Here is a 72,089-nt window from a genome sequence, read left to right as displayed (position 1 = left end):
CTCTCTCTCTCTCTCTCTCTCTCTCTCTCTGTCTATATATATATGTAGTGAAAATACCGTACAGAGGGGTTACAATTACATGAGAAAGGTAATGAGTACATTTCTTATCAAGTCTCCTCCTTTGTTTCCCCTTCCCATCCCTTCCCATCTCCCCAGTCCAGGCCCCACCTCCTCTGTTCCCCCACCCCGCGCCAGCCCCTCCCCCTCGCCCCCGCCCCAAAGTTGTAAAGTTCGTTTTTCTACATAAATTCTCACCCATCTTTCCCCTGACCATCCTTTCTTTCACTCTTGTTATTTTGGATATTTTTATTATCTTTAAGTAGTTGTACAATGAAGTTGCCATTGACCAAAGCAGTTTATGAATACAGTGCATCTTGATCAATGTCACCTCTTTTGACATTCTCACCTATGCCTCCCAATCCACCCCTTCCCTTACTTATCTTAATTTTAGGTTATGATTTTTTTTTTGCCTTTTAACTAAGCAGTTTATGTGCGCAATGCCTCTTGATCTGTGCCATCACTTCAACATCTTGACCTACTTTAATTCACTCTTTCCAGTATATTTTTCAATTCTGTACTACGTACAATGAATTCTTGCCTACATTCTCCACCCCTTTAATAAATATTTTTATTGTAAAGATACTGTACATAGGGGTTACAATTACATGAGTAGGGTAATGAGTACATTTCATATGGAGCATTGTTACCCCCTCATTTATTATTCCCCTGCCATCCCTTCCCTCCCTACCTCCCCAACTCCTTTCCCCCCCCCCCCCGCAAGTTGTGAAGTTCATTTCCAACATAGTGTCTTGTACATCTCATTGATACAATAGGTCAATATGTATTGGCCCCACTCTCTCCTCTTAAATGTACCCAATTCCTGGTACTTATTTTGTTTGGCTTTAATTTAGTCTTTTTAAATAATTACACTGTTTGTGCTCTCCATAAACTATTGTACTTCAGTTAATCCATTTGGAACCCTTTGTATACCACTTGTAGATTTATAAGCATATTCTAGTTACCACAAATGAAGGAAAGCATGTAACTTATGTTTCTCTGGGTTTGGCTTTCTTCACCTACCTCACTCATCTTAATTTTACAAGATATACATTGCATTCTTTTTATCTTCTTTATTTTATTTGATTTTTTTATTGTGAAAATACCGTGCAGAGGGGTTACAATTACATGAGCACGGTAATAGGTTCATTTCTTATCAAGCATTGTTCCCTCCTCCTTTGTTTTTCTCTTACCATCCCTGCCCTCCCATCTCCACGACTAAACTCCCCCCTCACCCCACCCATCCCCCACCCCTGCCAAAGTTATAAAGTTCGTTTTTCAACATAGCATTTTGTACATCTCATTGTTACAATGGGTCCACCTGTATCCCTATTTAAACGATTTGTTTTTTTCCCTTCCTCTCCACAAATTATACTAACATCAAATACAGTGAATGCAGGGGTTATACCATGGGGGAGGGAAATATAAAGCAACAAAGAAATCGTCTTATAAATATGTTAGAAACAATCACATGAAAGAAAAAAAAACATTTGAATACTTATCTTGGGGTTCATTTCACCTAACATCAACTTATCAGACCGTTTCTGCTTGTCTCAGACATATACTAGTTATTGCAAATAAGGGAAATCATGGGACCTATGATTCTGTGGGCCTGGCTTATTTCACTTAATTTTTTCCAAGTCTTTCTATTTCCTAACAAATGGGACAATGTCATTGTTTCTGATGGAGGCATAGAATTCCATTCTGTATATATATCATATTTTCTTGATCCACTCATCTACTGAGGAGCATCTGGCTTATTTACCATAGCTAAGATACATTGTATTCTTTATTGCATTCTCCCTCTCTTCTCCTCTTTATTGGTTTACTCCTTTTCCCTAGGCCCCATCCCTCCCTTTCAAGTACCAGTTTTTTGGTATTTTATTTTGCCAAACTTTGACTTTGCCTTCCCAAAGAATTCCACCTACTGAATTCCCCTTGAATGTACCATATTCCAGTTAATACATTCGTATGCATTTGCTTACTATCCAGTGTATTTTCTTATGTTTATGAGCTAAATCCGAATTCAACAAATAAGCAATCACATTCATCCTTTGTTTATCTGGGCCTGGATTACTTCAGTTAACTTATTTTTTCAGATTTTTCCATCATTTCTTTACAAAAAATACAATATTATTCCTTCTAAGTGATGAGTAATATTCCGTTGTGTATATATATATATATAATATATATATATATTATATTTGCAAGTCCTTTTAAATCCCCAACCCTGTCAACATTTGTTACATTTGAACATGTTAAGTTCAAACATTGCTACTTTAAATGTCCACTATTTCTTTTTTGATTAACTAAAATATTAATACTTATTTTGGTGTAGAAAAATGGAAATAATTTCTATTATTTATGCTATTACTATTATATATTATTCATGCTTCATATACATATATATGTACACATATGAAAGACAGCATCTAGAAAACTCCTGACTTTCAGCTCCAGAAGATGGATTTATAAGGTATTGAGTTTCTCTATCATTAATGTGCAAAGATGGACACTTCTCCACTTCTCATTTCTCTATGACATAATCTCAGAAAACATCAGACACTTGGTTAGCAACTACATACTTACCCACTGTAACTAGAGTATTAGGTTTAAGTAACATGTTTATTATGTCTATCATTTTAGTTGTTTAATTGTTAAAGAAAAGATTTAGGAAATAAAGTGTGTATGTTGATAGAGTGGAGGCTCTGATGATTAGCACAATCATAGACAGCAGGTCTTACTATATGAGAGTGTAAAGAAAATGCACAGTGACTTGACTCTATTGAGTCATCTCTATAATGTTGTTCCTCAGATTGTTCTTTGGCTATGGAGTACACTTATAATACAGTGATAAAAACTGGTGTGAATGTAAAACATTCACTTAATATTCATTGGATGTTTATGAGATAAATTGTGGAAATTTTAAGAGCTGTTAAAACCCATCTCATTTTATAACTCAAACTTTTTTGTCTGCTCTAGGGTTTGAACTCAAAGCTTTGTGCTCTCACTTAGTTCTTTTGTCCATGGCTAGAGCTCTACCACCTGAACCATGACTACCAGTGTTTTGTTGGTTAGGAAAAGATAAAATGTTTTGTGGATTTGACTATCTGGGCTGGATTCAAACTGTGATTCTCAGATCTCTGTGTCATGAGTAGCTAGAATTATAGGTATTAACTTCCAGAGCTCAACTAACTAAAGCTTTTAATGTTTGTTCTACTTATTTTTCCCTTTTTTTCATTTTGGTCCTGATCCTCTGGCTTGAACTCAGGACCTGGGTACTGTCCTTGAGTTCTTTATGCTCAAGGCTAGTACCCTATCATTTGAGCCACAGCTCTACTTCTGGCCTTTTGGGGAGTAGTTAATTGGAGATAGTCTCAAGTACTTTACTAACTGTGCTGTCTTTGAACAACAATTCTCAGATCTCATGCCCCTAAGTAGCTAAGAATACAGGTGTGAGCCAGCAGTGCCTTGCTATTTTCTACTTCTTAATTAGCTTTATCACATACACTTCCATATTTTTAGTTCACTTTATCACATATAAGACTGTTTGTTAGTAAACAATGGAAATCAAATTAAAACAATAGCAACATCCCTTATCCATCATATTTTAAAATGAAAATTCAAAACAAAATCCAGTGCTGGTGAAAATGTTAGGCAAGAGGAAACTATATACATTATTTATGAAAATAAAATAATAATTTTCATTCATTGCCTAAGATTTCTGCATATTGAGAATAGTTTGGAGACCAGGATTACAGTCTTATAATCTTTAGTCACTATAGAATAATCCTGGATTTCTTTGTTCTCATTAAATGACTTGGAAAATTGTATCTAAACTTGTTCATAATGTTTGCAAAATTCCTTAAGTAAATGACATTCTTGTTTCCTTTGGTGTTGTCACCTACTGGCTACTTTCATATCCTTGGCTTGTCACCACTCAATCAGAGTCATCAGTGGACTCCCTAATGTCAACTATATGCTTCAAGAAGAACTTAGTGAATTTTAAGAGCTCACCCAATTTACTTTCATCCAAACCAGACTATTAAAAACATAATTTAGTAGCTTCATTATATCTGTAAAATTTATTAATACATCTTCTAGATTATTGTTTATCTTGCCTAGAGAAGGTGCATGGCCTAGGAAGCAACAATCACAGGACTCATCAGAATTCTGCTACTATGCAAGATTTGAGAGTATTGCTCATCATGACGCAAATTAAAATCCAAGCAGTCTACAAAACAACAACCTAATTTCAAATGTCTTAAAATGTCTAGAGGATACACCACATGTACATCATAAACTGATTTATATTTGTGTATTTCAAAATTTTTGGTAACAATTTGGTAAGACCCTAATTATAGATCAATAAAATAGTGTGTTAGTAAATTTGTCCTATTATAAAAATACAGTTGGGAGAAATTTATGTAGAAAAGTATATAGTCTCACAGTCTGGAGCCTAAGAAGCCTCAGATCAGGGCTCTGGTATGTTCATTGTGTGATGAAGAATGCTTTTCAATTCAGTGGCGATATTTTGTTGCATCATCTTGGAGAGGAGAGTGGATGTGTGCTCACATGATGGAAGGTTAAAACAGCCTGAACTCCATTTATGAGAGTGAAGAATTAACTTTACAGCAAAGCACATATTTAGGCATAAGAGTATATCCATATACTTTAGAGTCAAAATAAGTTTATATGTGAAATATTCATATATTCACAAATATGGGTGATATATATTTTCATACAATTGTTGGTGTAGTGATGAATATGGACATACATATGGACATACAGTGTCACAAATGGATCTCAAACAAATAATGTTAGATAAAAAGTGAACTGATGGGCTGGGAAGGTGGCTCAGTAGAGTGCTTACCTTGCATGCCTGAAGCCCTGGGTTCCATTCCTCAGTACCACATAAGCAAAAAAAGGAAAAAACAAGCCAGAAGTGGTGCTGTGGCTCAAGTGGTAGAGCGCTAGCCTTGAGCTGATGAGCTGAGGGACAGCGCTCAGGCCCAGAGTTCAGGCCCCACGACTGGACCCCCCCCCAAAAAAGTGAAGTGATGACTAAATTGAGCTCTTCATTTATGTATATTTTAAAGTATACAAAATTAATAAAATGTATTGCATGTATTATAGACATATGTGTATGGATTAATTAACTCTGGATATAATATCTTACTATTTATACAAGTGGACAATTGCTTGAATATAAAATGGCCACGTGGAAAATATGAACTACTGTGAAAATTAAATGAACAACTCTGATAAATGCCAATAATTGGAGCAGGCATATGTTAAGCACTCTGTATTTATTAAAGCTATTAAAATTATTAAAGCTATTAAATTTGAGATAAATATTTAGTGAACTGTAGCAGTGTTTACCTATAGGGATATGAGAAAAATCCTGCCCTATTAATGCATTGACTTCATCTATGATTTTACTTACTTTTATTTTTATTTATTTCTGTGTACCGGTATGAGACTTTGAACTTAGGAACATGTACATTCTCATGACCCTTATGGTCAAGGCTGGTGCACTACCACTTGAGCCACATCTCTGTTTTTGGCTTTTTCCTGTTTAATTGGATATAAATAAATACTAGGGTTTGTCTTTCTACATTGTCTTTGAATCTAAGTTCTTAGATCTCAACCTCCTGATTATCTAAGATTACAGGCATGAGGCATGAGCGACTGGCACTTAGTCTTAACTTTCTTTCTTTCTTTCTTTCTTTCTTTCTTTCTTTCTTTCTTTTTTCTTTTTTTCTTTCTCTTTCTCTTTCTTTCTTTCTTTCTTTCTTTCTCTTTCTCTCTCTTTTTCTCTTTCTTTTTCTTTCTCTCTATTTCTCTCTTTCTCTTTCTCTCTTTCTCTCTTTCTCTCTCTCTTTCTCTCTTTCTCTCTTTCTTTCTTTCTATCTTTCTTTCTTTCTTTCTTTTTGTTCTTGGGGCTTGAACTCTGGTCCTAGATGCTGCCCCTGAGCTCTTCAGCTCAAGGCAAGCACTCTACCACTTGAGGCACAGCACCACTTCCAGGTTTCTGGTAGTTAATTGGAGATAAGAGTCTCATGAACTTTCCTGTCCTGGCTGGCTTTGAACGCCTATCCTCAGGTCTCACCCTTCTAAGTAGCTAGGATTACGGGCATGAGCCATTGGCTCCAGGCTTCACTTTCTTTTATAAATATAAAAATACTAAGTAACATTTAACTCTAGATAGTAAAATTGTGATTTTATATAATATGCATATTTCTATTTTAAATATCAAAATATCCACAGGAATCACAAGTTAATTTGCCAGACTAAAAATTTCTTTCTCTTTATTTGTATTGGGCTAAATTATTTTTAATTATCTGCCTAGATTAATGAAAATTATTATTCATTATTCTGGATCTTGACCATATGTTCTATAGGCACATAGCTAACAATAAGAGTTGAACGAAACCAGAATGGCTCATGCTTGTAATCCTAGTTACTCAGCAGATTGAGATCTGCGGATCATGATTCAAAGTCAGCCCAGGCAGGAAAGTCCATGGGGCTCTTATCTCCAATTAACCACCAGAAAATTGGAAGTGGCACTGTATCCCAAAGTAGCTGAGTGCTAGCCTTGAGCTAAAAAGCTCAGGGACTGTGCCCATGCCCTGTCTTCAAGTCCAACAAGAAAGAAAGATATGAGAGAGAAAGAGAGAGAGAGAGACAGAGAGAGAGAGAGAGAGAGAGAGAGAGAGAGAGAGAGAGAGAGAGAGAGAGAGAGAGAGAGAGAGAGAAAGAGAGAGGATGGAAGAAAGAAAGAAAGAAAGAAAGAAAGAAAGAAAGAAAGAAAGAAAGAAAGAAAGAAAGAAAGAAAGAAAGAAAGAAAGAAAGGAAGAAAAGGGAAGGGAAGGGAAAGGAAGGAAGGAAGAAATGGAAAGGAAGGGAAGAAATGAAGGAAGGAAGAAAGGAAGACTGATTAACCATTTTATTTTTTCTATAACAAGTAAATTTAGGGAAAGAATTGTCAGCACAAATCTACAAAAGTAACTATTTTCACCCATCTCACTTCTCATGAGCACAGTGTAAAAAGGCACAGTGTACACTGCATACTTTAATCTTTGAAATTTACATCGACAGACTAATTATTTTTATCTGAGTAGCAAACCTAAAATATTGGAGCAAAATGAAAGTTTGATTGTTACAGAGCTTCAAAGTTTTGAGATATTTTAATGTTTATTTTCAAAGAATGATAGTGCCGAGTTATCACTCATTACTCAATACTAAGCCCAACAATTTGGAAAAATACAACAATAACAGATGCTGTGGGTGACTGCAGTGCTCTGCCATTAGGTTGACTTGTGTTTTTCATTTCAAGACTGGGAGAATTACCCACAGAGAGTTATAAAATAAAAGAGAAGATTCAAAATTTTAATAAGGCACTATCTTGAATTTCTTACATTGAAGAAACTTTATCTCAGTATGAATGTCCATGCTTATATTTGAAAGCACTCATACAAACATAAAATCCCTGTTCAGGTAAAGAAAATGAAATAGTTGCTACATCTTATGTATACAAAAGTGACACAAGTACACAAGTATTATTCAATTGAAGACTTGTAGGTATATATATATTATCTTCTCAGGAAAAATAGATCCTTGTTTATGGAAGACTACTTTTACAATAGCAATTATTTCTTTTATAATCTCAGTCCTTTCTCTGAAAGATGTACCTTTGGTTTCTCAGAACAATATTATAAGGTTATAAATGTCAAAGTACATAGATATGTGAAAATTGGCACTATGAATAATGAAGCTGAAGACAATATTGGTTGTCCAATTGATGATTTTGTGCATGTTAGTCTAAACCTTCTCAATGAAATAAACTATTTAGAGCTGCATCAACCAGCTATTATGGTATGTGCCAATTTTGTGATTAATTACTGGCTAGAAACAAGTGAAAAAGAATATATATCAGCAATTTTAGCTATCATTTGTGTTTAATTTTATATTCTAGTATGTACTTTAGATATATAATTGAAGAGTAATACGTTGTTTTTAACCCTTTGTGGGAGAAATTATATAGATTAAAGTACTGTTTATAATACCAGTAAAGTGTATGAAGAAATTTGTTCATTTGTAGTAGCAATGCTCTTTTTGTGAGAATAGAAAAATTTATAAAGAATATTTCTCTTTTCTCTGTAGCTACAGAACCCAAACACCTTTGGGGAGTTCTGAGAAATTGTTTTCTGTTTGTTCAGTCTACATAATAAAAAATTCATTTTTATCAGAGGTTAGATTAATATAGTAAGGACCAGTATTATTGTCAGCTCAAGTTCTCAAAAATGGGAATGGAGTTGAATGTGATAGTGTGACAGGGAATGTATTGGTCAATTTCACAGGTAAAATGTCCTTTAACATTTAGAATTATAGTTGAGAATATGGTATTAATTTAAGATTAATAAATTTGTTAGATTCATGCTGCAAACTAAAATTCTGGTCATATAATTAACAGAACTATCGTAGGAAATATTGATTGTGAATAGCTGAAGATGTATCAGGAAAGATTAAAGTGTACCAATATTGGTAGACATGGGTTTATGTCTTATTTTTTTCTCTATAAATGGATCAAAAACACACATGTACTGTACATGATCTTGGGCAATGCTTACATGATATCACTGTCCCAAATATTGATGAGCATGGAATGTTTAGTAAATAAAAAACATACAATAATAGGTCTATTACATATTGGAAGGAAAATTAATTTTTGAAAAAATGAATAATTTTATGTCTCTTGACGAAAATAGTATAGCTGATTGCTATTTCAATTGCTCTATCAAGGTACCTCATGTGCTTGGTGCCACGTTCTTTTACTTAAGAGACTGACATCTGAGCAATCACAGTTTTCAGCAAGGAAAATTTGACTCTGTCTCCAAAATAACTAGTAAAAAAGCAGGGTTGGAGTAATGGCTCAGTAGGTCGAGCTCCAGTTGAGTCAGCAAAGTTGAGCAAGTAAAACTAAGCATATGCAAAGACCAGCATTCAAACTCTAGTACTAACAAAAACTCATTCCCTATATATACTACATTTTAGTTAATATGCTTATGTTCATATGAATATGACTATGGATATATTTGCAAAAATATTTTAAATTTAAATCGAACTTCCAGAGAGGAAGGAAATCATGTCTTTCATTTCTGTGAGCCTGACTTCACTTAACATAACTTTTTCAGGTCTATCAATTTCCCGGAAAATAGCAAAATATTCTTCAATGGACCCAGAGAATGGATAGATATCACATACATACATACATACATATATAAAGACATACACACACACACATATATATGTATATATATATACACACACAGAAACACACACACAAATGGAATTTTCTTAGTCTATCATGTATTTTGCTAAATAGATTATTTTAAATTGCATCTCTATTTGAAGATTTATTATCATCTTTTACTATGATACCGTTGATATATTTGCTTTACCAATCACCTGTCTATTTTCTCGTTGTCAATGGACTGCAAATTTATGATAACATGGCTTGCTTATTTTCCATAGTATCCTTAGTACATAAAACACTATCTGATGTAAGGTTTGCATTAAAAAAGTATTTGTTGTTAGGAGTAATTGCTTATGTAAGTCAGTTTAGTATTTGGGAGACTGAGAGAGGAGAATCATAAGGCCTAAGCCACACTTGTCTACCTACAGAGACCATACTTAAATAAGGAAATCAAATAAATAAATGAATAGTAAATAAGTGTTTGGTGAATGAGTAAAACAATAAGTATATGAAAGTACTGATTTTATTGTTACAAAAGCACAACTTACAATTTTTTTAATGTGAAAATACCGTACAGAGAGGTTACAATTACATGGGCAAGATAATGAGTACATTTCTGATCAAGAATTGTTGCTTCCTCTTTGTTTCCCCTTCCCATCCCTTTCAATCTCCGCCTCCTCCCACACAAACCCCCTCCCACCCAACCCCCTCCACCAGTCCCATACCCCCCTTGCCAAAGTTGTAAAGTTCCGTTTTCAACATAACGACTTGTACATTTCATTGTTGCAATGGGTCCACCAGTATCCCTATTTAAACGATTTGTTTTTTCCCTTCCCCTACACAAATTATACCAACATCAAATATAGTGAAAGCAGTGGTTATATCATGAGGGAGGGATATAAAAAGAAACAAAGATATCATTTTATAAATACGTTAGAAACAATTGCATGAAATAAAAAACATTTGAATAATTATATTGAAGTTCATTTCACCTAACATCAACTTACCTGACCTTTTCTGCTTGTCTCAGACATTTACTAGTTATTGCAAATAAGGGAAACCATGAGAACTATGTTTCTTTGGGCCTGGCTTACTTCACTTAATATAATTTTTTCCAAGTTTTTCCATTTCCTAACAAATAGGGCAATGTCCTTCTTTCTGATGGAGGCATAAAATTCCATTGTATATATATACCACTTTTCTTGATCCATTCATCTACTGAGGGGCATCTGGTTTGGTTCCATATCTTATTTACGGTAAATAATGCTGAAATAAACACAGTTGTGCTGGTAGTTTTGTATGGAATTGCAGAGATTCTGAATGGCAAAGGACATAGCTAGCAAGATCAATAGAAAGCCCACGGATTGGGAGAAGATCTTCATTAGCCATACAACGGACAATGGGACAAGGATCTCATATCTAAAATATACCTGGAACTCAAAAAATTAAATCCTCCAACAAATCCTCAAAAAAACAACTGCCCAATAAATAAGTGGACTAAAGACTTAAAGAGAAACTTCTCTGAAGAGGAAAGAAGGATGGCCAATACAGACATGAGGAAATGCTCAACTTCTCTAGCCATAAAAGAAATATAAATCAATACAACATTGAGATACCACCTCACCCCAGTTAGAATGGCTATAATTAAGAACTTTAATAACAACAGATGCTGGAGGGGATGTGGCCAGAAGGGAAACCTACTGCATTGTTGGTGGGAGTGTAAACTTGTTCAACCACTTTGGAAAGTAGTATGGAGGTTCCTCAAAAGACTCCACATAGAGCTCCCCTATGGCCCAGCAATACCACTTTTGGGCATTTACCCAAAGGATCACAAACAAGACCATACTAAAGCTACCAGAACAATTATGTTTATTTATTTTTAAATAATTTTTTATTGTGAAAATACTGTACAGAGTGTTTACAGTTACATGAGCAAGTTAATGATTACATATCTTATCAAGCATTGTTGCCTCCTCCTTCATTTTTCCCCTACCATCCATTCCTTCCCACCTCCTCAACTACACCCCCCCCAACATCCTCCCTCCCACATCCCCCTCTGCCTAAATAGTAAAGTTCGTTTTTCGACATAGCATCAGGTACATCTCATTGTTGCAATGGGTCAATCTGTATCCCTATTTAAACATTTTGTTTATTCCCTTCCCCTCTCCAAATTATACCAACATCATATACAGTGAAAACAGGGGTTATACCATGGGGGAAGGAAATACAAAGCAACAAAAAAATCACATGGTACATTATAAATACTTTAGAAACAATAGCAAGAAAGAAAAAAACTACTTGTGTCCCAATCTTGGGGTTCATTTTGCTTTACATCATCTTCTTTGAGCTTTTCTGCCTGTCCCAGACACATATTAGTTATGGCAAATAAGGGAAACCATAAGACCTATGTTTCTTTGGGCCTGGCTTACTTCACTTAATATAATTTTCTCCAAGTCTTTCCATTTCCTAACAAATGGGGCAATGTCATTCTTTCTGATGGAGGCATAGAATTCCATTGTATATATACACCACATTTTCTTGATCCATTCATCTACTGAGGGGCATCTAAGTTGGTTCCATATCTTAACTATGATAAATAATGCTGTAATAAACATAGCTGTGCTGTTAACTTTATTATGGCCTTGTTTGTGATCATTTGGGTAAATGCCCAAAAGTGCGATTGCTGGGTATAGGGGAGCTCTATGTGGAGTCTTTTGAGGAACCTCCTTACTACTTTCCAAAGTGACTGAACAAGTTTACACTCCCTGCCACAATGCAGTAAAGTTCCCTTCTGGTCACATCCCCTCCATCATCTGTTGTAATTTCCCCAACAACAAATCCTTAAAGAAACAAGTTCCCAATAAATAAGTGGGCTGAACTTAAAGAGAAATTTCTCTGAAGCGAAAATAAAAATGGCCAATAGACACCTCTCCAATCATAAAAGAAATGCAATTCAAAACAACATTGCAATTCCACCTCACTCCAGTTAGAATGGCTAAAATCAAGAACTCTAATAACAACAACTTAATATTTTTAATTGCTCTTAACAATTCCTTAGTTGTTATGTTTGTAATTACAAGTATTTGCAGATGACAGTATAAAAATTTCACATCTTGCCTTCTGCTGGTGGCTCATGCCTGTAATCCTAGCTACTCAGGAGGCTGAGATTTAAGGATCACCATTCAAAGCCAGCTCAGGCAGGAATGTCTGTGAGACTCTTATCTCCAATTAATCACCAGAAAACTGGGTGGCCCAGGCGCAGAATTCAAGCCCCATGACTGACAAAAAAATTCACATCTTAATATTCTAATATTTTTATAAATTTCCTAATATAGACTTTAATAAAAATATTAACTGCTCCTGGTTTTTTGGGATGTTCATATCTTGAATTTTATATACACATAAATTTATTAGGTATTGAGGATTATTTTGTTGGAATATGAAACATACACAAAGTCCTAGTACAAACTTTATATTTCTTCATATTTTACCAACATTTTAATGAGGAACCCTGTAACTCTTTTACTAAAACATATCTTGAAATTTGTGGACATGAATGTGTGAATTTTTTCACTTGGCTTTTTAGTAAAATACAAAGTTTCTCAATTTAATAGTTTCCTAATTGAAGAGAATGGTTTGTTTCTTATGGTGTAATCTTCTTTCTAAACACCAACAAATTATATCCGGTATGTTTACAGTATAAATTACATCTCTATGTAAAAAGCCAGTCATTTTTTTTTATTTTATGTATTTTAGGCAGTTTGGGTAATTGTCATCCCTTGTAGTAAAACATAAATATTTTGTCTCTGTATGTTCTAAAGCAGTTCAAAATTAAATATTACATGACAACATTTAATGATTTTCTAATGAAAACATTGAGTCTATGTTGTGTGTATTAAGCATATGAAATTCTTTGATGAGTTAATAGATTTCTATTGATATATTCACAACTTTCTAGCTGTAGTATTCCAATCCTGTGTCATGTTTCTTTCTCCAAAACTGAGCTATCATCTGCAAATTTTTAGTCAAAATTTACATGCACCAGTCTAAGAAGTAAGTATATGCCTATGCTTGCTTTTTCAGTTCTCTTTGTAACTGTTTTAAAACATCATAATCCTGAAAAAGTGACATCTTCCCTTTAATACCTACATTGCTCTTTGACACTGGAGAAAAATGTAGAAATATACACTTGTTGCATTAGGATAGGGACTGAAACACAGAGCATGTATAACAGTCTATGAGATAATGAACTACAAGGATTAGACTCCCAGTCTTTGGATGGTGGTCAGGGATTTTGGTGTGAGCAAGGTGTTGGAAAATCTGCAGGTATCACACACTATTAGAATAAGTTTTTGTGAAGTTTTGCTTTGTGATCCAGATCCAGATTTTCATTACCCAAAAAGCTATTCACAGGTGGACAGTAACAAATCTTAATTAGAGAATTTTTTGAGCAGTCCTAAGAGGTCCTAAAATAATATTTAGGGAGGGAGCTTATCTTGCAGAAAATCTCATCTTTATGACTTTGAGATAAGGACTAAAATCATTATAATTTAATATTAAAGAATTTTTTTGTCTAGGTCTGATGAGGTCACCACCTTTGGGAAAACATTCTCAAAATGAATTGGTCACCCACTATTTGTATAAATTATGCCGAAGTTAGGTCTTTTTATACGTTGCTACTACTTTTTCATTCAATACAGAGCCTGAGTGGCCAGCTAAATTATTTGATTTTATTCACTCTGTACAAGAAATATCAAATATTACTTGTCATTTTATTTCTTTTCATATTTTCTATTAAATATCTTGCTGTGTATACCTACCTCCAATATCCAAGTTCAGATTCTCATTTTCTTCTCAAATTTTCTTCAGTGAAATCTGATGCATTTTATATAATTGAAACCATTGTGAAATAAATTAAAAAACCCTACTTGATCCAACTAAATATCTAAGGTAGGTAGTCATGTGTAGTCATCTCTAGATATGGGAGTATAAACTGTAGGTGGTCTTTTCTTTTTGTTTGGCAGTATTTTTAATGTTTGCCCTCATTTTCTTGATGACTTCCATTATTTTTATGTTTGTTTTAGAATTGCTTTTTCCTCTGACCACAAATCTAATTAACTCCACTACAGTTGCCTAGAAAGAAAGTATCAAGATCAGGTGACTATTGGTTTGGCAAACGGCACATCATTTGAAGATACACTGTTGGAAGAGTAGTGATAATACAGGTGTGCATAAATTGATTGTGGGAGGCTAAGTTGGCATGGATTCATTGGAGGTTGATTTGACAATGGTTCATAACTGTAATATAAATTTATTGACCCAGAAATTTTATTTCTAGGAACTTATCCCACAGATCTATTTATACATGTACAAAAATATGTACCTACCTCAGAGTATGGTGCCAAATATAGTGACATAAAAGCAAGTATCAACTGTGCTCATTAAGGTTATAGTGAACGACTATTGTGGTATACTATGCAATAAAAATTAGCTACCTAGGTTTGTAGGGTAAAGGATCTACAGGATTTTGCAATTTAAAATCTATCTATCTATCTATTTATGGATCTATGGATATATATGTATAGGTACATTATATATTATAGCTATATATGTATGTATATATATTCACATATGAGATTTGGGTATGAGACTTCACTATACATCCTATATACCATATGTTTTTACACACACACACACACACACACACACACACACACATAAAGTAACAAATACACAAACATGTGTAAGAAAGACATTATATGTACATGCATGTTTGTGTTAGTGCAAACACTATTAACTTATTTTTATAAACCCCAAAATCATTGTGCTATTTAATCTTTCAACTAGTAAATCTATGTTACTTCCTCAAAACCAAATACACATAGTAATGTGTGCACAGCTGTTTTATTTTATCCTTACCTTCTCTCCTAGAAAAGTTTTAGTTTGATAAATGCATTCCTAGAAAGGCTATTGAAAAGTAAGTTATATACTTAACCCTTTAAAAACAACTCCTTAGTTACTAAGATAATGAATAAACTTTATTTTTTCTGCAAGAAATCACACACATTCATAACTCAAATACAAGAATTATCCACGTCTTCAATTAAAGAGACAATAACAAATTAAGACATCAAATCCACCTACTCTGAGCGCACCTGCTGGCCTTTCACTGTAAATAGCTACATGAATGGTGTTACATGAACTTACAGAAATGTTTATCTGCAAAATACCTTCTTACTTTTCCTGGCACATGTAGCTCAGCTTTGATTTGTTATAAAGTTCTGTAGCATGAATGCTATCCATGAAAGGAGCAGCTTTATACAGAAGACTTAGGGCCTGAGGATGGTGCTCAAGATTTGCTGAATAATTAAAATAGTTGATTAACAGTATAACAGTATAAATTTCATTATAAAGTTCTTCAACCAAGATAATATACTTCAAAAATATTTAATGCCCAAAGATATTCAGACAAGATATGCTGATCTTCCTACACCCAAACACTTCCCTAATTGTAACACTTTAGGATTGCATTTTCTAGAGTAGGGCTATAAATGGCGTAAGGGCTTTTCAGACAAACCCAAAAGACACTTTTATACACACATTTAAAAAATCCACACATTTGAAATGTATAGAAGACCTGGACATATTATTAGAATACTAGTAAAAGTAAAGTACAAAATTGTATTATGAACAGGACTGCAAGAGCTTAAAGAAAGAGCAGGTGTATGTCACTCAGAAAAAAAAATGAAACAGAATTTATACTTATCTGGAATTCTTTATTTCTTCTCCTTGGGGAGAAGATGTTGAAAAACATGAAAGCCAAGTTTTGATTGCCAACATGACTATTTGTTCTCTCCTGTCGCTGACTCTCTCTCCCTCCCTGTTTCTCCCTCTCACCTCTCTTCTCTCCTTTCTCTGTGCCTAATATACTAAGTTGAGCCAATTCTCCCTGAAAAACAAAAGACAAACACACAGTGTTACCAAAAAAAAAAAAAAACACAAGTGCATCAAGAGGAAAGTGAGGCTAATCTAAAAGGTAAATCTGTGTCCTTTGATGAGGAGGCAGTCATCCTTAGCTCCAGAGGCCTGCATAGTTCCCGTGGAGGCCTGAAGGAAGTGGGCCCCCAGCCACGAAGAGCTTCATCTCTGGCCAGTTATAGCAGTGGGTGTACAGTGCATTTGGGAATTCCTCCATGCCACCAAAGTAGTTTACCCAGAGGTCATCGTGGTTGAGCCAGCCTCTGCCGCAGGTGAGTTTCAGCTTTCTTCCTGCAGGTCTAGGAAAGGAGTCTGGACTAGCTGATGACTTCTCCTCTAAGAATTTCTGGGCGCGGATATCATAGAAAAGCAGAGCACCATGGCCTGTGCCCACAGTGATGATATTTTGGTAGAAGCTCAATGAGCGCACACCTGTGCCACCCTCTCGGGAACACAAGGGTCTGATGTTCTGCTGGCGTTGCCTTGGATCTAGGAAAGAGACATGAGACTGGGAGCCCACCCCGTATAAAGACAAGTCATTGCAATAAGTCAGACACACGTTCTCTCGGCAGTATGGCAATCTGATGGAGAGCAGCCGGGACAGGTTGCTTCGGGCTTTCCACAGGTGGAAATACCCATCCAAGGACACTGCTCCCAGCTCCTGGTTTCTACCACTGAAAGCCAGGGCTCTCACCTTTTGATTCCCTGGATTGGTGGTGGTTCTGGGGATGGCTTCCACATCCCTAGGATGGATGTGAGTATACGTGGGAATCTCTTCATCACCATACCAGGCCACGTTGTCATTGACCAGGTCAGGGTCCACCCGCCAGAGAGCCACAGTGCCATCCCGGGACCCAGTCACTGCCACAGTGTCACTCATCCAGGCGATGGCGAAGATCCAGTCTTTGTGACCTTGGCGGTCACCGATGCACACAGGGTCGAGAGTGGGCAGCTGGTAGACTGCCAGGCTGTTGGGGTTTTCACCCCCCGTGGCCAAAAGAGTCTTGGAAGGATTCAGCTCTATGGCATGGATGCCACAGGTGGCTTGGTCCTGGGCCATATTGGAGTTCTTGTCCTGCAGCAGTGGGAGGTGCGTGATGTGGCCCGAATGCACATCCACCACGAAAAGCGTGTTGCACTTGGTGCCGCACACCACCTGCCTGGCATTCAGCCACTGAGAGGCGAACACCTTGTTCAGAGTGCCCAGGAACAGCTGGCGTTCGCGCAGCATCTCGGGCAGCCTCTGCACCACGTAGCCACTCATGCTGCCCTCGAAGCCCTGCACCTTGGCGAAGCCCCGCGCGCCCACCTCGCGGTGTTTCAGGTAGTGCACCAGCGAGCGCCTCACCTCCTGTCGCTTCTGCCGCTTAGCGACCACCGGCCTTTCTCCCTGGCCCACCGCCCCAGAGCCCAACGATGAAGAGGAGCACCCAGCTCCCGCCTCGATCGCGGTTGCTTTCCGCTTCCTGCTACTACCTGTTTGCTGCGGGGCCATGGTGGGCGGCGGGCGGGCGGCAGCTGCTGCTGCTGCGCGGCGGCGGCGACGGCGCGTGGCACCCGTGTTAGCCGTGGCGGCGACGAGGATGGCGGCTTGCCCGCGTCACCCTGGACTACGGAGTCTCAATAGTCAGGAGGTCGGTTGATCGCGGGGCAGCGGGTCTACTGACTCTGAGATGCGTTGGCGGCAGAGGCAAAAGCGGTGGGGCCCCGTGTAGGAAGCTTGGTTGGAAGGAGTGGAGCGCGGGCGGACCCGGCGGCGAGAGTGGAGCCTGCAGCGGGACTCGGCGGCTAGAGTGGAGGCTGCAGCGCGGACCTAGGCGAGGGCGGGAAGTGCGGTCGTCTGGGAGGTGCTGGGAAAGTCTGTGGAGAGTGAGGACTATGTACGGGACCTGAGGGTGAGAGGAGGAGGCAGTGGGAGGGACTGACAGGCGGGCGTGGGGTGCTGGGTAAAGCACACAGGGCAGGGTGGGGGTAGGGAGGAAAGACAGGGGGATGGCCAGATGGGGTGAACATGAGAAACTGGGGAAAGTCATCAAGTGCCAGCGTTCTGGGCTCCCCAATAGCCAACCCAAGGCCTTTCCCCACCATAATAACAGCAAATAGCCTTAAAAATCCCTACTGGAATAAAATCCGAAATTTAAAATAAAAAAAAAATTAGAACTTTGACCAGGATCTGTAGTAGAAACAAATATGTACTTGGTGTCATACAGCTTGACTAAGGGAATGTTTGCAAGGGACAAGGAGACCCCTTTGGGCTAGTTCACTTCTGTGAGCCCCTCTACTGGTGAATTTGAAACAAATGTAATTTGTTTCCCTCCTCCTCCTTTTTCCTTCTTCCTTCCCCCACCCCTCTCTCTATCTCTTTATCTTTCTCTTTCTCTCTCCGTCTCTCTCTGTCTCTGTCTCTCTGTCTCTCTCTCTGTCCCTCGTCCTTCTCTTCCTCATCCTCCTCCTCCTCCTCCTCCTATGTCTTTTCCACTTCTGAAATTGAGGTCCCTGAGCTTCTTTGCTTTAATCTCTGGATGATGTCATTCAAAAGCTGACTAGTAGATGATAGCCTGCAGCACTTCCAGGCAGGTTTCAGCAGGGGAACATTTTGGTCAGAAGCAGCCTCAGGACTTAAAAAAGCTGCAACAGTGATGTGGGTGAGAGTGTGGGGTTAGGAGGAGTGAAGAGAAATATGTTCCTCTATGGCAGTGACGTCTGTCGAAGCTCAACACTCTGGATTGATGATGAGATGGAGAGAGGAAGAGGTCCCAGAAAGAACTTTCCCTCCACAAGACCAGTGAAAGGAAATGCAGCAGAAAGGTCCTCTAAGGTCTTACTATGGGACCCTGAGGAACATACAGGATTTCTATTGTTTCTCCTCTACTGAGAAAGAACTTTCCAGACGAATAACTGGGACACAAAGGTGAGGGTATAGACATTTCAGGCCTGGGCTTCTCAGCCTCAAGAGTCAGCTGCACCACATAAGCTTGATATCTTCAAGACGGCTAAAGTAGTGGCAGACCTACACGGAGGCATGCTTAGTTAATATTCCATTATGAGGCTTATGGCCCATACCAAAGCTTTGTAAAATCAGATCTCCTTCAGAAAAATGTCTGCTGACTTACTTGATGTGTTAGCCAGTGTGAATTATGTGAATTAACTCTTCTAATCAACAGAGGAAATTTTGAAGCTTTTTATTGCTGCCCTTTTTCTATTGTTCTCAGGCTTCACTCCTCTTGCAAACTTACTTCATTCAACGTACTCCAGGCACAAAATCCATTAGTTCATCTCACCAATACAGTTCAATTGCTGAATGTAGATGCCCAACCCTGTCAATTTCCCTCCTCATGTGTAGTCTGTCATAGCCACAGGAGAGTGAAGAGAAAAATAGTGTCTAATTCATTACAAGTGATATTACTACTGTAAGGTTTTTCAATGTTTATATGCTAATTATAAGATTAAAGTTGGTAGAATGTCTGCTGAGAAAATAGGTAATATGTAGGAATTCATGGCATAGATTTTCTTGTTGTGATAGATCAAAATATGCTGGAAGTTTTAGGATCTATCAGTCTGTTTGATTGTATAATTGCATATACATATTCCATTTGTAAAAAAAAATAAGCAAATATTTAATAAAACCTATTTAAGCCATGTACTGGAAGACTGGTGAAATGCTAAATGATTTGTGTAATTTTCTTTCTTTTGCCAGTACTGGGACTTGAACTCAGAGCCTGGGAACTGTCCCTGAGCTTCTTTTGCTCAAGGCTAGCACTCTACCAATTGAACCACAGCACTACTTCCAGCTTTTTCTGTTTATGTGGTACTAAGGAATCAAACCAAGGGCTTCATACATACCGGGAAAGCACTCTACCATTAAGCCAACTTCCCAACCTGATTTGTGTAAATTTAATGTCAAGATAATTTTAAAAGTTGGATTTTATTTTTCTTTCATCTTTTAAGATAAGAGAATCTGCTGAGAAAGGTTACCAACACTTCTATGATCAGAGCTACTAAAAACACAAGTTAATGAGAATCCCTATCTGAATATAACACCTTTGTGAATTACTCCTATATTACTCAATAAATGATTTTTTTGTTTCTTTCTCTTGAGAACCATATAATACATATAAATTGGACCATATTGTCACATTTAGGGTGGGTTTATGTGTGTGTGTGTGTGTGTGTGTGTGTGTGTGTGTGTGTGTGTGTGTGTGTGTTTGTGTGTATGTATGTGTGCCAGTCCTGGGTCTTAAAATGAGGGCCTGTCCCTAAGCTTCTTTGGCTCAAAGGTAGCACTCTATTGGCGATAAGAGTCTCACAGGCTTTCCTACACTGCATTGCTTTGAACACCTCATATCTCAGTCTACTGAGTAACTAGAATTCCAGGTATGAGCCAACAACACCTGACTAGAATATATATATATATAAACATTATTGTTGGTAAAAATAACCATAAAAGTTTTTGTACCTTTCTAATATAAATATTCAGTATTTAGCTATCATGATGTGTTTCTCCATATTCAGATTACTATTTTGTATTGCTAAATGAAATGTGCTCATCTAACTTGAAAATTCTCTGTTTTCAAATTTCCCTGAGCATGTGATGATGTGAAACAATGTCCACAAAGAAGAAAGGCAAGTGATGTTCAGATATGAACAGTTGCATATATAAACTTGCAATTTTGAATTTCTGTCTGTACTTTTTGATTGCTCCTAGTTTTAGAAGAACACAGTGCTTTCTGGTGTGTATTGCCATAAACACAGTATTTATTGTTGATGTTGCAGATGCAATAACAAAGTGATAAAAATTTCAGGAATCTGTGTACACTTCTGGGCCTCCACTCCTTTCTTGTCTTATTTCTGAAGGCCACTGTGACTATGAGAGTAAAATTGTATCAGTCTTACCAGTGTCTTTGTGTTCTTTTGCTTCAAATTAGCCCATCTTTCACCCTATTTCAGTTACCACTTCTCCATTGGATGATATCTTATGGGACTGGTTTTAGGGATGTCTCATGCTTCTCCTTATTACATTTATATTTTAAATTTTCATCATGTTGTAAGTGATTGAAAAGATTCATGAATGTTTTTACTTCTTTTGCATAATAATATAGTCGTAATCATGGAGTAAATCATTTATAAATCTATTTTTTTTTCCTTTGCAATCATGGATCAACTGTTCTGTTGAACCCCACTGGTACTTTTTTTTTTGTCAGTCATGGGGACTGAACTCTGGGTCTGGGTACTGTCCCTCATCTCTTCAACTCAAGTCTAGCACTCTATCACTTGAGCCATAGCACCACTTCAGGCTTTTTCTGCTTATGTGGGGCTGAGGAATTGAACCCAGGGCTTCATGCATGCGAGGCAAACACTCTCCCACTGAGCTACTTTCCCAACCCCCAAATAAATGTTTTAAATCAAAGTATTTGATATGGAGAAACTGAAGGATTTTAATTGAATTGTAATAAAGTCACATTTTTAATTAATTTATTTTATTTTATTTTTTGTCAGTCATGGGGTTTGAACTCTGGGCTTGGGCTCTGTCCCTTAGCTCTTCAGTTCCAGGCAAGAGCTCTGCTGCTTGAGCTACAGTGCCACTTCCGGTTTTCTAGTTGTTTATTGGAGATAAGAGTCTCACAGACTTTTCTGCCCTGGGTTGGCTTTGAACAGTGATCCTCAGATCTCAGCCTCCTGAGTAGCTAGGATTACAGGCATAAGCCACTGGCACCTGGCATCATTTTTTAATTTTATGTACATACACAGATGTTTATATTATTGCATCAAAACCTACATGTCTGTTTCCCAGAGATATTATTAAACATTATTATGTATATTGTTTGGTCTATATATTTGTTTTTATTTTTCCAGAAAACTTTATCAGATGTCTCTCCCTCTTTGTAATATATAAAGAATGAAGTGACTATTTAATGACCAAGTTAGATTATCAATTTAAAATTAGTTAAGGTAGATGACACATTACTTAAGTAATTTTAAAACTACATTGGATATATTACTACGTTTAGATTTGAAACTAAAATTGTCTCAAAAACATAGTAGATGTTGCCTGTAAATAGAAGCTTCACAAATTGAAGCAGACTTCTTGTAGAAAGGCCTTTGCCTTCAGAAATGTGATTTCATATATGAGTGTGTGTGTGTGTGTGTGTATAGTGTATGTGTGTATAATTCCTTGCCAGATTTTATGATCTCTTCTCTACATATATATGTATGTATAGTTCTTGCTTGTCTTTACCAACATGTATGAAATATAAGATACTAAAAAATAAACATTTTTACTAAGACTTGTTCTATAATAATATATAGTAATGGTACCCTGTTATTTACACCAGACTCAAGGCAAATTATTCTGGAATGATTAAATTGAATACATTTTCACTTAATCTCTAATTATAATGCAGTCATATCATTTCAAGCTGTGATTCTGTCAAATCTACTAAGATAAGCAATTGTGAATCTGGTTTGTTCTCATATGTGAGGCTTCTTCCAGACCTCATGATGCAGAAGTTCCTATAGATGACTCAGCAGCTACCTTTCTCCCTAACTTTTGTATGGCCAAAGGCATATGGTGTTGAATGAGGTAAGAAAGGAAAGATTTCTCACATAGACAATTTTGACTCTGTGACCTCTAGTTTTCCCCATCTTCATTGGAGAAAGAAATGTTCTTTGTTTCATGAGAAGATAGATGGAGTGTTAGGTCTGTTTCACAGGAGCTACAACAGTACACTAGGCAAAAACAGTAGACTGTGAAGCCAGATGAAATGATTTGAATGTTTGTTATGTGGGTTTCTGGTCTTGGAAGAGAGCCACGATTGTATTTACTTTTCTTTTATTCCTTTGTGTAAAAATAGCTATAATAATAAACTTGTAGCATAGGATCATGTTGATGATTAAAAGAATATATTTATGTAAACACAAATATAGTTTTTGTACATCACACACATATAGTGGTAACAACATCTAACAAATTGTAAATGTGTAATAAATTTCTCTTTCCTTCTCTCCTTTCTGTCCTTAACTGTGAAAGACAATTTGGTGTCCCTTTTAGTGGGGATTTTTTCCATTGCCCACTACAGAAAAACACTGGTTATCTATTACTGGAAGCTTATTACATTATTTGAGGAATACATTATTTGAGGAATTAACTAAATGTCTACTCATTTGAGTCTGTTTTGTCACCTCCCTGTAGTATTAACAAAAAAAATGTGTTGTAGAAATAAATTTACATCATGTTAGTAGACCAGCAAGAGGACTCCAGAGGGGAACATTCTGTGAAGCAGCCAGATTTGTGGTTCTACTAATAGTTGTTGATGTAAACATGTACCCTGAAAAAGGATTAATCTGTGGTTTAGGGCATTTCTTACATATTGGTAGGAGTGAAGTTAAATCAAAGTGATTGAACATTAGACTTGAACCATGCTTTTTTTATCAGCTAGGTGCATAAAGGAATATCTCAATGAGATTATGCATATGAAGCTCCTTAAGAAACCACTCTATTCCATGCTCTACAGTGTTTTAACTAGGTCTACTCACTGAATAATTGTTTCTGTACATTTCATATCAGTTTATCTCTAGCTACAAATCTGTGCCAGCCCTTCCTAGTTTTTATCTTTATCCTAAATTTATGTGTCCAGCTTCTTACTTGGCATCTTAGATATCAAAACACAATTTCAAATCCACCATGTATAAGTTCAGGTTCTTGATTTCAGAAGGTGTACTTATGAAATTTAATCATTTACATCGTCATAAAAAACACAATCAAACATTTCAATGTACACATTGATTCCCAATAATTATCCCAGACAAATGTCCTGCTGATCTTCACTTCCAATGTCTATATTTAATAGTTTCAATTTCATTCTCAGTATCTCCGCTGACAAATCCTTCCTCTAAATCAATGTTGGTATGGACTGAACAACTGCCACAGTCTGATAAATGATTTTCCTCTAGTCACTCTTGGCCTTGTTCATTCAGTTCTACATACCATGGCCAAAAGAAGGTTTTTCAAATGCAAATCTGCTATATCATCACAAGTGTTTAAACAACTCATTACTTGCTTATTGTCATAGAATAAACTCAACATCCTTACTATTGCCTATCAGGCTCAATATGATTTAAAATGTGCTCTATGTCATATTTTTTCCTTTCTGGTGGTTTTCTTTCTTCAGCCACACTAGAACTTTGAATTTTATCAGTAGTGTTTTATAATGTCATGTTTCAGATACTTTTCACATGTTTTTCTCTGGGTCTGGAATGCATTCTGAAGTCTTTCTACCATTTTCTTCCATCCCCAGATACCTAAGTTTTTAACTCCTTATACTTCAGATTTTGGGTAATGTCAATTTCTTGGGGAAAAAACATCTTTAATACTTACAATAGGCCAGACCAGTATTCCCTTACTAAAATATGATCATTTTATTTTAAAGTAGTTTCACACCCTTTCTAACATAACAATTCATGGTAATTTCTCTGGCTCTCTCTTTAAGACATTTATTCACTAATAGAATAAAAAAATACTACATGAAGTCTATTGAAGTGTACATTATACTTGTACTTAGTAGACTATATAATTAGTCTTGCAATATTTGTTGAACAAAATATTTTAGATCCTGGATCTTAACTGGTACATGAAATTGTTCATGCTATTTTGCTTACAACTTCTTAATATAACAGAGATTATAAAGACCAATCTTACTCAACATATAGTTTATTGTAGTGTTTGTTCTTCAGGTATTTTAGATATGATTGTCTCTGCATCTATTCAAAATACAATTTACTCCTTTTTCTAAGATGTTAGTCTTCTATTCTTATGAATCTTTTGGGATGACTGTTGTCATAAACAGTCCCAGAAAGCATTATGTAAGTAGATTGGAAGCACAATACTCTACTGTCAACCACTGCTATGTTCTCTTTCAGCTGTGAAGATATCTACTGCAGATGACATAGGACTGCTACCAACTTCCATCTGTCTGTCATCATAACTCAAGCTATGGCAGGGTAGTAGAGCTATAAGTAGAAACTGAATTTAGTGGTTATCAAAAATGGATATTTTATTTCCATGTATTAGTCTAAGTAGACTGAAAAAATCTGCTGAAAGAATACTGTTTTACTTGTTATTCAATATATGTGGTAAAGTAATTGTAATTTAATGCATGTATCTAATGCATAATTATCAAATCAGAGTAACTGACATTTTTACCTTCACAAATTTTATGGGAACCTCAAACACTTCTCTAGATATTTTGCAATGTATAATTATTTGTAGACTATTGTTATAAACCCATCGTTTTATACAACTGTCTTGTTATAGTTCAACTGGTCAATTTCTAGAAGCTTGGTAACTCATTCTGTTACTTCATACCATGGGAAGCATTTAGAAACTAATACACTGTAAGAAAAAAGCAGTGAGAAAATGTTACTTTGTATCAAACTTCACATGGGTTTTTAACCTTCACAGAAAGTACCTAGTAACTATAATTTTGATTATTTTCTCAACTAAATTCATCTTTGTTATGCTCTGCTAGAACTCAGAAGTCCAATGGTAATGTTTGCCCAAGAACATTGAAATTAGTCCGAATGTACTTCTTAAACACAAGGCTTCATCCACAGGAATTGTGACAGACACTATTGGTGATAAGGAAGTATGCTGGTTTTTTATGAGATAAGGATAGTAGTCATGCTTTTCAAGTTACCTAAGATGGTAATTTGCTGCATTAATATAGTCTGATATTTGATATCAAGGACTCAACAAAATAAAGAATCCAAATGGATGAACCTTTATCCAACGTACTTGTCTTCTCTTTTGCCTCAATTTATCACTGAAAATTTTAACTATTTATTAATGACAAAAATATATTAGCAAAAACTTAATTGTAGTAGCTATCACTAAGGATCTGGCTTTCCATTTCCCACAGATCTGTCCATAATGTGCAACACAGACTACCACTAACTATCTCACCTAAGAAAAGAACTGAAGTGCCTCTATATGAAGTTCCCTTTTAAAAACTTATATTAATTATACAAAGAAGATGTCATTTAACAAAGCAGAATACAAATAGAATATGTCTTGATCAATATCACCCCTTTCAACATTCTCACCCACCACTCCCTACAAACCCTTTCCCTCACTTTTGTTAACTTTGTAGTATATACCTTGGATTCTTGACTTTATTCTCCCCTTCTTCTCTTCATTTGCTAACTCCTTTTCCCCTTGACACCACCCTAACCTTTTTCAGGACCCTCTTCCTTGTGTTTTATTTTGCTGAACTTTGACTTTGCCTTTCTAAAGAATTCCACTATTAGAGTTCTGTCTTGAATATGCCATATTTCACTTAATACATTTGTGTATACTTGCACATCACCCAATGTACTTTTTGTGGTCATGGGGCTTGGATTCTGGGCCTGGAAGCTGTCAGCTCTTCAGCTCAAGGTGAGCATGCTACCATTTGAGCCACAGTGTCACTTCTGGTTTTCTGGTTGTTTATTGGAAATAAGAGTCTCAGGGATTTTCCTTCCTGGGCTGGCTTTGAAGAGTGATCCTCAGATCTCAGCCTCCTGAGTATCTAGGAATCCAGACATGAGCCACCAGCACCTGGCACACCAATGTATTTACCTATAGATTTATAAGCTAAATCTAGTGAAACTCATTTTACCATCTCCTTATCCATCTGTCCAGTTTGTAACTATCCCTATCTTACCTCAAAAACTCCCGCTATGACTACTCATTTAATCCCACCACACAAATTTAAAGGCATGTTCTTTTGTCCAATATATACATGTGTTTGTTAAAGCAATCAATTCATATAATTGCAATGTTTTTCTTGACTTATTCTAAACTAATGTCCTCTGATCTAAATTTTTAAAAATATATTTGAGACCCCAAACTTAGCCTAGTGCCTAACACATTAATAACTCATACACATTTGCTGAATGGGCAAATTGATTTCTGTCCAAACCATTGTAATATAAAATATTTGTCAGCATTGTGAGGCCTGATTTGCATACTCTCACTTTTGTTCTTAAATCAACTTATGGCACTATAGCAAAGCATCTTATTATCTCAGTGTTTACTGAATTAGTTTTACTTTAAAGTTGTTCTTTAAGTGATTCTAAGAGGTCATTAAAAATATCTAAATAAGTCTAGGAGTATGCTTTTTGCACTCATTATAAATGTGTTATAAAGGACAATTTGCCACATACTGCTCAATGTCCTTTTGGACAATGTCACAGAGAAAATTAGTTTTATATTTAATTCCAAATCCTTTATCTCTATGAAATTATTATATTTTCCCATTTTAATTATAACTATAATCAGAGAATAGACTGTGAAGTCAGAAAGTCCTTGGTTTGAATTGTGTTTCTATTTGAAAGTTTTATGACATATGGGCAAGACAGTTTTTGTTGTTGTTGTTGTTGTTAGTCATGGGCCTGGGCACTGTCCCTCACCTCTTCAGCTCAAGGCTAGAGCTCTACCACTTGAGCCACAGTGCCACTTCCAGTTTTCTGGTGGTTTATTGGAGATAAGAGTTTCACAGCTTTTCCTGCCTGGGCTGGCTTTGAACCGAGATCCTCAGATCTCAGCCTCTTGAGATCTGTCAGCAAGACAGCAAGACAATTTGTCAAACCTCAGTAACTTCATTGATCAAATGGTGATTGTACATACATACTCCATGATTCTTAGAAGACCCAGTGTCTGAAAGATTCCTCGATATATATGTATAGTATGTCGTCATAGTTTGTTACCATTTTCTACTAGATTGTTATGTAGCAAAATGACAAATATACAATTAATCATTACAACGATATTGATTTACCCTGTCTTTATCCTGATTTTTGAAACTTTATTTTATTTTATTTCATGTTTTTTATTTTTAAAATCATTTTAATGTGATTAAGTGATTGCATATATTTCACAAATTCACAGTACTGTGTCATAGTGATAGTTAAATTCACAAACACATTCTAACCTTCATGAGGCAAATTGTCATTATTGTGGTCTATAAAGTTTGTGAATTCTATGAGCTTTGAAAAAAATGAAACTTTATTTTAAAAGCTAATTGAATTAATTATGGAAGGAATGTATGGATACTACATAAATACAATATTATCAATGAATTCTGTACAAAAATAAGCATTATTTCAAAAGATTGTAGTTTTAATTATGATAGGTTAATGTAAATCAGAATAGAAATACTGAAATGTACAGAACAAAATCATGCAAATAAACATGTTTCTCTCTTTTTATGTAGCACAGTTTGGTAAATAGGCCTCTTTTTTCTTTACTTCAGTGTTTAGTTTTTGATGAGTCTGTCATTTTTACCTTATGTATGGTGTATTCAGAGGTAATACCTTCAGGAGGGTTGGGGGTAGGGTACAGAACTTGAGGGAAAAAGAGTGAAAAAGTGCAGCAGTGGAGCTCCCTGGACACTGATGAAAGTGAGCTATACAACTTGTGTGTGGAGCTGGGAGAGAGGGACTGAAAGCTAGTGAGGGAACAGAAGACATTGCACAAAAGGAAATATATTCAATACTTGACTCATGTAATTGAAATCCCTATGTACATCACCTCCATAATAACAATAAACTAAATTCATAAAAATTATAGATCATTTGAGGGATTCTTCTCCTAATGGGAATTTTGAAACAGCTGTACATGCACTCTATGTAACATATTTTTAATGGCAACTACACAATTCCACACATAAGTGTGTCCAGCGCTATTTACTTGATGAAGAAATGCAAAACCCAGTTTTCAAGGTTTTCACAGATAATAGAGCAGAAGAGATTTTTATTAAATCCATGCAAGTCTGGAATGAGTCCTTTTATTCCCAGAAATTAGGCTTGAACTCAGGTTCTGGAAATTAATTCTTAGATTTTTTTTATGGATGATGGGCACTCTATCACATGAGATAGAGCTTGCTCTGTTTGGCTTCTAAAGGCAACCTTTTTAGGTATCAGTCTCCTGATTAGCTAGAATTACAGGCATGAGACAAATTAGGTGAGTCTTCTTTAATAGCCAAATGTTCTCAACTGTGCTATGCAGTCTATTATTACCTCAGTCTTTCTTTGTTTCTCTTTTGATTTCTCTATTCTATTTTTTCCTGTTATTTTCCTTGATAAACATATCAAAGAACAATTAATAATTTACATATATAGTCAGGTCCTACATAGGTGGCTAGTATATGTTAAATTCTAATTGAATATTTGCTAAATGAACACATTGCATATATGAAATAAAACATTAGATCAGTTTAGTTATAGAAAATTTAAGGTCTTTTACTATTCTGAAATTCTGTGATTAACACTGTAACTGAAAAAATTTGTATATTGTATAACAACCAAAGCAATGCATGTAAAAATGGGGAGGCTAAACAATTGACAAGAAAAATGAATAATAATGGCATATCAGATCTCTATGCTATAGAAATCACAATTAGTCGGGGCACAAAACAGATGTGTACTGTCACCTTACATAGTATAAAGAATAAGAAAATGATTAACATCTGTTTTGGAAAAGCAGAAATTATTAGCTCATTTTGTATACGTGGACAAGCTACATAAATAGGGAAATACTATTGTTCTCCAATGAAATAATGAAATATGCTTTACACTAAAAATCTTATTATTTTATAGGATATATGGCATAAGAGGCAGCAATTTAAATTTTTACAAATGAAAATTGATTCATTTAAGACTATAGGGACAGTCCATTTGTCAATATGTATTCATGAACTTCTATTAATTATGAAATGTTGTGATACTTCTGAAGTGAATGTGAAATACATAACAAATAACGCTGTGTACCCTTAAAGAAATTCTTACTTAAGATGAGCTAACATTTCAAATAGTTTCTAAAAGCCATGACTATAAAATTGAGTGCCCTTGCCCATGTAATTGTAACCCATCTGTATGGTATTTTAACAATAAAAAAAATTAAGTGTCAATTTAATGAGAAAAAAACAATATAGTATATTCTATAGGACAGCAAAAAAATTCACCATATTTCATAAAGAAAAGAATTCATAGAAGACACATGATTTTCTTGAACCTTGAAAGTTGTTTTGTTAATATGGGCAGTGTAGTGTTGAAAATAGCTTGATTCTATGGTAAATAATGCTGCAATAAACATAGTTGTGCTGGTAGATTTAGTACGGTCTTCTTTCTGATTATTATGGTAAATGCCCAAAAGCGGGATTGCTGGGTCATAGAAGAACTCTATATGGAGTCTTTTGAGGAGCCGCCATACTGCTTATACCCCTCAGTAGGTGAATGGATCAAGAAAATATGGTATATATACACAATGGAATTCTATGCCTCCATCAGAAAGAATGGCATTGCCCCATTTGTTAGGAAATGGAAAGACTTGGAAAAAAATTAGATTAAGTGAAGTAACCCAGGCCCAAAGAAATATAGGTCCCATGGTTTCCCTTATTTTCAATAACTAGTATATGTCTGAGACAAGCAGAAAAGGTCAGATAAATTGACGTTCGGTGAAATGAACCCCAAGATAAGTATTCAAATGTTTTTTTCATGCGATTGTTTCTAACATATTTATAAGATGATTTCTTTGTTGCTTTGTATGTCCCTCCCCCCACGATATAACCACTGCTTTCACTGTATTTGATGTTGGTATAATTTGTGCAGGGGAAGGGAAAAACAAATCGTTTAAATATGGATAGAGGTGGACCCATTGCAACAATGAGATGTACAAGTAGTTATGTTGAAAAATGAATTTTACAACTTTGTCCGGCGGGGGATATGGGGGGGCAAGGGAGGGGAGATGGGGGGCGGGGGAGGGAGATGGGAAGGGATGGGAAGGGTAAACAAAGGAGGAGGCAACAATGCTTGATAAGAAATGTACTCATTACCTTGCCCATGTAATTGTAACTCCTCTGTACGGTATTTTCACAATAAAAAAGAAAAAAGAAAATAGCTTGATTCAAGGAGAGTAATTCTATTATGGAAAAGTGGAAAATTGACTTGGACAATTAAGGGTCATCCAATTATTAAGGCTTTAGAAGCTAGTACTAGTCAATATGGAAATATTCTAGGTTTTGGATTACAAAATTTCTTGGAGTGGTGTCTACTTTTGAATTTCTTTATAATAGCAATTAAAAGTATGAAACCTTAAAATTCATTGTCATTTTATATTGGCAATCATAACAGATATTTTATATTTTAAAGTTAGTCATTTAATACTGATAAAAATACCTTAGAAAGTCTCCAAATTTGCTGTTAGATTAATATAATGAGGTATAGTGGGATAGAGGATAATCACTAAGAAAAGGAGAAAGTTGATTGCTAGTTGTAATTGCCTTTCATGGATCTGTTTTCATTAACTTTTCTTGGTAATAAAAATTCTGTTCTGGCTTGCTTCACTTAATATTATTTTTCCAAGTCTTTCCATTTCCTTATGAATGGGGCAATGCCATTCTTTCTGATGGAAGCATAGGATTCCATTGTGTACATATACCACATTTTCTTGATCCATTCATCTACTGAGAGGCATCTGGGTTTGTTCCAAATCTTAGCTATGGTAAATAATGCTGCAATAAACATAGTTGTGCTGGTAGCTTTACTAAGGTCTTGTTTGTGATCATTTGTGTAAATGCCCAAGAATGGGATTGCTGGGTCATAAGGGAGCATTATGTTTAGTCTTTTGAGGAATCTCCATACTGCTTTCCAGAGTGATTTAACAGGTTTACATTCTCACAAAAAGTGTAGTAGCATTCGCTTTTGGCCACATCCATACCAATATCTGTTATTATTAGATTTTTGATAATGGCCATTCCAACTGTGAAGAGGTGGAATCTCAATATCGTTTTACATTTTTTTATGGTTGGAGGTGTTGAACATTTATTTGTGTGTCTATTGGTCATTCTTATTTCCTCTTCAGAGAAATCTCTCTTTTAACTTTTTAGCCCTTTTATCAATAGATTTGTTGTTTCACTGAGGATTTGTTTCTGGGAGGTTTAATTTTTTGAGCTCTAAGTATATTTTAGATACGTTGCTGCTTATTTTACTTCATTTGTAATAGCTAGAATATATCTAGCATATTCTTAGTGGAGGATCGAAAAGCTCAATAGCTATGTGCATATGACCCTATAAAATGATGTTTATTGAAATGAACTCCAAGAAATAAATACAAAAAAATGAGTGTACTGTTTGCAATTATTTCTTTTTTCTTTCTTTTTCTTTTTTTATTTGGTTTGTTTCCCCCATCACTGTTTTTGATTTCTGTACCTTTTGTGTTGTATGTAAGCTTATCTGATTTGTGGAAGGTAAGAGGAATGACAGAAAAGGTGGGACAAAGTTGGACCAGTTCAGCAGTGATACTCACTTGACATTAAGTTGGAAATGAAATTCACAACTTAGGGGTAATGGGAGTCAGGAAAAAAATGAGTCAGGGGGGTAACACTGTTCAAAAAGAATGTACTCATTACCTTACTTATGTAACTGTAACCCCTCTATACATCACCTCTAAAATAAAAATAAAAATTGAAAAAATAAAAAATAAAAGAAACTAAGTGCTTTAAAGAAAAAAACTTCTGTTCTGCTTTGTAAAGCAATTGTCTTCATTCTTGGTTTATCAAGGTAGACAGATTTAGTTTGGCCAGACAGCAGTGGATAGGTAGAGTTGATATGACCAAGAATAGTATAATATATGCATTTGAAACACTTCAAAATAAAAATGCTAATTTTATCCTACTCCATTGTTCAAGGAAAGTATTAATTACATCAGACAATATGAAAAATTTTAAGAGCCTCAAGAAGTTTGAACTTCTAGAACTTGAGGCTAAGTACATACTATGTCAAAACAGTTAACATTGGAAAACAATATGTTATCATCATTTGGATCTATTTTGATAGTGCCTCTAGTTCACTCTAGACACAGGTATTCAACACATATAATTGTTTTCCTGAACTTTATGGAATATTTGTTTGATAAATAGGTAAAAATGTTTGGTGTGATGGTAAAAATCTTCCCAAGGAACTAGACTTATTATAGTGAACTTACAACTTAGATCCCTTCAAAACGGTTTGGTAGTGTGTATACAATTAATTGGGCAAGAAATATCAATGTTTTAACTTTTTTAGACTTTTCCTTAGGTATATATGGGCATTTCCAAGAAACAGAAAGTATCACAAGAAATAAATGGAGAGGAATATGTCCTTGTTTATGAGATAAATCTAATGATTTACCTTTACTCTTTCTGAACGTTGCAAGTGAAAGGAGCTGAATTTACATCTACAGAACATTTTGTACTTAAATGAGCTATTTTTGTTCTCTTGCATGCAATTGCCCTCTTCTGTTCCTGCTGGGCTCCAGAAACAAATCAAAACAAATTTACTGTAATAAAATTAAGGGCTTAAACACGCTGTTCTTGTGTGTTTTCACCAAGTCTTTTTTCCATCTACTGATATTTGCTATGTACTTTCAAATACTCTTAACTTAGTGTGTATAAATGTCATTTCATCACAAAAGTAAAAGTCCTAATTCTGGAAAACTAATAACTTTTGAAAAATTATGTTATAGCCTGACAGAATGAAGCAAATTGTGGTTTTTAATATCTCTGGATGTATTGAGTTAGTATAGGCACACAGCAACAACTCTCTCCTTTAACTTTCTACTTAGTCAAATAAAAACGTTTTTGCAAATTTTTGTTGAAATCATGTTCTGAAATTTAAATCATATGCTTTCCTTGGCATGAGAAATACTGCTGACCTTCTTTAAGTACTTGAAACAGGGTATCTCGTGTTGTTTGAAGATATTTTGAGTTTGCTTTTTAATGTGAGCTCTCTGTGAACAAGGAGTCTTGCTTGAATGTGTTTTGAAAGTAGAAAAGGGTGCCAGATCCCAATTCTCCAGTGGAGAGCTGGCAAGCTTCTCTATTCAATATTCATCTCTGAGCAGAAAAATATTGATGCTCACAGAAGAAAAGAACTAAATAGGCATTTTTCTGGTGTAAATAAAACGTGTCACTTTATAAGCACTTGGAGATTAGGAAGAATCCGATATTCCAAGGTTTATTGACACATTGACACCAAACAAGGGTGAAAAACATAGACTTTCATAACGTTTACTTATTGTGCCTTGAAATTCTTGGAACAATATGGTGCGAAGTATATAAAGATAAGTATTATTTAATTTCATAAACACTGCTAACAAACCAGTGATATAGTATGACATACACATGAGAGATCCAGAAGATACTTACTGATCATTTATAAACACACACACACACACACACACACACACACGCACACACACACACACGCACACACACACACGCGCACACACACATTACTTTTAGGTGAATTTTATTACTAAGATCTATTGATTCTATTTATGAAATTCAAGAAAAACTAGACATTTCTATACAGTATTTTCTTTGTTCAGATACAGGAAAAATTCTAGTATATGTTAAAAGTGCCACATACGTAGATCATTGTAAGACTAAATTATATTTCCTGCAATGTGCAAATTGGTTCAAGATGTCAGATTGAAGTTCAACTATCTTCCAACCTTCTGACCTTAGTAATTAACAGTCTTGACAGCACAGTGTCACTAAGTAAAACTGGGGCAGATGGTGGGTTTCAACATAAATCCATTATGCAGCATGAATGAATGAAAATAATGTGCTTTGGGAGCATTTCAAAGTGATTACATTAACAAATATTTTAAGTTGGCATGCAACTTTTAAAATGAAAAAAACAAGAACAATTAGAAATTTCCAAAATGTAAATACTTCCTTTGATCATATAAACAACTTCAATAGATAGTAGTTTTTTATGTGTGTGTACCTGCCATTCTATGAAAAGTCAATAATATTTCTTGAACAAATTAATGAGCAAATTTACACTTCGATTTTTATAGGAATGGGCCATGACAAAATTCTCAGTCCTCTGAGCCCAGCCAAGTATTGGCACAAAGAATATATTTTGCAAATGTTAACTCCATGCTTATTCTAAAATGGAAAAGAAATAAATGTAGGAAAACATCTCTGGCCTATCATCAAGTCTTCCTTAAAAGCATCAATCTTTGCAAGAAACCCTTTATCTTGAATTCTTAAGTATTTCAATATTCTATTTAAAGTTTAGCTATATGTTTACCAAAATATTTATATGGCTCATGTACAAATACTAGCTATCTAGGAAATTTCTACTACCAAAATTGCATGTTGCTTGATTTTTTTACATGATTTAGAAAATATTATACCCAAGAGAACAGACATTGCTCTAAATCTCTTCTTCAGAAAGTTATAAACTTCAGTGTAAGGCAATTAAATAATTATGTCACTCTGAGTTTATTGTGTCGCAGACAAAATGTGATTAGTACTATTAATCTCAGACAGCTAATAGATGGAAAGATTGTTGCTATTAAAAAAACAAAAACAAAAACAAATAGAGATCCGGGTGCTTGTGGCTCACCCCTGTAATCCTAGCTACTCAGTAGGCTGAGATCTGAGAATTGCGGTTCAAAGGCAGCCTGTGCAGGAAAGTCCATGAGATTCTTAACTCCAATTAACCACCAGAAAAACGGAAGTTTTGCTATAGCTCAAGTGGTAGAGTGTTCACTTTCAGCTGAAGACCTGAGGGACAACGCCAAGGCCCAGAGTTCAAGCCCCAGGAACCCCACCCCCCACCCCCACTCCCCGCCAAAAAAAAAAAAAAAGCTAGAGGAAGCCAGGCACCCATGGCTCATCGCTGTAATCCTAGCTACTCAGGAGGCAGAGCTCTGAGGATTGTGGTTGATAGCCAGCCATGGAAAGAAAGTCTATGGGACTCTTATCTCCAATTAATCACAAGAAAACTGGAAGTGGCACTGTGGCTCAAGTGGTAGGGTGCTGGCCTTGAGTGAACTCAGGCCCTGAATTTAAGCCCTAGGACCAGCAAAAATAATTTAATTAATTAATTAATATAATACTAGAGAATATGAGGCTGAGTTTTTGAAAGATGTGTTCTGTGTAATTTGCTTGTTTATAATTTTGTAAATCTTAATAAGGCTTGCCTAGCTAAAATACAATTATCTAAGAAGCTGAGTATCTTGCAAAAATGTTTGGACAATTATCTATAAGAAAGAATGACAGTGCCCCATTTGCTAGGAAATGGAAAGACTTGGAAAAAATTATATTAAGTGAAGTAAGCCAGGCCCCAAGAAACATAGGTCCCATGGTTTCCCTTATTTGCAATAACTATTATATGGCTGAGACAAGCAGAAAAGGACAGAGAAGTTGATGTTAGGTGAAATGAACCCCAAGATAAGTATTCAAATGTTTTATTTCATGCAATTGTTTCTAACATATTTATAAAATGATTTCTTTGTTGTTTTGTATGTCCCTCCCCCACAGTATAACCCCTGCTTTCACTGTATTTGATGTTGGTATCATTTGTGGAGGGGAAGAGAAAAAACAAATCGTTTAAATAGGGATACAGGTGGACCCATTGCAACAATGAGATGTACAAGACGTTATGGAGAAAAATGAACTTTACAACTTTGGCCGGGGTTTTGGGGGGCTAGAGGGGGTAGGGGTAGGGTGCATGGGAGATGGGAAGGGATGAGAAGGGGAAACAAAGGAGGAGGCAACAATGCTTGATAAGAAATGTACTCATTATCTTGCCCATGTAATTGTAACCCCTTTGTATGGTATTTTTATGATAAAAAAAACTTATCTAAAAAAAAAAGAAAAGAAAAGAGTTCAACTGAAAAAAAAAAAAAAGAAAGTTACCCTACTGCTTTTGATTTATCTGGGAAACAAATGAGATCAATGTAAACATACCTTGTACAGAGTACCAAGCATCATAGATCTACTGTCATTCTTGTGTCAAAATCCTCCTGGTAATTATGTTCACCAATTTATCAGAAGCTATTATTTAGCATTTATGATAATTGATTGGAGACAATGACAAATATTACTTAGAGAACATATCACACATCATCTATAATGATAAATTTTTATTTTTGTCTAGCACAGATGTGATACATGACTACAAAAATATTTATTTCCTTGTTCTTGAGAGCAAGGAAATAGATAGTGAAGGTTACTTCATGTATTGCAAACAAAAGGATAGCACATAAAGGAGTTACTGGGTTAAGATAAGACTGTTGTAGCTGTGCGCCCATAGCTCACGCCTGTAATCCCAGCTACTCAGGAGGCTGATATCTGAGGATCATGGTTCAAAGCCAGCCTGGGCAGGAAAGTCCATGAGACTCTTATCTCCAATAAACTACTAGAAAACCAGAATTGGTGGTATGGCTCAAGCGGTAGAACTCTGGCCTTGAGCTGAAGAGCGCAGGGACAGTGCCTTGGCCCAGAGTTTAAGCCCCATGAAAGACACACACACACAAAAAAAGTAAGACTGTTGTAATAGCAAAGGTTTCATCTTGTTTCACGTTGACAATAATGATGTTTCACTATTTTTTACTTTTGGAGACTAAAAACACTGAGCCAGATTTCCCCCTGCTATTAAACTACTATGTGAACATTTTATAAAACTGAATTGCAGTAGTTCCAAAATGTCAGTATAAGGACCTCCCAAACATGAAATGTATTTTCTACTGGGAGAAGTTCAATTCTCCATTCATACCAAGAACATTCCATGAATAAATGCCTAATAAATTGTTTTGCCAATGTGAAGCCATTAATAACAGTCAACTATGATATTTTAAACTTCAATGGTGTTTTTTTTTTTTTTTTGGTCAGTCGTGGGGCTTGAACTCTAGGCTTGGGCGATGTCCCTGCACTCTTCAGCTCAAGGCAAACGCTCTACCGCTTGAGCCACAGCACAAATTCCAGTTTTCTAGTCGTTTATTGGAGATAAGAGTCTCACGGACTTTCCTGCCTGGGCTAGCTTTGAACCGGGATCCTCAGATCTCAGTCTCCTGAGTAGCTAGGATTACAGGCATGAGCCATCGGCGCCCGGCTTAAATGGTTTTTTAAGTAAAAGTAATAATGGTTCAAAATTCTTGCCAAATCAAAAAGACCTTATTTTTTTATTATTAATTGGTACTAGGTGCTGAAATGGTGTTTATTATCAAGTAAGTATTTTTATGGCTAATGAATACATGGTAGTGTGGGTAGAAAGTAGAAGCTGGTAAAGCAATGGAATAATACTGGTAATAGAGACAGTTAATGAGTTAACTACTGCAACCGATAATTGAAAAATAAATCTTTATCTACCAGACTCTATATGTAGATAAAAGATTTAAGTAGATGACAGGAAGTTTGAAATCACAAGAAGCTTTCAGCCAATGAAGGAGTTGTGTATTGTAAACATGCAAATCATTATATTTCATCCATGACAGAATGGATTGTTAATTTGTATGAAGGACAATAAACTGGCTCATAAGCAACTTGACTAATTTTTAAAGTACAGTACTATATATATAAAAATCTTTATAACTTCTCTGTCAGGTATACCATGTGTACATACAAAGGGAATTAAAAAATAAATCTTAAAATATTCATGCCAAAAAACTTTTCTTGACTGAAAATCAAGAGGAAAACTATAATGGTGACTCAGTGGACCTTATATTTTTATATTGAGAGAGTCCAATGGGTTCACACAGAATAAAAAATTAATTTCCTGGGGCTGGGAAAGTGGCTCAGTGGTAGAGCACTTGCCTTGCATGCATAAGGGCCTGGGTTCGATTCCTCAGCACCTCATAAGCAAAAAGAAAAAAGCCGGAAATGATGCTGTGGTTCAAGTGGTAGAGCGCTAGCCTTGAGCTGAAAGCTGAGGGACAGCGCCCAGGCTCAGAGTTCAAGCCCCACTACAGGACGCCCCCAAAAAATTAACTTCCGGGTGACTGATCTGTAATGAAAATATTACTGAAAGATGACTGCTCATGTTTGGAGAATGAGAACAAATTTTGGAGCTAGAATTTTCCTTATTTTCTGTCTTATTGATGAGGCCTATATATAATTTTATTTTCTATAGGTCTAAATAAATTATAGTTATTGTGACAAAAATGTTCTGTAATTCTTGGAATAGTTATACAAAACAATTTGAATGCAAATGCATGTTTTCCAATAAAAGGTAGTGTTTATTTCCTTGGATAAGATATTGTAGAATAATTCATAGCCAACTCAAATAATAATGTTGCTAATTAAAAATGGTAATAGAAGCCAAAAGAAAGTTTTCCAAATGGAATCAAAGGTTAGGATTAGTACTTTTAAAGAATCAATTAACATTTTTTTGAGTTTGGTAGAGGACTCTTTTTATATAGTCCAAATCAGCCTGAATTCTTCCTGCCTGACTTTAACATGCCATCAAACTGTCTTAAGAATCAATTAATTTTATATGAATTATCTCAAGGCTAGTTGCTAGAAGTTATTTAATATTTGAGGAATTCAATTTTCCTTTTCTTTTAATAAGAACGATTAATTATTGTTTAGTGGGTGAGTAGGAAAGGAAAATTACTGGTAAACTTTTCAAACATAGTCTGAAATAAAAATGCAACAGTGTCTCACCTTGAATTTTACCAGGGATATTTAGACTGAGGAGTCCATAAACTTAATGCCATTTTAATAAACTTTGTTTACAATGGTTTTCTTCTTTGGAGAAGTTAGAGTAAGGACTTCTCCTTCCCTTTTATTCATGCCACCCACACATTTTCAAACACAGGGAAATAGACACACACACACACACTCTACACACTTATGCCTTTAAGAAAAGCAGTCAGTATCGGAATACTACCTATAGTATACTTAGCAATTAATCTCTTTCCATCAAAATACATTTTTTCATATTCTGTGACAAAATAATTTAGAAGAGTGTTATAAAATGATAAACAAAATTTAAATAATAAAAAATAGAAAACAAATTTAACTGTCAGTATAGTTGACTGTTGACTGAGGAGTATACACATAAACTTCTGCAACCATAATGGATATACAAAGCATTAGATAATAATATGAGTTATGAAAAGAGGTGCTAATTGAAGATTTGCTTTTGGTTGTGTTTCTACTTCTTTGTTGTGATAAAAATATGATATTTAGCTGTTGTTCTTTAGGCAGGAATGAACTAGATCAGATATGAGTCACTGTTCCAAATGTTATGATTTTATTAATACAATGTAGAATGGCCAAATCAAGCTAATAGACTCGTATATGCTCTCAAGCATTTGTCAATTTTTTTGGGGGGGTCCAGTTGTGGGGCCTGAACTCTGGGCCTGTGCACTGTCCCTCAGCTCTTCAGCTCAAGGCTAGTGCTCTACCACTTGAGCCACAGCGCCACTTCAGGCTTTTTTCTTTTTGCTTATATGGTGCTGAGGAATAGAACCCAGGGCCTCAGGCATGCAAGGCAAGTGCTCTACCACTGAGCCACCTTCCCAGCCCAAGCATTTTTCACTTTATGTGATAACAATATTTAAATCCCACTTTTAACAGCATTATAATATATTGCACTAAAGTATGTTATATTTGCCATGCTGCACAACCATCTCAAAAATTAACATTCTTCTGTACAATTTAATTATAATCTTATTGCACATATATAAAAATGCTGTCAATTACCATTCTAATCTCTGGGATTGTGTTCAATATTTTCACACACAAGTAAGAAAAAAAGTACTAGTCTTTCATGTCTGGTGTGTTCTACCCAATATAATGTTCTCCAGCTCTCATTAGCAATATTGCAAATAAAATATTTTTTCAAAAGCTGAACTGTATTCAATTGTGTAATATAACCTCTTGTTTCACTTTCAGATGTTGAAGGCCTTTTCAAAACCATATAGTTTGTTTCCTTTTTTGACAAAGCATTGTATGCATAGAATAATCAGTTCATAAATATAATGCAGACAGAATATTACCTGGAAATTATTGCCATGTACATTATTTCAGAGTAGTATAATGTTGGGAAAGAAAACATACTTCAGAGAGCTCTGACTAGTACCTTAATGTAGGATTGTTTGAAGGCAGAATTCTTGGCTGGAGATTTGGCTAATATAGTACACTGATTGCCTATTTAGTATAACAAGGTCATGTGTTCAAATCTCAGTACTGTCCAAAACTATGAGAATAGATTTCTTTTTCTTTTACATTTTATTGTCAAAGTGATTTACAGGGGAGTTACACAGTTATGTAAGTAAGTTAGTGATTACATTTCTTGTCTAACCTTTTACCCCTTCCCTCATATTCTCCCTCTTTCCCTTCCCTCTATACACTCCCCCCAAGTTGTACAGATCATTTCCCACATACTGTCTTGTGAGTATTACTGTTGCACTGGTTCCCTCTTTGTCCTTTTTTTATTTTAATTTTATTGTGAAAATATCGTACAGAGGGGTTACAATTACATGGGCAAGGTAATGAGTACATTTCTTATCAAACATTGTTGTCTCCTCCTTTGTTTTCCCTTCCCATCCCTTCCCATCTCCCCCTCCCCTTGTAAAGTTCGTTTTCGAACATAATGATTTGTACATCTCATTGTTGCAATGGGTCCTTTGTCTCACCATTTTGTTGTTCTCCTTCCCTTCCCTAATTCAGGTAAACATATATACAATACCCTGGTTTACTTAAATCCAATACAGTGACAACAGATAAACCATGGGGCGAGGGGGGGGGGGAGACACAAAAGAAAAAAGAAATCACATAGTACATTGAGAACTACAACAACAAAGAAAAATCTCTTTTGTTCATGTCTTGGAGTTCATTTTGCTTAACATCATCTACATATAGATATTACTATATTAAAAATTCTATGTTAACAAACACAGAAAGCTGTGTGAAATGTGACCACTTTCTCAATGAGCACTGTGTAATGGTTTTATTTATAGGTCATACACTGGAAGCTTCTATTTTTAAACATATTTTCTCCATTTTGTAATTTACTTACATATTTAAACATAGTAAATGCATTTTTAGAAAAACTGTAAAAGATCTTTTACTGTAAGAGACAGTAAAAGATCTATTTAGTTAATTTTTGAATACATAAGTGCTGATCACATAAATGTGTATAGCATGTTGCTTTGATTTATAAATTGTATTTTTATCTAAAGGTTTCCATTCATTAGCAATAAATCTGACAATTACAGAAGCATTGAAGTGTTGCACATTAGTTATTGCTATTTAATATACCCAACCCTTCAAAAAAGTGTAAAATCTACTGTGTATAGAATATATATCATAAATATGTATTTTTAAAAAGTATATTATCTTTAAGTAGTTGGACAAAGGAGGTGTTATTTAACAAAGCACTTTATGAACACAATGATCAGTGTCACCTCTTCAGCATTCTTTTCCCCCTTTTACCACCTTTTCCCTTATATCACTTACTTTTGTAGTTTATACAGTGAATTCTTTACTGCATTAGGCCCCCTTCCCCCTTTATTTCTTAAACCTTCCCCTTGGCCCCAACCACCTCTTGAATGTACCCATTTTCCGGTGTTGATTTTGTTTTTTGATCTAGTATTTCAGAATAATTATACCATTTGAGGTCTCCAGAGAGTCTATTATACTTGAGTGAATTCATCTGTAGCCAATTGCATACCACCCAATATGTTTACTTATAGATTTATAGGTACATTCTATCTGCCACAAATTTCTTTTAAGTTTGCTTTGGAAAAGAAAAAAATCTTACCATTCATTTGACATCTTGGTAGTCATGATGATTCTTTAAAGATAATAACATTTAAAATGATTTTTGAAATCTTTCATCTGCCATATACTGTGAATAATAAATTTCCTAGGAAGTACAATTAAGATATGGTTTAATACACTAAAATCTTGGGCCATAGAAATAGAATAGAATCCTTCCTAGATTTTTATGAAAGAACTGCAAATTGTGGACAATTTACTGAAGTACAGGTGTGCTTTAGTATTTTAAAAATTTTTAAATAATAGATTTTCTGTTGTCACTTTAATTTGCCTCAATCAGTATTTCTTACTACCTATTTTGTAAAAGTGTGACATTTCGAATGAATGACAATAGTATAACAATGATATAATTTGGACTCTAGGTATCAATCAATTCTAAAAATGTAGTCAAGTATTCAATTCAATACAAAATTAAGAAAAGTATGGGAGTAAATGGTTTGAGAGGGATGGTGAAAACATCAAAAGGAGTTAAATTGATCATGATATAGTGTACATACAAACTACTCTGTTAAATGGAAATTTCTTTGTACAATTTTTTATTATTTAAAAAATATTTATTTACTTTTTATTGGTCATGGGTCTGAACTCTGGGCCCAGGCGCTCTACTTCAGCTCTTCAGCTCAAGGCTAGCACTCTACCACTTGAGCCACAATGCCACTTCCATCTTTTTCTGCTTATGTGGAGCTGAGGAATCGAACCCAGGGCCTCATGCATGCAAGGAAAGCATTCTACCACTGAGTCAACTTCCCAGGCCTGTACAGTTTTTTTAAGATAATAAAAAGTCTATGAAGCCAACAAAAATTAAGTTGATGATATGATAATCATTACAACGTGTTTTAAAATTGATTTGCATGTTGAAATCAGTTTTGAGTGCTCACACTACAGTGTATTAATGTGGATTGACACATATCTATATAAATATAAAATATTGTACTGCATTTGAGGAATGGTTTACTTTGTGCTAGGCGTTGACCTGGGCACTTTACATTGCTCTTTTTCTACTTTAGAGATGAGGGATATGAAGCACAAGGAGATTACCTCACATGTCTAAACTCACTTGATGAATAAGTGGTGAAAACAAACTTAAAAATATCTCTATAACTTCACTCATGTTCAAAGTAGAATTCAATACATTACAGTATAGAACAGAAAGAATACAGCCACCGAATCTTAAATTCATTTTGCTTTATGTGTTGGAAATAAATTCCAACAAGCTTATAAGCACAACATTAAATGTTGTTCTTTCTACTTAGAAAATATTCATTCTCAGTTTTCTATTTAGCAACTTCTAACTGGTGGTTCAAGATGCCTTTCAGCTTTTAGCTCATTCTGGAAACATTTCTTTTTTTTTTTCCTTTCTTTCTTTTTTTTGGTCGGTTCTGGGGCTTGAGCTCAGGGCCTGGGCTCTGTCCCAGAGCTTCTCTGTGCTCAAGGTTAATGCTCTACCACTTGAGCCACAGTTCCACTTCCAGCTTTTTTGTTTTATGTGGTACTGAGGAATCAATAGAACCCAAGGCTTCATGTATGCTAGGCATGCACGATACCACTAGGCCACATTCCCAGCCTTAGAAAAATTTCTTTTACTTCACAGTCACATCACATATTAAAAGAAATGACCTTCATTTTAATTGACATCCACTTGATGTTTCATAAAACTTCATATATTTTTGTCTTGAATTTTTTTGTATTTGATTGTTAGGACACTGTCATTTGGTTAGTCTAACTACTTCTTTAAATTGAAGCTAACCTTTTTAACACTGATAATCTCATACACATCTCTTTCAGAAAGTTCAAGAAATTGTATTTTCCTGGTGAATATAGTTGGCCTTGTAGATAATTATATGATATCAGAATATAAGAATCATATTCTATTCATCTCGAATTTTCAAACCTAGAAACATTACTTGAAATGGAATAAGTGATGAATATATATTTCATAAATCCAACTCCAATAGTGATCCAAGGAAAACATAGCCTAGGGAAGTCCTTTACTTAATTATAAAGAGAAGGAAGTTACATCTTAATTGTTTTTATTTTACAGAAATTTAGGAACATTGCAAGACTATTAGTTTGAGGTTTTAATATCAGGTGATATATAAAGAGATAATACATAAACAATTTATTATTATATTTTATAAGGAGCTCACAGAAGATTTATTTCATTTGAAAAAATCTGGAAGGGACATAATAAGTGTGCAGGGTAAAGTTATCAGGGACACCAACTCTCCAAAATAAACATTTATCCTCCCCAAATTAATAGAGTATAGATATTGTTGAAATTTAGCATTGGTGCTCTGAGAAGCTATAGTTTGGGTTTTAGGTAGAACATAATATGCTAAAGAACCTATTAATAAATTAATGAAGAATGTGATCATAGCTTATTAACATACTCTTAAGTGGATACTAGTGTAAGAAAGAGAATCTGTACTTGACATACTTTATTTTAATTTTAATTCCCAGTGCTATGCAGCAAAGCACACTTAAAGAGGGCCATAGTCTGATTTCTTTGGTGGTTGTGAAGCAAAACTCTTGCATCCCTTGTTCTCTTGCACCTTTGTTCCTTCCACCCTTCAACAAACTCAGTCGTAGATACAAGATGAGTCAGGTATATTCCCTGACTTGTTAAACATGATAAAGCATATTGAGAAACTCAGAAATATAGTTTATTCTGACTAAAGCAACAGGTTCAATAACATTAACAAATTTGATGGGACTGTAGGCATTACTTCTTTGTGTGCTGACAGTGCTGAACTTATATGGTATTTGTCATATTAACTAAGTCTGTCACAAGTATAATGAATATAAGCTATTCCTCTCCAATTCATTTAGAAGTGATCAAGTTGGTAAATATTTACTGAATTATGCTTTTAGCTTAACAAAAATATTTCATTATCAGAGACTTTATGAAAAACATGGACACTTTATCTTTCTTTTCATTGATATTGAATTTTTGTTTGTTTATTACATTTCTCTCATATAGGCAATGCTACTTAGTACAAAATATCATTGCAAAGACTGTTAGACATTTTAAAATGATGAATTAACAGTATGAAATTTTAAAAAATAGCATTAAGGATTTAGCAGAAATCTCTAGATTGTGACCACATTCTGGAATCAAATATGTCATGTTATTAGAATGAAATTATACTTGTGGACATTTAAAATTGAATTTAATAACATTTAATTTTATTCATTTCAGAACTTGAAGCATCACAAAATCTATGTATATCAAATAGAAGAATTATTTTGCAATCCACATTTTCTTTGTGGTGTATCAATAATTGTAAACCTAGGCTACTACAGCAGCAAAAAGAAAAATCAGTCTGTGTGTTTCATAGTAGAAGACTTAGAGTCCTTGAATTGAGATTCCATACATGAGCTTATGTAGTGTTCAGCAAATAATCTCTGAATGTCACTGATCCTAGATTGTTTTTAAAAAGAAAGTTCTTACTTTGAAAGATGTATCATGCTGCATTTCATTACTTTCCCCCTTACCTTGTTCTTTTGTTTTAAAATAAGTGATGAAGCTATCAGTAAAGATTAAGCACTAGCAGGCAGTAATGCAATGGCCCAAACACTGTTTTAATTGGAACTTCAAATCCTGTGGAAAAATATGAAATTAAATCATTAATAAAATGCATTACCCAGAAGACATTGTGTTGTTATATGATATTAAGAAATCTCCCTTATTTTTCCTTTTTCCTATAAGAGCCCTCAGACATAATTATGAAATGTAGAATGCACTGCAATGCCATAAAAACTTAAATACTGAAAGTGAAGTTCTTCTAAAAGTTCTAAGCATCAATAAGTTAATTAAAAATCCACAAAAATTCCATTTACTAAATATTAACATTGCTGTGTCAACATTAAACCTCATGCTCCTTACCATTGTTACAGTAAGTCCTTAATACAATCCTAGAAGTACGAAAGAGATATTTGATAATAATAAATGAAATCCATGACATAATATTAAACAATTCAACCTTCTACATAGCTGAAAGTTTAGAAAGAAATAGCATTTCTCTGGAGCTCTTCCAAACTACAATTACAAATACTGCTACTAAAAGAATCATAAAATAATCTAGTGAGTTACAGATTATACTTGGCACATTCTGCACATTAGAAAATAACAACACAGAAGATATGAATTTATGGTCCTATCTAAAAGATTACCTCATTATATGTCTATCTAAACTAATAATTTTTATTTTTTTAATTTTTTTCCCCAGGGCTGAGGACCGAACGCAGGGCCTTGCACGCGCCTGGTGGGCGCCCTTCCTGTGGGTTAAACCCCCAGCCTCTAAACTAATAATTTTTAACAAGCTCTCCGTGTAATTTTGTTTAAAAGTAACACAAAATGCTACATTTCAGAGTTCAAATTTGGTTGAAGAGATTAGCTGCAACTGTTGTTATAGATTCATACATTTCTATTGGATGTAATGATTTTAATGTAATGATTATTTTAGTTTTACATCATATTTCTGAATTGTTTGGAGTGATCCATTTTAAGGGGGTAGAAGTTCATTTTTGTAAAGGATATATTTATCTGTTAAGTATAAAGATATATTTATATGCAATGTAAACTACATTCCAGAGCATGCACTGGAAAGACATGTTCATGTAATTTTTATGTGTAATTATTTTTTTCAAAAATACACATTGAATATAAAAATATAATGTTCACTTCCCTGTCTAGATTTATTGCCAATATCTTATTTTCTTGCTAGCATTACAGAACATAATTTTAAAACATCTACTAACACTGTAAAAGTTACCTATGTTTTACAAGTGTATTTGATCAATCATTACTTCTTATTCTATTGCTTTTGTTCTGTCAAAAGCTGATGTATATCCCAAAGACTATCTACCCAATTGAAATTCTCTGTTTTACTCTATTTTTTGTAAAATAGTACCTCAATATCTCAAAAGTACTTTGAACCTTAGTTGAAGAAAATTTTCTTCTAGCTTCACCTCACCCCAGTTCGAATGGCTATAATCAAGAACTCTAGTAACAACAGATGCTGGAGGGGATGTGGACAGAAGGGAACATTACTGCGTTGTTGGTGGGAGTGTAAACTTGTTCAAATACTTTGGAAAGCAGTATGGAGGTTCCTCAGAAGACTCCACATAGAGCTCCTCTATGTCCCAGCAATCCCACTTTTGGGCATTTACCCAAATGATCACAAAGAAGACCATACTAAAGTGACTAGCACAACTATGTTTATTGCAGCATTGTTTACCATAGCTAAGATATGGAACCAACCCAGATGCCCCTCAGCAGAGCAATGGATCAAGAAAATGTGGTATATACACACAATGAAATTCTATGCCTCCATCAGAAAGAATGACATTGCCCCATTTGTTAGGAAATGGAAAGACTTGGAAAAAATTATATTAAGTGGAGTAAGCCAAGCTGAAAGAAACATAGATCCCATGTTTTCCCTTATTTGCAATAACTAGTATATGTCTAAGACAAGCAGAAATGTTCATATAAGTTGATGTTAGGTGAAATGAACCCCAAGATAAGTATTCAAATGTTTTTTTTCTTTCATGCGATTGTTTCTAACATATTTATAAGATGATTTTTTGTTGTTTTGTATGTCCCTCCTCCAAGGTATAACCTCTGCATTCACTGTATTTGCTGTTGGTATAATTTGTGGAGGGGAAGGGAAAAAACAAATTGTTTAAATAGGGAATCAGGTGGACCCATTGCAGTAATGAGATGTACAAGTTGTTATGTCAAAAAACGAATTTACAACTTTGGCCAGGGGGTAGGGGGGTGGGTGGGAGTTGGGAAGGGATGGGAAGGGGAAGCAAAGGAGGAGGCAACAATGATTGATATCAAATGTACTCATTATCTTGCCCATGTAATTGTAACCCCTCTATACAGTATTTTCACAATAAAAATAAATAAATAAATAAATAATTTTAAAAAAGAATCAAGGAAGATTCTATGAAATACGTGAACAGTTAGAATATATTTTATTCGCCAAGGAGTAAACTATGTGGAAAGAAAAAATAAGGAAAGAGGAGAAAATGAAAATCACATTTGAAACTAGTGGACAACATTGTTTAGCTGAAGTATATAGTTCTTAAAGCAGAGGACGTAAAGATCAACAATGATCAGAGAATACAAATCCCTGAAAACAAATCTAAGGTAAATAGAGATTATTTTTCTAGAATATAAAATACACTAAAGGATTATTTGGATTAAAGTTAGATATGATAGCATATATATGTATACATATATATGAAAAAACATTAAAAATAAAAATAAGGTAAGGAGAGAGATGAGGTTTAAAACTGAATAACAGATTGAATTTGATTGAAGTATATTATATTCATGTGTATAAACTTAAAAATTAAATCCCCTTGTACAATTAATTTATGCTAAAGCCTAACTGAAGGTATTCTAGCAGGGAAGTAGTGTAAAGGGATTTTGCTTTACAAAGATTAATTTTTCAGAAGTATGAAGGTGGATTTGAGAATTTGAAAAAGATAAGCAGGGGTTGCATATAGGAATATTGCAGTGGTCAATATTAGAGATATTAAGGAATTGAATTAAGCCATATGCAACAAAAAATGAAAGTGGAGCAAATGGGACAAATGTTTTCTGTAAGTTCGTGTGTAGAAAATACGGAGTCTGGAGAATTGCTTGTATGCAGATAGCATTTACATTGAGGGGAAAAGAACAAATCTTCAGGTTTGCTTAAAAAAAGAAAAGAGAGGATATTTATTTTGAATTTGTAGTATTGGCAGAAGATGGTTGTGCAGCCATAAGGAAAGGTCTACATGTTGTCCAGAGAATTCTATGTATCATGAATAAGTAAGTGCCAGGGTATAACCCCTGTTTTCACTGTATTTGATGTTGGTGTCCTGCATCTTGTATATACACTTTTCTAATTTGGGAGGGGAAGAGAAATTTTAAAAAATGCTGAAATAAGGATAAAGGTTGAACCATTGTAACAATGAGATATACAAGACACTATGTTGAAAACGAACTTTACAACTTTGGCAGGGGAGGGATGAGTTGGGAGGGAAGGGATGATAAGGGAAAACGAAAGGAGTAGGTAATAATGCTCGATAGAAAATGTACTCAATACCTTACTCATGTAACTGTAACCCCAGCGTACAGTATTTTTACAATAAAAACATTTAAAAAGTGCAAGAAGCATCTACATTAATACATTCAACTACAATTTAAGAAGTACTTGATATATACCAGTTATGATGGTAAATATTGCTCTGTCCCCTGCCTTGGGGAGCTAATTTACTAATAGAAAAGAGATAGACATGGTTAAATTAAATGGAAGGCTTAATCAATTTTGTTAATGTAATCACACATAATGGACACCTGATATATGTTCTAAGAGTCACTAGATATACAAAAAAGAAGGAACACCTGCTGTTAGTTTTTAAAATGAGGAATATATACGCCAAGTGAAGGGGCAGTATTTGAAGTGGAAAGAACAAGAAGAAAAAAGACATCAATTAGTTTGTATGAAAATCTTAACAGTTTTCACTGGAACAAAAAGGAGCTTTTGAGAGTTAAGAGCAAAGGTATTTCATGAATAATGTGTTCCCTTTTTGGACGCCAAAATAAACACTTGGGTCTATTTGGTAAACAAAGAACTAGAATGCTTTGGGTTAAAAGCACAAATTAATTGTGAACTCTGACAAATATTTAATGGGATTAGTAAGCTGATCTGCTTTTTAACTACATAAATGATTTAAGCAAAATAAGTTTCTTTCAGCCATACATAATGAAATGGTTAATATAGGAAGTCTTGAATTTGCTTCCAAACAGTCCAGTGATTGCAGAAGAAATAGGAAAACAGGTGAACTAAGCTGGGATCTGAGTTTGTATGTGGAGCTTGAATGTATGGTAGGAAGATTATTGTATATATTTGCTAGTTTTACATTATTTTGACAACTTTCCTAATAAAAAGTTAAGAATTTATTACCTTATGTGTGTAACTGTAACCCTTTTTACATCACCTTGACAATAAAAAAAGTTAATGATATAAAAGAGGAATTTAGCACTTAAAAAAGAATTTAGACATAATAGCAAGAAAGAAAAAAAAACATTTGAGTCCTAATCTTGGGGTTCATTTCACCTAACATCAATTTTTCTGCTTGTCTCAGACATATACTAGCTAATGCAAATAAGGGAAACCATGGGACCTATGATTCTTGGGGCCTGGCTTACTTCACTTAATATAATTTTTTCCAAGTCTTTCCATTTCCTAACAAATGGGGCAATGTCATTCTTTCTGATGGAGGCATAGAATTTCATTGTGTATATATAGCAAGATATTTCTTTGTTGCTTTGTATGTCCCTCCCCCACTGTAAAACCCCTGTTTTCACTGTATTTGATATTGGTATAATTTGTGGAGGGGAAGGGAAAAAACAAATTGTTTAAATAGGGATACAGGTTGACCCATTGCAACAATGAGATGTAGAAGATGTTATGTCCAAACTGAACTTTACAACTTTGGCATGCTGGGCGGGGGCAGGAGAGAGGGGAGGTGGGGGCTGAGGTGGAGATGGGAAGGGATGGGAAGGGGAAACAAAGGAGGAGGCAACAATGTTTGATAAGAAATGCACTCATTACCTTGCCCATGTAATTGCAACCCCTCTGTACGGTATTTTCACAATTTAAAAAGAAAGAATTTAGCTCATGGATCATTTTCTTTGCTTAAAATAAAAAGAATCTTAATCATAGTGTTCTCTAAATATTAAAGTAAAAGTCCTAAACGAAACACCCTATCTGTATCCCCAAAAATAAACACATAACTTAAACCTATCTATGCTTTAAAAAAAACTAATAGAGGAGTATAAAACTAATTAAGATGACAAAAATCTGTGGATGAAGGAGATATTTAGTTCACTTCTTCTAAATAATTTCCAAACAAAAATGATGGGGACTTCTACCAAAGAACTCGTACAAATAATGAAAGCAAGATAAATATCCAAATTATAGAAGCAAAACTGACTAAGTTGATAGCTTTGACTACAATCACACAGTTTACAAGTACAATTTCAAACCATATGAATATCAATTTAGGTTACAAATTCTCAGAACACCAATTGAAAAGAGTCATCTTCTTTAACTAAACAATTACTGTGTTAGATCTAAAGCTATTCCTCAATTAGTCTTATCCTTATAGTGTGACTGATAAAAAACACAATTCACTTACAATTAAGGAAGAAATGTTTGTAAAGACAAAGATTTTGTGTGAGTTTTTAATTTATATTATTGTTATTTATTGAATTTAGGAGTTCTGACTTTAAGCAAAGTGTCATTTATTCCTCTGGTTTCATAGTTAATATGAATACAATTTCAATATTTCCTTTTTTAATTGTTATAATAACTTGAACTCTAAATCAAACAAGGTAACTATGACACATGATCTATGGTTTCTTTGTGTGTGTGTCTTTTATGAAAGATGATTTAAAAGAGTAAAACATAACAAAATATTGTAAATAATCTCTCTGGTCTTGTATATTAATTTTTTATATATTAGCAGTATGCAACTCATTTTGATATCAAACAATATCAAACAATTTTACCTAAAATTCCCTTTAAATATTGATTTATTTTGTTTTATCCATAAGGGACAAACATCTTTGTAAACTCTACGATCTTGGGATTATTTTCCAGAGGGACCTATGCTGGATCTACTAACCTTTCCCTACAAATTTGGCACTTGGAATCTACTGGTGGCAGAAGAATGCTAGAAAAATGCACTGGAGTTTTATCTAAATTGAGAGACAATACAGTTTTAAGAGCTTACCAGACTTACTTATATATAAAACTCAAGAAACATAGAGCTAGATTACAAAATTGTATCCATGAATGAGCCTAGAGTAGATAGATTTATATGGAAGAATCATTATACTCCAACTGTATTCTGGAGATAAGAATAAGGTGACAATTAAGCTCATTAATGATACTATGATAAATATGTAAATTTGAGATTGCGATTTATTTTGGAGATCCTCTTGCATTACCAGCTAACTTATCTAAGTGATAGTACTTTGAGAAGTTATAGGATAATTATGAAGACAAAAATGGTAGAGGAATAAAGGGGGAAAACAGGGAGAATGTAGACAACAATTCATTGTATATACTACAAAACTAAGAAAAATAAGGGAATGGGTAGACAGATGAGAGACTTTGAAAATGTTAAAGGGGATGACTCAGATGAAGATGCATAGAATTGTACATAAACTGCTTTGTTAAATTGCAAAATTTTCAATAAATATCATACAACATTAAGAAAAAAGGTAAGGGATAGGGTGGGTGGGTGAAAATATTGAAATTGGTGACATTGATCAATATGCACTATTTTCATAAACTGATTTTCTCAATGACAACTCTTTTGTAAAATTACTTGATAATAAAACATAAAGAAATCACAAGGTATACTCATATTATAGCTTCCTAGTATAAGCTATAGGATTATAAAATCATATTATAAAGAACTGTGCTTTAGAAAACATATACTTTTCTCTAGGACCTGCTTTTTCCCCCTGTGGATCACAATGTTCCAAAATATAAATAAAAGTTTAGTATCTATTGACTTTCATTTTAGACGCACCTCCAATACATTTTGCATTCTGATAGCCTATAATTTTGAGAATATTTACAGATATTTGTGATCGTCAAGTCCATGAAATATACTGAAGTATAATGTTTGATGTTCTGATGTTGCAGATCTTAAACTCAATGAGTAAAAAGCATGAAGAAAAATGATCTCACAGAAATGGATTTAAAATACGCCAATGAGGCTTAATTAACTGATTAAAGATACTTATATACATTGCCTTAATTATTTTGGAGGACTAAATAGGATAATTACTAACTAGATAGCTTGTGGGAAAAATTTTCAGCCAAATAACTATGAACTTAACCCAGGTTGATTTGGGTTAAATAGAAAACAAGTCACATGATGTCCAGTAAAGTTAGACTTCACATTTTATATTATTACTTGGACTGACAAAGTACAGTAACACTAAAATATTTGACCAATTGATTTGGAAATGAATATATTCTGTCTTTGAGAAAAGCTAAAATTAAAATTTAGGGCTAACCTATTATTTAGTTCCAAGTAAAGGAGAAATGTTTGTGATTATTGATCACTTTCTATCTACTGTAGTTATACATACTTTCACATATTTCAAATACATTCAATTAACTCAATGGTTTCAAACCATGATTCTTTGGATCTTAGCTGCATAGTGGCTAGTAGTATAGCATAAAAATTGTAATTTCATTAATTCATAAATTTTAACTACTCATTTAGATTTTTACCAATTTGAATACTGGTAATGTTTTGCATTTAAACAGGATACCAACAGAAAATTAAGAGGAACACAATCTTATTTTTCATGTGTCAGTGAAAGTTATCACAAAACAATCAACAACAATGTTAAAATCTTGCCAAAATGTTGTCAAAATCATGACTCTTGTGTATTCCTACTTTCTTAGTAATTTGACAGCTGGAGATTCATTGTTTGAACCCAGGCTAGACAGAAAATTTCAGGAGACTCCCACCTTTCAGTTAATGTGGAAAAATTCAGGTTAGAAGCATGACTCAAGTGGTAGAGCACTAGACATGAGCATGTAGGCCAAGCAAGAACAAGTCTTCTGAGTCCATACTCTGATAGTATAAAGAAGTTATAAATGGTACTGGGCATATTGTCTTACACTTATAATCCTAGTTTAGTCAAGATGGGGTGATTGGGAAGCTTATAGTTCAATGATAGCCCAAGCAATAAAATTAATGGAACCCTCTCTAAAGAAATAATCCACATGTGTTGGCATATATCTGTGATGTCAGCCACTTGAAAAGGCAAAGCTAGGAGAATAACACATCAAAGTGTAAGACCCTATCTGAAAACTAATGGTAGAAGAGATTGGGGAATATAGCTCAATTGGTAGTGAGATTGCCTAACAAGTGTAAGGTCATGAGTTCAACCACTAGTAATGACAAAACAATTGAAGAATTTAAAAATCTCTAGTGACTGTAAAAGAGGGTACTGTTTAAGTTTTTGATACTATGCTCCAGAAAAAGTATCTGAAGTATGTCTTCAGAATACAAAAGGGAACCTTAACTCATTTCAAAAGTCTAGAATAGTGTTGGTCATATAGAAAGATTTCAACAAGGTTTCCACCGAATCAGTCCAGATACCCTTCAGTGCATGAATGGATCAAGAAAATGTGATATATTCACAAAGGAATTTTACTCAGCCATTATAGAGAATGGTAATGTACTATTTGTAAGAAAATGTAAATACTTAGAACAATTATGTTAAAGTAGGCCAGGCCCAGGCTTCTTATATGTAGAAGCTAGATTTAGCTTACAAAATTATAATTAAATATCTTGGATGGTATGCCAAATATATACAAATATATGAAGTGAAATATTGTAGATTCAATGTTGATTTTAAATAGTGTAATTCCCTAGAAAGCTGGAAATCAATGTTCAGCAAAATAAAACACCATGAAGTGGGTATTCAAGAGGAGTTTGAGTGGGATCAAGGGTAAAGGGGTAGACAATGATAAGAGGGGTAAATGAACAAAATAATTATCTGAAATAGGGAAGGAAGGGGAAGAAAAAATGGTGAGACAAAGGACAAAGGGCAAACCAATATAACAGCAATACTCACAAGACAATATGTTGGAAATGATCTGAAAAACTTGGGGGGTTGGGGGAGGGAAATTGGGAGAAAAACGAGGGTAACAAGTTAGACAAGAAATATACTTACTACCTTACCTATGTAACTGTAATCCCTCCATACATCACCTTGACAATAAAAGAAAAAAAAAGCAGGGTGCTGGTGGCTCAGGCCTGTAATCCTAGCTACTTAGAAGGCTGAGATTTGAGGATTGTGGTTCAAAGCCAGCCCGGGCAGGAAACTCCATGAGACTCTTATCTCCAATAAACCACTAGAAAACCAGAAGTGGCGCTGTTGCTCAAGCTGTGAAGAGCACAGGGACAGCTCCCAGGCGCAGAGTTCAAGCCCTATGGACCTCCCCTCCCCCCAAAAAAAGTAAGCCAGGCCCAAAGAAACATAGGTCCCATGGTTTCCTTATTTGCAATAACTAGTATATATCTGAGACAAGCAGAAAAGGTCAGATAATACGATGTTAAGTGAAGTGAACCCCAAAATAAGACACAAGTGCTTTTTTTCTTTCTTGCTATTGTTTCTAACGTATTTATAAGGTACCACGTAATTTTTTGTTACTTTGTATGTCCCTCCCAAACGGTATAACCCCTGGTTTCACTGTATTTGATGTTGGTATAATTTGGAGAGGGGAAGGGAAAAAACAAATTGTTTAAATAAGGATAGAGATGTACAGGACTGCTGTGTCGAAAAACGAACTTTACAATTTAGGCTGGGTGTGTGTGGGGGGGAAGGTGGAGTGTAGTTGTGGAGATGGGAGGGGGAAGGGATGGTAGGGGAAAAACAAAGAAGGAGACAACAATAATTGATAAGAAATGTACTCATTACCTTGCTCATGTAATTGTAACCGCTCTGTACAGTATTTTCACAATAAAAAACTTATTAAAAAGCAATTTAAAAACACATAAAAATGAAACCAATGCATAATCTACAAAATAATAAAAGGGAAAGAAGGAGTGGGTAGGGGAGAAATGAAATCAATGAGAATATTGAAAGAGGTGACATAAAAAATTAAAAAGAAATTGTAAAACATGTTGATAACAAATGTGAGAGATCAGTGCACAAAGAAATGTAAACACATTGTCATGCAGTGTATTTAAGATTAAAGGCACATGACAAGAGAGTAATGATAGGTTTCCCTTAAAAGTTGCTGCCAAGGGATCCAGATTGGAAAGTAAGATATCTTAGTTATTTGTTCTCAGATGTCATGATTTTATATGTAGAAAATTCTAAGGTGTCATAATGTAAATTGTTAAAATTCATATATAAATTTATCAAAGTATCAGACTATGAAACAACACTCAGTGATTAATGCTATTTTTGTACACCATTAATGAGCAACCCAAACATAAAATTAGGAAGCAATATTATTTTCAAGAGAATCCAAAAGAATAAATACTTAATAAATTTCACCAAGATAGAGAAAGGTTTGTAAATGAAGCATTATAAAAAGTTCCTCAAAATTAAAATGCACAAGTAAATGAAATAAATACTTAATAAATTTCACCAAGATAGAGAAAGGTTTGTAAATGAAACATTATAAGAAGTTCCTCAAAATTAAAATGCACAAGTAAATGAAATGGCATTTATTTTTTTGGTTTGCAAGAATATAGCTAAGACAATGCATGTGTCAGCTTTGCATCACCTCAGTCGAAGCTTATTGTTTTGCATGCCCCAAATACCAAATGAGATTTAGTCTGTGGTAAATGTGGCACATATGGAAGAAACTCTTTTTCAGAGCAGGCCATCACAATTTCAGAGACCAGAAAAAGGTAGGAGGAGAGAGACATAGAAAGGGAAAGGGAAAGTGAGAGAGAGGTAAGAAATAAGAAGAGGGGGAAAAGAGAGGGAGGGAGAGAGGGGGAAAGAGAGAGAAAGTGGGAGGAAGTAAAAAGTTTGGGATTTTCAAATCCCTTTTAAGTGCATTCTTCTAATGACCTAAGGCCCTCTTAAGGAGGTATTACTCTGAAAGTTTCCACAAATTCCAATTCATTCTACTGTTGGGATCAAGCTTTTATTTCCTTCAAAAGGAAGAAGATTCGACATATGGTACAGTGTAAATAAAACTTAGAAACACTTTGATAAGTGACAAGTAACAAAAAGATAAATACCTTATGGTTATGCCTATATGAAGTACTTGTAGTAGATTCATGTGGACAGAAATGAGTGTGTGGCCCAGGGGCTGGAGGGAGGGAGAATGAAGATATACTATTAAATGAATATGGACTGTAAATGGTTGAAAAAAATTAAAATCTAAAGAGGAATGTTAGTGAGTGTGGCACAATATGATGTAGTTTATTCTATAGAATCATACACAGAATAGCTAAAATGCTAAATTGAATATTATTTATAATTTTAAAATAAAAGATACTGTTAGGGGCTGGCAGTGGTGTTGCATGACTTTAATTCCAGTTATAGAATTAGTAAAGGTCAGAGGACAATGGTTGAGTTGTCCATGGACAAAAACAGTATGATACATAAATATCATTTAAAAACAAAGTCTAGGCATGTAGCTTAAGTGGTTGAGTGCTCATAAAAGCAAAGTCCAGTGTTCAAACCTCAGTACCATCAGAAAATTGTTTTAAATTTGCTAAGACCCACGAGACTATAACATTTCGAAAAAATATCATTTATAAAACTATATGAGGGCTGGGAAGGTGGCTCAGTAGTAGAGCGCTTGCCTTGCATGCGTGAGGCCCTGGGTTCGATTCCCCAGCACCACATAAGCAAAAAGGAAAAAAGCCAGAAGTGGTGCTGTGGCCAAGTGGTAGAGTGCTAGCCTTGAGTTGAAGAGCTGAGGGACAGTGCCCAGGCCCAGATTTCAGGCCCACAACCGGAGCCCCCCCCAAAAAAAAAAACAAAAAAACTATATGATTTTAAGCAATTTAATAAACTATTTTTTCTCTCTAAATTAATTTGTGAAATTAAAATCACATTTTCACCTACATAGTTTGTGTTAAATCAACTGTAATAATATGAATTTGACATACAGATGCTTGTTAATTTCTTTTTCTTCTTGTTATCATTTCTGTCAGTGGTATTATTAAGTGCTAGAGAATTCTTGATATATGCATACAGCACAAAAATCTAATATTCAGTCTTAGGACAATGATTCTTAAGTCAATATATGCTGCAGATTCTCTGCCTTTTGCTGTCAACTGCATCAGAAAAAAAGTTGAAAAAAATGGATATCAGATGTGCTAAAAAATATCTTCCTACATTGATTATTGATATACATACTAAATTATGAGTAGAGATTAATAAAAATAAGTATTTTTCTTATTCTATATTAAGGTGTTCTTTAATTTCAGTATAAGGCTCACATTTATGAAAATTAGAAAACCAACTTTTGAAGGAAAATAATAAGTTAAAAAAGTCACATATTGATGAGTGAATTTAAATCTCAAGCAAAGTAAGTTATTCTATAAACATGTACATATTTACAGAAAAAATGTTTTATATTCAGTACTGGTGTTAGAACCCAGGGCCTTGCACATAGTATATGTGTTTTGTTTTGTAGCTATAAATGCAGTTGACAAGTTGCAAATGTTGCAGTATTGTTTACAGTGTTATTGAATTGAGTTTTCAAGTGTTGTATTAAGAAAATTTGAATCTACCTTTATTAAAGAGTTTGAACTAGAGTTCTTTTTATTGTGTCTCTCTCTCATTTTGGAATGAGTTCTAAACTGGATTCATAAAATGAATTTGGTAGTTTTCTTTACCTTTATTTCATCAAGACCTTGAAAAATAGTGGTGCTAATTCTTAAAGGTCTGCTAGAATTCATCAGTGAATAAATAACTTAGGCCCTGGGCTTTTTGTTGAAAGACTATTATTACTTTAATCTCATTTAATCTATTTGCTTTATATCTTCTTATTTCAATTTTGGGAGGTCAAGTACATCTAGAAATATATCCATTGCTTATAGTTTTTCCAACTTACACACAAGTCTCTAAGTTTCTTCTGGATTTTACCTGAGGTGGAATTAGAACTCTGTCCTTTACATCATATTAATCCCAATCCAAATGCATGAAGATCTTTAATATAAAACTCCAAACTTTGGGCTGGGAAGGTAGCTCAGTGGTAGAGTGCTTGCCTTGCATGCTTGAGGCCCTGGGTTCGATTCCTCAGCACCACATAAGCAAAAAAGAAAAAAGCCGGAAGTGGTTCTGTGACTCAAGTGGTAGAGCACTAGCCTTGAGCTGAAGAGCTGAGGGATAGCGCCCAGGCCCAGAGTTCAGGCCCCACGACAGGATCAAAAAAAAAACCAAACAACAAACTACTTTAAAATTACTAGGAAAGAACATGGGAGACTCTCTAAAACATATTAGCATAGAAAGATATTTCCTAAATAAAACTCTAATGATTTAACAAATAAGAACAATGATAGACAACTTGTATTACATTAACCTCAGTAGCTCCTGCACAGAAAAGGAAGTAGTCACTAGAGCGAGGAGACAGGGTAACGCTATAATTAAACTCTCCCAAACCAATACCCCAAATAATAAATGGGCAAATGAACTGAAGAGATAGTTTTCCAAAGAAGTACAGATAGTCAATAAGTATGAAAAAATATTCACCATATTTGGACTAAAAAATGTAAATCAAATAACTTTGAGCTGTATCTCATTCCAGTCAAAAGGGCTGTCAAAAATAAAAACAACAAATAATGTGGAGGAACTTAAACTACTGAAACCACTATGGAAATCATTACTGAACTGTCTCAGAAAGTAGAAAAGATAGATATGTATATGTATGTGCATATATATATATATATATCATATGATTGTTCTATAGATTATAGGGTAGAAATATATTATACATATTAAACAATTTCATATCCATATTGAAATACTTTAGTGAAATAATTGGCAAACATCAGGAAAGGAATAACAGAAATATGATCATCAAGCAGGTCATTTCTGAAGTGTGCATACTAGAAGGCAGGTAGGATAAATATGATTAAAATACTTTATACACAAGTGGAAAAATGGAACAATGAAACTTGTTGAGAAATTTTTGGAAAGAGGAGGGAGGATGAATGAGAGGATGAGTCTGACCAAGTCATATCCTTTGAATGTATTTATAAGTATGATCTCTTTTACAACTAATTCATAGTATAATCCATGTAATAAATAAAAAGATGTAGAACACTTGAATGATTAATACCCAGTCAATTAAGGATAGTAGATTTGAACAGTACATTATTTATTAATATCTTCCAATAGGAGGCTGGGACAGGTGACTTTTACCTTTAGTCCCAGCTACTTGACTGAAACCAGGAAGATTATGATTCAGATTCAGCCTGGGCAAACATTAGTCAACCTAAATTTCAAGAAGTTGAGAATGACACAAACAATTATACAAGATCCATATGTAAGATGATTGTGGTTCAAGTATAGACCCAGGCAATTTCAAGACCTTAACTGAAAAATAAGTGGAAGAATAACTCGCAGGGATGTAGTTAAAGTGGTAAAGTGCTTACCTATTATACGCAAGGCCCTGACTTCAAATCCTAGTTTTGCAAGAAAGAAAGGAAGGAAGAATAAGAAAAGGAAGGGCTGGTCAGTGAAAGGAGAGAGGAAAGGAAAAGAAGGAAAGAAAGGAAAGGAAGAAGCAAGGTAAGGCGGGACAGTGCAAGGAAAGTAGAGAAATAGAAGAATTATTTCTATTTAATAACAGAAATAATTTTCCCTTTAATTGTGATATTGTACAGGATGACATTGTTTCCTGTGTGTTATATTATTATCTATAAAGAAAATTGAGGATGTAACATGTGAATACTATATCATAAACATAATGTCTATTATAAAAATTAGACAATAAAGTGAAATCAAATGATGTGGTTGAAAGAATGAGAAGAGAGACAAGATAATTTATAGTTTAAAACCTGAAGTAGGGGATTTTGATATGGTTAGGTGTAATTAGCTCAAAGAAAGACAAAAACTCCTCCATAATCTCTTATAAAACATATCCAGCAGAGTTGTAAATGTCAACAGACAAGTTGTACGTAAGTATGAAGAGATAATATGAAAGAATGACAAAAGATATATAGCTTATTTGGGAGTATATAATTCATTATAATAAAAGGGATAAATAAGAAACTCAGGTTATTTTTACCTGATGCAACACAAAATAAGAATAATCACTAGAAGTTAGAAGATGGAAAACATACAAACTTTGAAGATCATATTGAGTTTTTTTTTAATTTGATTTTACAAAGGAATTTCAACAAGTCAGATTACACATACTATACATCTTGATCAATGCCATCCCTTTAATTATTCTCCATAATCTTTTTCAATCCCATCCACATTCGCAAGTTACACAGTTCAACTTTTTAGGTAATGTAGATTGTTTGCCCAGGCTTCACCCTTCCATTCATCAGATTTAGTTTTGAAAGTCATGTGTTTAGGGCTGAGAAGATGGCTCAGAGGTAGAGTGCCTGCCTTGCATTCATGAGGCCTTGGGTTCGATTCCTCAGTACCACATAAGTAGAAAAAGCAAGAACTGGTGCTGTGGCTCAAGTGGTAGAGTGCTAACCTTGAGCTGAAGAGTTGAGGGGCAGCACTCAGGCCCAGAGTTCAAGCCCCACTACCGACCAAAAAAAAAAGTCATGTGTTTAGTTGGAAAGAGAATTGCCTTTTTTCTTGAGAATTGAGGATTACACTTTACACTGCTAAAGAGAAGTTCACACCATCTGTGGTTTGTGCTGCTAGCATGTAGACTCCAGAAGGACAGTGGACCACTGTCCTTTGAATAGGTTGTATGTACCTCACTTTAAATAAAGTGCTTAGTTATAGACAGCAGAATCTAGAAGGGGCATTTGACAAAGAAGGTGACAGGATTTTGAAGGAAACATGATTATATCACTTGTTTTGAGTTGAATTCCGACCCCTTTACAAAAGAAGTACAATGAAGTCCTAACCTCTAGTACTTCAGTATAACCTTGTTGGACATGGGACCCTTACACAGATAATCAACTTAAAATGAGTTCATTAGGGTGTACCTTTAATATCATGGGTCTCCTTGTGAAAAATGAAACAGACTTGCTTTGAAGAACAATGAAAAAAAGCAGAATGATGAAAATGGAATTTATGCTGTCCCAAGCAAGGGATATCTTGCTAACAGAAACTTAAAGAGGGAAGAAAGGACTGTGACATAAAGGTTTCAGAAAGAGTCGTGAAATCTTAATTTCAGACTTCTAGCCTCTGGAATTGCAATACACTGCTGCTTTTATAAGTTACCCAATTTGTATTACTTTATTGAAACACACCTAGCTAGCAAACCCACTATGCACTGAACAACAAGAGTTCTGAAAGTGAAGTAGGGAAACTGAGCCTGGCCCATGCCATCATGGCCGCATGGTGGGTGGATGGCAGGCTACATCTGGTATTTTGTCTTCATGATGCAGAAAGATGAAGTTCCTGCCTCACAGGTGCTGAATCTTTAAAGGCAGGGGCAGCAACATTCATAATAGGTTACTAAACCTATCAGTCCAGTGCCAGGGACTCAAGTTTCCTGTGACCTTGATCCCTGGCCTGACCCTATTTAGGCCCAGACCACTACAGGTGCCATTATGGCATGTCATATATCTCCATGTTTGTGTGCTGTGTCCTGTTTTCTGGCTCATCTCTGGTTACTAAGGTGTCCCACTTCAACTCTCTATTGGAGCTGAATAGGTTTGTTGGTATTGTTTTTGTTCTTTCCTCTCAGACCTTCATGGATCAGTTTTCTAACAGTGTTGTGTATTTGATGGCTGCTGGTCTTTCAGACAGGATTCCACCATGCAGTCTCCAGCCTTTAATAAAGACTCCATGATTTGACTTATCAAAATGTGGCTTGTCTGTTTTCACACCATACAACAAAAGAAGATGAGCAAGAAGTGGACAAACTTGCTGTGATGACTGCTGTTTATTTGTATTTGATAAAAATTCTTAATGTTATTTCCCAGCTAGAAAATCAAATTACAACTTCAGACAACAAAGAATACAGTGGAAGCTTTAGTTTGATACATGGGAGTACAAGAAATGGATCAAGAAAATGTGAGATATATATATATATATATATATATATATATATATATATGTATATATACAATGGAATTCTATGCCTCCATCAGAAAGAATGACACAGTCCCATTTGTTAGGAAATGGAAAGACTTGGAGAAAATTATATTAAGTGAAGTAAGCCAGACCCAAAGAAACATAGGTCCCATGGTCTCCCTTATTTGCAATAACTAGTATACATCTAGAAAAATCTTACCAGACAAGCAGAAAAAGTCAAAAGCTGTGCACATATGACCTTGTGTCCCAAGATAGGGACACAAGAGGTTTTATTTTTGCAGCTATTGTTTTTAATGTACTATGTGATTTTTTGTTTCTTTTGTATGTTCTTCCCCCATGGTATAATCCCTGTTTTCACTGTATTTGATTCTGGTGTATATACTTTTTTGTATATACTTTTTTCCTAATTTGGGAAGGGGAAGGGAAATAACAAAATGCTGAAACAAAGATACAGGATGACCTATTGTAACAATGAGATGTACAAGAAACTATGGTAAAAGCAAACTTTACAACTTGGGGGGCAGAGCTGGGTAGGTAGGGAAAGAAAGAATGGTGGGGGGAAAACAAAGGAGGAAGTAACAATGCTCAATAGGTAATGTACTCATTACTCATGTAACTGTAACCCCTCTGTACAGTAGCTTTACCGTAAAAATATATTTAAAAAAGAATTTAAGAAATGGTTGCCAAGCTGGGTGCTGGTGTCTCACACTATAATCCTAGCTGCACAAGAGGCTGAGATCTGAAGATCACGGTTCACAGCCAGCCAGGGCAGGAATGTCCATGAGATTCTTATCTCAAATAAAACACCAGAAAACCAGAACTGTCACTGTGGCTTAATGGTTGAGCACTAGCCTTGAAGTGAAGAGCTGAGGGACAGTAGCCAGGCCCAGAGTTCAAGCGCTATGACTGACAAAAAAAAGAAGTGATTGCCAGTTTATACAGTGAATTGTTGATTTTATTTCATTTTTAATCCTCACCCTCTTTACTGTACAGAATTTCCATTTTTATAGGTCCTGTGTATGTGTCACAAATATGTTCATATTTGTGACATATATAGATGTATTTTGGTTACTTTTCCCTAGAATTAGGTGTAGTTATTTTCTACATTTATAATATATTCCGAATTACTAATCATAGAATTCTGGTTTTCAGGAACAAGTCGAAAACAAGTGATGTTCTGTATGGACCTGGAAACCCTGGGCAATATTAAACATGTTCACTAGTTCCATCTATTTCAGTACTTACAATTTAGGTCTGTTTAGCTTTGGCTGATGTATTTGAAAAAAGTTCCTAATTGAATAAGTAAACCAGGGAGAAGCAGGCAGGCATCCAGGCAGCAATCCAGTAATATCTATGAAATATTTGTTCAACTTGGCCATGATTCTGGCAGGGCCCACCTTCTGGGAGTAAGTGTCTGATTGACATATTCTTTTGCTATGACTAGTGACCCTTACTCTGCCAGTAGCCACTAGGCCATTAATTCTTTACCAATTAATAATACAATCAAATTTTGAGCCTTTGGTAATATATAGGGTCTATTTTCATGTAGTCAATGAATATGCATTATGCAATGAGTATAGTTGTTTTTAAGAAAACTCTCCAGAAGTTAAACAACAAATAAATGCTATCCAATCAAAATGGTTATCTTGAAGCATAAATAATATTATTTAATACTAAATATTAAACATATTTTGGAGATGTTCAGGGAGTGTCAAATGGAAACATATTCTTTACAGAGTCAGTCTAGTGTGTTATAAATCACCATGGAATACCTGAAAGAGGTTAAATGCTAATTCCTTTACCTCAGTGCTTTTCTTGGCCAACAATCTTGTAATAAACAAGCTTCTTATAGCAATAATATCTAAAATGGTTGAAAGGCATTGCAGGGCTGAATCATTGAAACAGGATTAATATTTGCATGTTAAATTCATTTTAGCTGAGTCTATTATGCATTTAACAATTGGAACAACAGAGCATTCATATATTTAAAGGAATAAAGTATATAAATTGTGTACATGTTTATGGTTTTTTTTATTATAAAAATGTTGTACAGAGGGCTTATAGTAACATGAGTAAGGTCATGAGCACATTTCAGAGTGAGCACTGTTATCTCCTCTTTAATTTTCCCCCTACTATCAGTTCTTTCCCCAACTCCCCAATTCATCCTGCCCCCACTCCTCGACATTGTAAAGTTAATTTTAAATATAGTGTCCTGTACATATCATCATCACAAAGGGTCAGCCTGCATCCCCATTTAAGTGTTCTGCCATATCACTTCCCCTCCCCAAATTACAAATATACACAAGGTGCAGAGAACTGGAATCCAATCCAGTGAAAACAGGGGTTATACCATGGAGGAACATACAATAGAAACAAAAGAATCACATAGTGTATTGTAAGTACATTAAAAAACACTAGCAAGTAAAAACAACAACAAAAAACTCTTGTGTCTCTGTCTTGGGATACATTTTGCTTAACATTATCTCATGTGGACCTATGTGCATAGCCTTTGACCTATTCTGCTTGTCCTAGACATGTACTAATCACTGCAAACAAGGGAAACCATGGGACCTATGTTTCTTTGGGCCTGGCTTACTTCACTTAATATAATTTTTTTCCAAGTCTTTCCATTTCCTAATAAAAGAGGCAATGTCATGTTTTCTGATGCAGACATAGAATTCCATTATATATATATATATATATATATATATATATATATATATATATCACATTTTCTTGATTCATTCATCTACTGATGGGCATCTGGGTGGGTTCCATATCTTAGCTATTGTTCTGATAACTTTGTTATGACCTTATTTGTGATCATTTGGGTAAATGACCAAAATTGAGATTGCTGGGTCATAAGGGAATGCTATGTGGAGTATTTTGAGGAACCTCCATACTACTATCCAAAGTGGTTGAACAAGTTTACATTCCCACAAACAATGCAGTATGGTTCCCTATTGGCCACATCCCCTCCAGCATGTGTTGTTATTAGAGTTCTTGATAATAGTCATTCTAACTGGAGTGAAGTGGTATCTCAGTGTTTTGATTTGCATTTCTGTTATGGCTAGAGAAGTTGAGCATTTCTTCATGTGTCTATTGACCATCCTTCTTTCCTCTTCAGATAAGTTTCTCTTTAAGTCTTTAGGCCACTTATTTATTGGACAGTTGTTTCTTTGAGGATTTGTTGTTGGGGGATTTAATTTTTTGAGTTCCAAGTATATTTTACATATGAGACCCTTGTCTATTGTATGGCTAGTGAAGATCTCCCAATCTGTGGGCTTTCTTGCTAGCTATGTCGTTTGCTATGCAAAAGCACTGCAATTTCATGAAATCCCATGTGTCCAAACTTTCTTTGATTTACTGTGTTTCTGGGTCTCTATTAAGAAAATTTTGGCCTGTGTAAAGGAGACCTAGAATTTCTCCTATTCCATCCTGTAATGTTTTCAGAGTGTCTGCTTTGACTTCGAGGTCTTTGATTCATTTGGAGTTGATTCTGGAGCAGGGTGATATATAAGGATCTAGCTTTAGTTTTCTACAAGTGATTAGCCAGTTTTGCCAGCACCATTTACTGAAGAGGCTGTCTTTCTTCCATTCTATTTTTTTAGCTCCCTTATCAAAGATTATATGGCTATAGGTCTATGGGTTCATTTCTGGGTTTTCAATTCTATTCCATTGGTCCTGAGGTCTGTTCTTGTGCCGGTACCAACTGTTTTGATTGCTATGGCTTTGTAGTAGAGTTTGAAATTTGGTATTGATATTCTTCCAGCACTGTTCCTTCAGTTAAGAATCATTTTTGCTATTCGGGGGTCTTTTATTGTTCCATATGAATTTTTGGATTGCCTCTTCTATTTCCTTGAAGAATGAGGTTGGAATATTGATAGGTATCGCATTGAATTTGTAGATAGCCTTGGGAAGTATTGCCATTTTCACGATGTTGATCCTTCCTATCCAGGAGTACTGGAGGTTTTGCCACTTTGTAAATTCTGTTTTGATTTCTTTTTTCAGGTTTTTAATGTTTTCATCATAGAGGTCCTTCACTTCTTTGGTTAAGTTAATTCCTAGGTATTTTATTTTTTGTGGATCTATTACAATTGGAGTTGCTTTCCTGATTTCAGCCACACTTTTCTCATTGTTGACATACAGAAAAGCCATTGATTTTTGAGGGTTAATTTTATACCCTGCTATTTGCCAAAGTTTTGAATCAGCTTGAGTAATTTGAGAGTGGATTCCGTGGGATTCTTTAAATACAAGATTATGTCATTTGCAAAGAAGGCGAGTTTTACTTCATCTTTCCCTATTTGGATCCCTTTTATGTTTGCATCTTGTCTTATTGCTGTAGCTAGGCATTCTAATACTAAATTGAAGAGAAGTGGAAAATGTGGACATCCTTGTCTCGTTCTTGAGTTAAGAGGAAATGGCTTTAGTTTTTCACCATTAAGTATAATGATGGCTGTAGGTTTCTTATATACAGCCTTTTTTGTATTGAGGAATGTTCCCTTGATTCCTAATTTTTCCATAACCTTCATCATAATGGGGTGTTGGATCTAGTCAAATGCTTTTTCTGCCTCTAATTTGATAATCATGTGGTTCTTATCATTGCTTTTGTTGATGTGATGAATTATATTGATTTGCATACATTGAACCAGCTTTGCATCCTTGAAATGAACCCTGTTTGATCATGGTGTATGGATGAATTGTTGAAGTTGGTTGATCAAAATTTTGTTGAGAAGTTTTGCATCAATATTTATCAAAGAAATGGATCTATAGTTCTCTTTCTTTGATGAGTCTCTGCCTGGTTTTTGGAAGATGGTTATGATGGCTTCATAGAAGGAGTTCGGTAGTGAACTTTCTCTTTCAATTTCATTGTTAACTCTTAACTATTTTATTTTATGTGGGGTTACTACAAAAGGACTTGCTTTCCTAATTTCAGTTTTGCTCTTCTCATTAATGGCATGCAGGAAATCCATTGATTTTTGAGGGTTAATATTGTACCCTGCTACTTTGCCAAATTTTCTGGATCAACTCAAGTAACTTGGGAGTAGAGTCTATTGGGTTCTTTAAATACAAGATCATGTCACCTGCAAAGAGGGAGAGTTTTGCTTCATCCTTCCCTAGTTGGATCCCCTTTATGTCTGCATCTTTTCTTATTGCTGTAGCTAAGCATTCTAATACTAGGTTGAAGAGGAGTGGGGAGAGTGGAAACCCTTGTCTTGTTCCTGAATTTAGAGGAAATGGCTTTTACTTTGCCCCATTAGGTATAATGCTGGCTGTAGGCTTGTCATATATAACCTTTACTATATTGAGGAATGTTCCATGGATTCCTAGTTTTTCCAAAGCCTTCATCATAAAGGGGTGTTGGATCTTGTCAAATGCTTTTTCTGCATCTATTGAGATAACCATGTGGTTCTTATCCTTGCTCTTGTTAATGTGATGAATTATATTAATTTATTTGCATATATTGAACCAGCTTTGCATCCTTGAAATGAATCATGTTTGGTGGTGTATGATTCTTTTGATGAATTGTTGAATTCAGTTGGCCAAGATTTTGTTGAGAAGTTTTGCATCGATATTCATCAAATAAGTGGGTCTATAGTTCTCTTTCTTTGATAAGTCCCTGCCTGGTTTTATGATGAGGGTTATGATGACTTCATAAAAAGAGTGTGATAGTGAATTTTTGCTTTCAGTTTCATTAAGGAGATGGAGGAGTATTGGTGTGAGTTCTATTTTGAAGGCCTTGTAGAATTCAGCTCTAAATCCATCTGGTCCTGGACTTTTTTTTGGGTGGGAGGTCTTTTATTGCTGCTTCTATTTTGATGCTTGATATGGGTCTGTTAAGTTGTTTTAAATCGTCTTGATTTAGTTTGGGCATGTCAATATTTGCTAGAAATTTGTCCATATCTGTCAGATTCCCAAATTTATTAGCATAAAGGTTTGAGAAGTATCCCCTTATTATATTCTGAATGTTGGCTGTTTCTGTAGTGATGTTTTCATTCTCATCTCAGAGTTTATTTGGGTGTGTTCTCTTTTTTTCTCATAAGATTTGCTAAGGATCTGTTAATTGTATTAATTTTTTTGAAGAACCAACTCTTTGTTTTGTTAATTCTTTCTATAGTTTTTTGAACTCTAATTCATTTAATTCAGATTTAATTTTAATTATTTGTTTCTGTCTACTGTATTGGGGTTTAGCTTGTTGTTCTTTTTCAAGGAGCTTTAGGTGTCTCATTAAATTGTTAGTTTCAGATCTTTAGTGCTTGGCATACCTCTTTCCAGGCCATCCTTGCTTTTGTTGGTGTCTGCTGAGAAGTCTGAGGTAATTTTGATTGGGTTACATTTATATGTGATTGTTCTCTTCTCCCTGACAGCATTAGTAATTCTTCCTTTAGTGGCTATTGAGGCGGTACTGATTATAATGGGGCGGTGGGATGACCTGTTCTGGTCTGGTCTATTTGGGGTTCTAAAAGCTTCTTGTATCTGTTTTTTTTTTCCGGTCGTGGGGCTTGAACTCTGGGCTTCAGAGCTGTCCCTCAGCTCTTCAGCTCAAGGCTAGTGCTCTACCATTTGAGCTACAGTGCTACTTCTGGCTTTCTGGTGGTTTATTGGAGATAAGAGTTTCACAGACTTTCTTGCCTGGGCTGGCTTTGAATCACTATCCTCAGATCTCAGCCTACTGAGTAGCTAGGATTACAGGTGCCAGGCACTTCTTGTAGCTGGATGGGCCTGTCTTTTTGTATATTTGGGAAGTTTCTCTGTGAGGATTCTGCTGAATATACTTCCTAATGCATTGGCTTCCCTCTCCAGGCCCTCTTGTATACCTATTATTCTCAAATTAGTCTTTCTGAATGTATCTTGTATTGCCTGCAGTGATCTGTCATGCTTCTTAGTTGTGTTATGAATAATTGTGTGCTATTTCTCTATGGTGTCTAAACTGTCTTCAGCCTCAGATATTCTTTCTTTGGCCTCCTCATTTCTACTTTGGAGGCTTTTTACCTCGGTATCTATCACCATTGATTCTTGCTGGTTTTTCTTAATGTTGCCAGCTCCTTATTAAGATTTTGTTTTAAGTCTTGAATAGATTGCCTTACCTATTTTAGTTGGTTCTCAGACTTTTCTTTCCACTCCTTAATCCTGGTTCCTATCTTTTCATTAGCTTCTTTCTCCCTCTGCTGGAGTTCGTTTATCTTTTTATTTGTGGAGGCCATGAAGTCATCTATTAGCTTCTGGTTGGCCTCATCACGTTCTCTGATAACCCTATGCAGGGTGTCCAATTTTTCACTCAGCAAGTTTACCAGCCATGCTTTTAATCTATCTTGAGGAATATCCTCTAGGTTATACTGGGACTATTCTGTGGCTTGTTTATGTGGGTATGTTGTTGGTGTTTGTTGATTGGCCATGTTCCTTGTGTTTCTGTGGTTAGTTTTACCCATTTGGAGACAAGAATCACACTGGTAAAATAGTAGGAGAGTCTTTTTTTGTGGACTGGAGCCAACCTGGTGTTGTGTAGATGTATAGATCTTAGGGTTTCAGAGTTATGTATCAATGTTTTCTTATTTAGCTCTCTTTTTCTTTGCTTGGAAAGGGATATTGTGGTTTTGGGGTTGAGATTATGTATAGTAACTTTTGAGACAACCTGGGTTTGGCTGATAAGTTAACAAGATGGACCCCTTGTACTCAAAATAGTCAAATGGGACCAATTTTTGGTCAAATATAGAATTAATTGTAAATTGAGTCAGATATAAACCATTAGGGATCAATGGGCTGGTGCAGATGGAGAAGTGGTGAAGGGTTAGGATAAGAGAAATATAAGTTCCAGTTCAGAAGAGGACTTGGGTATATTGATAGTATAGGGGAAAGAACAGTTTAGGGGAGGGGTATATGTAGTAGTAGGAGAATAAAGACCTTGTTACCGAGTGTAAGAGGTGGAAAAGAATTTAAAAAAAATGTTATGTAGGGTGTAGGTTAGAGATTGAGATGAGAAGGACTCCACATAGAGCTCCCCTATGACCCAGCAATCCCACTTTTGGGCATTTACCCAAATTATCACAAAAAAGACCATACTAAAGTTACCAGCACAACTATGTTTATTGCAGCATTATTTACCATAACTAAGATATGGAACCCACCTAGATGCCCCTAAGTAGATGAATGGATCAAGAAAATGTGGTATATATATACAATGGAATTCTATGCCTCCATCAGAAAGAATGACATTGCCCCATTTGTTAGGAAATGAAAAGACTTGGAAAAAATCCTATTAAGTGAAGTAAGCCAGGCCCAAAGAAAAATAGGTCCCATGGTTTCCCTTATTTGCAATAACTAGTATATGTCTGAAACAAGCAGAAAAGGTCAGATAAATTGATGTTAAGCAAAATGAACCCCAAAACAATGACTCAAATGATTTTTTCTTTCTTGCTATTGTGTCTAACACATTTATAAG

At 35.0% G+C, this 72,089-nt stretch overlaps 1 protein-coding gene across 1 annotated transcript; it reads right to left on the bottom strand.

Moving 5' to 3' along the window:
- Window positions 1-16,069: 16,069 nt before the first annotated feature.
- LOC138839369 (DDB1- and CUL4-associated factor 12-like protein 2) lies at window positions 16,070-17,879 on the bottom strand. The gene has a single exon (XM_070038942.1). The coding sequence runs from the start codon at window positions 17,787-17,789 to the stop codon at window positions 16,389-16,391; it is 1,401 nt and encodes a 466-aa protein (XP_069895043.1). The 5' UTR covers window positions 17,790-17,879; the 3' UTR covers window positions 16,070-16,388.
- Between the last annotated feature and the right edge of the window lie 54,210 nt (window positions 17,880-72,089).

The sequence above is a fragment of the Dipodomys merriami genome, unplaced genomic scaffold (assembly GCF_024711535.1).
Source record: "Dipodomys merriami isolate MVZ:Mamm:240054 unplaced genomic scaffold, mDipMer1.0.p SCAF_3, whole genome shotgun sequence".
NCBI lineage: Eukaryota > Metazoa > Chordata > Mammalia > Rodentia > Heteromyidae > Dipodomys > Dipodomys merriami.
The sequence above is the reverse complement of the archived record's forward strand: the minus strand, read 5'-3'. Positions and strand labels throughout refer to the sequence as shown.

Bases quoted from the DNA above. Each gene is read 5' to 3' on its own strand.
- LOC138839369 (XM_070038942.1), bottom strand. From the start codon at position 17,789: ATGGCCCCGCAGCAAACAGGTAGTAGCAGGAAGCGGAAAGCAACCGCG.